The following is a 72,089-nucleotide window of genomic DNA, read 5'->3' as shown; positions in this document are numbered from 1 at the left end:
AAGTCACTGAGCAATCAAACGTTTCTGCAATTATTTCTCCAGTACCATTTGCTGCTCTTTGCCAGTTGATAGCCCTCTTTGATATTCTTGTTAAATCTCTCTACCATCCCATTAGATTCATGATGATAGAGAGCTGTCTTCTTATACTTTATGTCATAAATTTGTAAGAAACCTTTAAATTCCTAAGGAAAAAAATCCATGCAACTTTCTGTCAGTAAACGTTTCGCGACCACTTCACTTCTAAGCAAACCCTCAATTAAATGGATATTATCACCTGAAGAAAAGTCACTCAAACAAACAACTTCTGGCCACATAGACAAAAAATCCATTGCAACAAACAAGTATGTTATTTTCTCAACTCAAAGTGCCCACCATATTTATGGCTATCTCTTACCACGGGCCACTGAGAAACTCCCGAGAGACCATTGGCACAGTACAAAAGCACCTTGCCTTAATCTTTGGACTCATAACACTTTTAGTTTTTTCCTATCTACTTTCAAACAGAACACTCTGGGCCAGATGCATCAAAAGAAAAAGCGGTCGCAAACGGGCAGATTCTCATTATGCTGCATCCCAAATGCAAAAGTCGCAATTTAAGGAATCTCTAAATTGCGATAACTTAAATTGCGATTGCATTTAAGGAATCGCAAATTGAGATTCCTTAAATGCAATGCATTAAAGTAAAAAGTTTAGCGATTTCGCTAATAGGAGTCGCAAATTACCATCAATTTGTACTTGATGGTAATTTGCAAAAACTTTGAAAACTGCACTAAAGGGCATTTTTCAAAGTTCCATTTTACACACACACATGCCCTTGGGGCATGTGTGTGTGCAACATGTACTCATGTGCAGATTTCAGGGGTGCAACAGGGTATCCTTTTGGAACCCATGCACCCTTGAAATTGCATTTGCAATTTGCGAGTACCTATTGGGTACTCGCAAATATTGCGAATAGGCCCATAGGAATAAATGGGAGGACATTCCTTAATTGCGACTCACAATTTGCGAGTCGCAATTAAGAAATGCTTAGAAATCGCTATTTTTTTAGCGATTTCTACATGCATAGGGTTTTGCGATTCCTTAATTGCGATTCCTTAGTTATCACAATTAAGGAATCGCAAAAGCCTACCTTGATGCATGTGCCCCTCTGTCATTGTGCACACAAATGGCTCTGCACTCAACTAAAGAAGTAAATGCTTTATAAATGGAGATAAGCGTCCATAGTCCGTCAAACGTCAGAAAAAGGTGGTATCTCCCAAATGAAATATGTTGTTAGGCGTCTTTGTTGGAAAAATACATTCTTTTTATTCTTTATTCTTTTATTCAGTGGAAATTTCTTAAAATCACAGGACACATTTGATAGCCAACGCGTTTCGTCCATCTTGGAACTTCTTCAGGGCAAAAATATACGCAAAAACGAAACCAAAAAAAACTATTTATAATCCAAACACATGCTAAAAGCCATGTATTACATTACAAAATTAACCAGACATGATGTGCATTACTCTCCATAAATTTATGTACAAATTCATTTTATGTTAGAACTAACACAAGCTTAATCATTTAAAGTCTTTTAAATTCTAGGGAGATAACCTGTCCATGGTATTATGCAGTGAGGAATTATTCTTGTTAAAGTTTCATAGTGCATGTTATCTATATATTTACAACCTTAACGAGAGGAATTAAAAAAAAATAGTTTGTTCACAAAACTTTTCAGTGATTATAAAAGATATCAATGTTCCAACACAGTTGTGAAGAAGCACTTAAATAAGCAGAGAAGCCAACTCTAGTTAGGGAAGACACTAGATACCAAACAGGGGAATAGTCTGGGAAGCACTATAGTCTAGCGTACCTTTAGCATGTAACAGGTAAGTTCCACAAGTTCTTGGCATTTAGCTTTAAAAAACAGGAAAAGTTGCAAGATGAGCGAATCTGAAGCGAAGATGAAATAGAGGGATTCGCCTCAGTATCCTTTTTAGTAAAAGACATTCTGTTATAACTTCATTTTGTATAAAACATCCACTATGTAGCCTATACACACCCTTTTTGAGCAATCGTTATTTTAAAGTAAGCCCTTGGTTACTGATTAAGAGTTCATATTCCTTAAGCGCGTCATTTTTTGTGCATGTGACGCTCTCAATATCAACCAGAGGACTAGTCTAGGAAGCAGTTTAGTCTAGCGTACCTTAGCATATAACAGACACGTTCCACAAGTTCTTGGCATTTTGCTTCAAAATAGTGGAAAAAGTTGTCGAATGATTGAATCTGTAGTAAAAATGAAACAAAGGGATTCACTTCAGTGTCACTTTTAGTAAGAGACATTCTGTTATTACTTCATTTTGTAAAAACGAAAGCCCACTGTGTAGCCTACACAGCCCCTTTATGAGCTGTCGTTATTTTAGGGCAAACACTTAGTTACTGATTGAAAGTTCAAATTCCATAGGCGCGCGTCATTTTCAAACAGATGCACAGTCATACTATGGGTCTATGTAAGAGATGCCTTGTTTTTCTGCTCAGGCACACTAATTGTATATATAATGCACATTTATATGCAAGGTAACTGTATTCACATAAGCAATGTGAAAAAAATAATATAAAAATTTATTTTAAGTAAAGTTAAGACGACACTTAAACTGTCTGTTACACATTTTCCCGTACATGAAGATTTTATGGCATAAAAGTGCGCTCATATTAAACGCCTTAGTCTTCAGCCCCCATGATAGAGCATACTGGTAAAATGCAAAGTGCATGTTAATGCTCAGAGCACCCGTGGTAAAGCATATTAGTAACGCGCAAAGGCGCACATTAATGTGCAGAGTACCGAGAAATTAAAAAAATAATAACTAACGTTGTATCATATTAAATCAGGGGGTCAAGTCTAAGATTATCTCAGAATTATAGCCCAAACAATTGAGCTCAAAGTGCAGCTTAAATCAGTGTGCAGCATCAGTTATTTAACACCCTTTGTAAATTTGCTATAAACTGTTACTCACATGATATGTATCTTCCAAAAGTGTTGTCTGGCTGTCCGGTTCTAAAGGAAAACAACTGAGCACCACTACAAGACTGGTATACATACTGAACGAAATCACACACCTGAGCTAAACTCCATTAAACACATGGGTCTCAACATCTCCCATATTTGAACGGGACTTGACATCTAAAAGTCGTGCTATCTTAGAATATCAAGATAAGCGTTGGGAAAATAACAAGTCCATTATAAACTTGCATCCACAGATTGATTTCAAACTACAGTCCTTAGCTAGTTATGAATGGCACACTTCCCTGAACGTACCTTTTAAACAAAAGAAGGAACACATTAAAAACAATGTAACTAAGGGAATGTAACCCGCTGGCAGTGAGCGCCATCTTAGAGTGGTACACCGTGTGTGGTTAGCGAGGTCCAAATGTCAAAAAGTTGTGCCATATTTTAATGTCAAAAAATCAACTAAGGAGCATAATTGACTTTAAAATCTTATCATCAAACCAATTTAGGAAATCGTAATCGTACATCAAATAAAGAAAAGAATAAAACATTACCTACCAAATTGAAGACGCTCAGATCGCCACTATCAAGTAAATAAAGTCATGTTGGCAATTATGCGACTAGTTGTTACTTAAAAATTAGAGCCTCATAGGGAGAGCAAGATGTTCAAGATATTACAGATGTCACAAGAACGTGGTGGACACTTATGCCAACTGTTTCTAACAATGGACACCTTTGTCTATGAGACATCAGCAAAATCTACCCTTGACAGACACAACAAGGACTTAAATTTGCCCTCCACTCGTTGAAATTCCATAAACATAATTTAAAGTCCAAAATTCAAGGCCAACAAAATGTCCTTCTGATGTACAGACAAATCATTTCAGACACCAGACTCCTTGATACCAAGGCCCTTAGGGCCATATATACTAACATTTGGAATAGCAATTTTCTAATTGTGATTTTCTCATGAATATTAATGAGGTAGGTTGCAGTTTGCGGACCATTAGGAATGCTAGCCATCACAAGGACGGTGCCTGCTGGTGTCAGCAGACCACCATGTCTGTGATTGATTTAAAATAAAGCATTTCTTTTCTTTGAAACACAGCCTGTTTTCAAACAGAATGCATTTCACCAGATAAAAAGGAAACAATCAATTTTAATTAAAAAAAAAAAAAAAAAGATATTTTTGACATTTTCAAAGGAGAAGGGGTTCCATTGGGACCCCTTCCTATTTGCGAACCATTTGCGAATGGTTACTGCTACCTTTTCAGTAGTTGGCAAAAAAGTAATGTTTTGCGACCATAATTTAGTTGCAAAACATTATTACATAGTACAGCAAACCGGTATTTGGAAGGGATGCCCCAAACACGCCCCTTCCAAATACCAATTTTAAACTCAAACTGCAATGCATGTTGCATGTTGGTAAGATCTGTCCGACCTGTACTACGGCCCCCTTGAAAGATGCAATGGCCACTCGATTATTTGTGTGTCCAGGCTGTGGATATCTTCTCCCCCAATCCAGCATTCCTGCCCATTCTGGCCTACAGGATGGCAGGTCCTATGTTGTAGTGAACAGAGCTTCGCATGGATGTCGAGCTGCGCTCATCAATACGCGCTCACTTCCATGTCATAGCTTTTATATCAATGAATTTATCGTTACTCATGATCTGGATCTACTGTTTGCTACTGAGACCTGGGCAGATGCCGGGTCTGGTCCGGATTTCTGTAATGCTACTCCGGTGGGGTACAGTGTTGTCAGACATGATAGGCCTGTAGGAAGAGGTGGCGGCCTTGCTATTATCTTTAAGGATAAATATCGTACCACACTTGATCCTATAAACTCGGCTAACTGCGAATCAGCCGCTTTTGCCATTAGCATTACCCCCAAGCAGGCACTAAAGGGTGTCATACTTTATCGTCCCCCTGGCCCCCGTAATTCTTTTCTTTCCTCCCTTTCTGACCTAAGTGACATTATTATATGTTCTGATACATACACTATATTGGGAGATTTTAATTTTCACTTGGAAGAGCAGGACAACTCCGATACTGCCCAACTCACAGCTGATTTTTCCAACTTAGGGTTGCACCAACTAGTCAAGGGCATTACGCATCAAGCTGGACATTCCCTTGATGGTCTATTCACGAATGACCCTGGTATATCTGTATTAGATATCATCCCAATTACTTGGTCTGACCACAGGGCCATTATCTTTCAAATAGACATACGACCTGTTGCCCCTTTAGTCTCCAGGCCGGGAACCAGAATGGGCACTCGTGCCTGGAAAACTGCAGATATGCCTCAGATGCTACATTCCCTGGCTTCCTCCCGTCCTCAGGGTGGAAATACTCCGGCACTATCGGCCTCGGCTTTTCAGGACTGGATCCGAAGCGCCGCTGACTTAGTGGCCCCAGAGAAAATTACGAAGCCCAACAGAGTATCCCCCTCGGCCCCCTGGTACAATGAAGAGCTTCGACTACATCGCCAACACTGCAGAAATCTAGAAAGGCGCTGGAGGAAGGTCTACTGCCCCATAGCCAGACAAACTTATAAAGATGCCCTTCAGATTTACAAAAAGGCAATCTTGGCCCGAAAAACCGAATTTTTCTCGGCACAAATTAAGACCGCTGCTAACTCGGCCAGAGAACTCTTCTCTGTTGTCACCAGCTTGTCTACCCCCCCTGTCGGGCCTGAAGTGGAGCCCTCACAGGCTTTCTGTAACGAATTAGCAGCCTTCTTTATCACAAAGGTTGCAGATATATATGCTTCCTTTGAAGATAACTCTAGAACTGAATGTAGAGGTGGTAGCGGGAAAGAAGCATTGTCTTACTACAACCATGACCATTTTCCATGCTTTCTACCCGCCTCACATGAGGATGTGATTAAAATCGTCTCTACCATCAAATCGGGCTCCCCACTGGATCCTTGTCCCCCATCCGTGATGTCAAAACTCACAGAAGTGATTTCCCGCCCTCTCATGGAGATCTGCAATACTGCTTTTTCGACAGGCCAATTTCCAAGTATATGGAAGAACGCTGTCATAAAACCCCTCCTGAAAAAACCTTCCTTAGATCCCACAGCTGTTGTAAGCTACAGACCGATCGCGTGCCTGCCCTTTCCTGCCAAAGTATGCGAATACCTGATGAATAGACAGCTCTCAGAGTTCGTCGAGACTCACCAGCTTCTCGACGATACGCAGTTTGGGTTTAGGAAAGGGCATGGAACAGAGACTGCCTTGATAAAGGCCTCTGACGAGATCAGGGTGATCATGGACCAGGGAGGGGCGGCTGTTCTTATCCTTCTGGATCTGTCAGCAGCTTTCGACACGGTCGACCATGCCACCTTGGTCGACCGTGTCACTGCTTTGGGGATTAACGGTTGCGCCAGGGATCTTATCTCATCGTTCCTGGCAAACCGTACCCAGACAGTAAAGTTGGGAGATTTCTATTCCCCTATCTCTGCACTCCCTTGTGGAGTCCCACAAGGCTCCTCGCTAAGTCCCATGCTTTTTAATATCTATGTAGCGGACTTGGCGAGGATAATAAAGGCCTATGGGATACAGCTTACATCGTATGCAGACGATACCCAGCTGGTGCTGGGCATCCATAAGGATGGTCTCACGGTAGCAGCCAACTTTCAGAAAGCTATGCTTGAGGTTAGTAGCTGGATGGCTTTGAACTGCCTTCGCCTCAATTCGGATAAGACCGAGATCATGACCTTTGGAAGACTCTCCCCTGAATGGTCCTTTGGTTGGTGGCCAGAAAAGCTTGGCCCTCCACCTGTCCCAGTAGAAAAAACCAGAAACCTGGGAGTGATCTTTGATAATAAGTTGGTTTTCGACCTCCACACCAACAAGGTTGTGTCGTCGTCTTTTTTCATCTTGAAAAAAATCAAGAAGCTGCTGCCTTATCTCCCGCCGTCAGCTGGGAAGACCCTGGTCTCTACCCTAGTCTTCTCCAGGATAGATTATGGGAATGCACTTCTCCTTCACACCCAGAAGCGTGTCACAACGAAGCTGCAATCTATTCAGAATGCGGCTGCTAGGATTCTTCTCAACATCCCTCGTCGCAAATCTACCACTCCTGGTATTCGTCAGCTTCATTGGCTGAGAGTGGAGAGCCGCGTTAAGTTTAAGGCCCTCTGTATTGCTTATAAGGCTGTACATGGCATTGGACCTAGGTTCCTGGTTGAAGCTTTCCAGCTGTACACTCCTAGGAGGCAATTAAGATCGGCCAATAACAGTCTCCTCCCGGTGCCACGCACAAGATCGGTCACCTGGGGAGACAGGCGCTTTCTTGTGGCCACTCCAAAACTTTGGAACCTCTTGCCACTAGCCATCAAAACTGCCCCGAATCTGATGAGCTTCCGCAGGCTCTTGAAAACATGGCTGTTTAATCAGTAAGAGGATGACTTGATGATAGATTCCAGTTGCTCTACAGCGCCGAGACACCTTCGGGTATTTGTCGCGCTATAAAAGTTGCGTAAATAAATGCTGTAAAATTGCAGTTTGGTGTTTGTATTTACCAAAAAGCATTTTTGTGGTCACAAACAGCCTGATTGTGAGAATTGAATAATTTGCAACCTCAAAAATGCTTCACACATCTGTCTCTTAGTCTGTACCACACGTCCTGTTCCCTAGTTGAATGTCTTACCATTATGAGTCACTTTGCAGCATGCTGTGTTGAGTTAAATATCTTCCAACAGCAGTAATAAAAAGAGGTCCATAAATCAACGAGGCACCGATAGAGTAGATTTTATGTTTCTTAATTCTGCCTCATTCATCCCCCTTAACTTCCCTTCTCCCACATTCTAGAACGCTGGTTGCTCAGATAACATGCAGAGTTTGCCTATTATGTTTACTAAAGAAATATATCATTTGCATGCATAAAGGAAGTAAAGAAACCGCAATGGGTCTTACCAAACCATGTATACTGGTATTGCATCGCTGTCAGGAAATCTGCCACACTCAAAGCTGTAAATGAAGTTTTGACAAGCCATGGGAAATATACAGGTGAAAGTTTCCTCTGAATATCTTCATTAAATAGATGCTCTGGAAGCCACTAAAATGTTGAAAGAACTCTATACTACATTGCAACGCATGGCACACAAAAGGTTTACTAAGCAGACTGGACAGAGCTCGGTTTTGACTTTGAACTTATCGTTTTATGTTATGGTACTCCGAATGCTTGTCTAAGCAGTTGTGATATGGTGTTTACATAGCCAGTATGAAATATAATATTTAGAATGCCTGTTACAGAAACTGATGTTGTTACTCCAGTAGTCAGTCCTTATGACACTATCCTGATAGAACTAAATTTGACATCTTGTTTTTAGTCAGGACCAGCCCAAGAGTGAGGAATCTTAGCTGAAGACAATACCTCTTGTTGATCAGCAAGTTCCCCAGCGCACACATATTTACCAATATATCTTTCATTCAGCCTATAATCCAACTATATCTGCTACAATTTCTCACCAGACGTCTGAAACCCCACTGGAAGCCCAGTCTTAAGTCTCTTTTTAAATGGTCATTGATGGAACTTGCAATTCTTTCTTACGTGACTCTTGATTTTGTGCAATTGTGCTATCGCATTCATGATTGTTCCATGGGTGAAATACAAACCAAAATTATTTTTTAAAAGCAGTGTATACATCATAACTTGTTGCTTGGATGGCACAATTTATGTTTATTTTACAGATACACAGTATTGTGTGACGTCTACTCATTTGAAGTCAAACATCGTGGTACAGTAAGATGCTCAAGAGATTGTTTGCTTATTTAAACAAAGCCACCCACTGATTATTCGAATTTCCTAACTAACTTTCTCCGACATATGGAGCATGATAAAAATCATTTGCTAAATTCAGGCTTCCACTGGCTCCCTCTTCTAGAAAAAAGGACATTCCTCTCTTGGTGGGATGAAAGTTATTATTCTGAATGCAAAGCTATTTTGCTTACTCTCAAGGCTTGGACATATTGAGATGACATGCCTGATTCACTCATTTTTCTCGCAACGCAGCACAGAACCCAAATTTGTTTTGCTGTGCTGCTTTGTGCAAGGTGGAAAATTATGCAAAGTCATATCTACTGAGATTGACATGCTACTTGTGTAATACCCTACAACAGCACACAAACAGGACACTTTGCACAACACACAGCCTCTCAACATCATGACCGGGTGTGTGAATGTGCACTGTTGACCATAGGGTTTGTACTGCAAGCATGCATTTTCAGTAGCATTTTGAATGCCTACACAAACTCAGAAGAATCCTACACATTGGATGTATGCTGTACATAGCAGCAGACATGCAATGTGTGTTATTTTCTGAGATGTAAACACATTTCCCCTTATTAATGCAGGTTTTAAGGAGGTATTAGCTTTGACACAAAGCCCTCTCTGGTTACCTCTTAGTACATTGGGCTTTAGGTCAAAATCTACGGGTACTTTTTGCGGATGCGGTCCAACACATCAAAGAGACACAAAACTGCATAAAAGGTACTTTTGTATTGTGTAAAAAAAGGCACCTTTCCAGTGCAAAACAGCTTTGGTACTGCACAGCAGATATCCTTGTGAGACTGTGTTCGATTGAGTCTCTTTGCACCATAGCAAAGCTTTAGTAAAGCTTAGCCTACTTGTCTCCCATAAGATGCAACACATTAAAAGTCTGTTCATTTGAGGTCTCAAACCCATTGTCTATTCTTCGGCACAAACACACAATTCACAATAATACGATAATACATGCTTGGGCCAATTGAACATAGGAAGCCAGTGCACTTTGGAAAATGTACTCCCATATATTGGTAACAGATTTATATGACACATGCTTTTTAGTAAAGGTTAGTTATTCTTTAGCAGCAATGTTGTTTCAGTATTATAATCCCAGAGGAAAAGTCTAGGCTTTAACCTATAGGAGAGGTGTCCTTTGTTGTTATGTTATAATATGTTTTGAGTATTTGTATCCTGGTACTGAGCAGTTGAGTGTGCCTAACACCACCTAGGGTATGCTGATTAATTGAAAAGCCAGGTTTTCTGCTTCTTGTGAATTCAATAAGGGAGAGAGAGCTCTAATGTGGAGTGGAAGGTTATTCCACACTTTAGGAGCAATGTAAGAGAATGCTAAACTCCTAATCTGGTTCTGTGTATGTATGTTTGAATTGAAGTTGTGCAATGCAGAGCTGTCTAGATGGTCGGTGGAAGGAGAAATGACTTTCAGGTGGGTGGGGCTCAAGTTATTTAGTGCTTTGAATGTGTATGTGAGGATTTTGAAACAAGTGCATTTGAGTATAGGGAGCAAGTGGAGGTCCCTGAGGTGTGGTATGATGTGAGTTCTATATGGAAGGTTGAGTGAGTCTAGCTGCCATGTTCTGGATACTTTTTAGTCTTCTGGGGAGTTGCTTGGTGATCCCGATGTAATGCAGGTTCCCCTAGACCAACTTGCTTGTTATTAGAGTGTATGTGGTAGTTTTTCTGGTGTTACTTGGGAGGAATTCGAAGAACATCCTCATCATGTTCATGGTGTGAAAGCAAGATACAATGGCAGCATTGACTTGTGCCTTCATTTCCAGTTTGCTGTTGATGATTCCCAGGTTCCTGGTGTGGGTATTGGGATTGAGTCAGAGATCTACTGGCCACCAGTTGGAGTCCCATGGCAAAGTGTTTTTGCCAAAGTTCCCTTTTTTTGTCTTGTCATTGCTGAGCTTGAGACAGTTGGCTTTTATGCAGTTAGCAACTTCTGTAATGCAGGTAGTGAATTTGCTTCATGTGTTGAAGGTCTTGCTTGAGAAGGGAGTTATGAGTTAGGTGTCATCTGTGTAGGAGAGGATGTAGATGTACTGTGAATGGATGACACTGGCAAGAAGGATGATATATGTGCTGAAGAATGTGGGGCTGAGCAATAAACATTGAGGAACTCCACAGAATAATTTGCAAGATTCTGAGGATTAAGGTCCCAGGCTGACAGCTTGTGCTCTATCCATTAAGAAGTCCAGATCCAGCAAAGAGCAGGCCCTTCTAGGCCAATCCTGTGCAGGCCCATGATGGGGTGTAAGACCATGTCAAATGCTACAAAGAGGTCCATGAGAATGAGAAGTGCTGTGATGCCTCTGTAAAGGATCACTCAGACGTCATCTGTGGCGGAGATTAGTGCGGTTTCTATACTATGGTTGGATCTGAATCTGGACTGTGTGTTAAGGAGCTGATGATTGCTGAGGTGGTTGGTGAGGCATCTGTTGATTAGTTTTTGTAAGACCTTGGCTGGGCATGGTAGGAGGGAGATAAGTCAGTATTTGTGGAACATGGCTCTGGAGCAGGGGGAGGACAGTGGCATATGTCCTAGTGTCTGGCAGAGCCGATGTAGACATTCAGGATAGGTGTTATTTCTTCACTGATCGCTAGGAGTACTTTGATGCAAGTATGGTAGGGGCAAAGTCCAGATTGGCCCCCGAGAAGATGGTCTTCATGGTAGCAGTTATTTCGATAATGGTAATAGTGGGCCTCAAGGTCATGGTTCATCCCTTGGCCTTGATGGGAAGCTGCATTGTGACAGGGTCCGGTTGAGGGTCAAAGTTGCAATATATAAAGTTGATCTTGTTGCAGAATATTTCCACAAGTTAATTGCATAGGTCTAGTGAGTTGGTGATGTTGCTGGAGACAGCAGGAGGCACTGTGAAATCTTTGATGAAAAGTACGATTTCCTTGTTGCTGTTTGTGCTGGCATCGATATGGTCTGCAAGAGCTATTTACATGGTGTTCTGTATCTGCTGGTGGTAGCCTCTTAGGGCAGATTTGTAGACGTCTTTATCATTGGTGCCTTTAATTGTTCTTTATGTGCTCTCCAGTTCCCTGCAGTGGCATTTCATTAGCCTGAGAACCCCTGTGTACCAGCTTGCCCGAGGTTGGGCTCTTGTTGTGGTGTTGCACATTAGGGGAGTAAGGTTGATGGCACATGCAGTGACCCAGCTGTTGAGGTTCTTGATGGCTTTCAGCAAGTTGCTGGTGTTTGGAGAGGGCACAGCATTCCACGTCTGTGATGCTTTTCGAGCTGCAGCGGGTTGGTCTAGCGGTTATAGGTCTGTTTTGGTGCATGGTGAGTATGCTGAAACTGACATAGGTGTGGTCTATTCAGGTCATAGTTTGTGGTTCCTGTGTTTCTCCACTACTATTGTTGTGCCAAATTACCCACAATTACTTGAATGGGTGTAATCGACTAATGTTCAGTAATTTTGTATCAAAAAAGTAACGCAAAATTGTAGGAAGGTGGAATCTGACAGCATGGTTGCCCCCACTTTTCTCCTGGTGTTTTGCTGGTTTTTGACCTAGTTTGGCTGGGATCCTGCTATTTAGGACCCGAGCCTATCTGCTGTCCCCTTAAAATTGATTACCAGTACTTTAGGTACACTCCAGATTGGATTCTGGGGTACCCTTATAAGTCCCTAGTATATGGGACACTGTGTACCCAGGGCATAGGTACCCCAGAGGCCTACCAGGGGCAGCAGCATGCATTATGCCACCCCTGGGAAGCCTTCCAAAATGACACCCCAGGACTCCTACTGCAGCCTGGGTAAGGTGGTGCATGCACCCCTTACTGATATATAAGTTCACTATATCTCTCCATATCACTGCACATATAAACCTCTACGGCCGGCCTTACAAATCCTGAAGGCAGGGTGCTGGGTTTTGTGTGAGAGGGTGCCCATGCAGGAGCAGAGCCCCTCTGCGGCCTTCAGAACCTTTATTCTGGGGTTGTTTGAGAGTCAGCCAAACCATGTGCTCTTAAATGCATTATAACCAAACGTTAAATGCTAACTTTGGGATGGCTGCACGGAAACATGTCGTATTTGGTGTCAAACACCTTGGAATCATACACCCACACCAGTAACTGGTGTGGGAGTATGATCCCATCCTTCTAGAGGGAGAGACATGACAGCACCCTTATACCTGGTACCAGCTAACAGAGCCCTGGCATCACAAAATGGATGCTGCCAGCCACAGACACGAGTCTGCCCTCCTGCTGCTGGATAAAACTCCGGCAGGGGAGGCCTGGACAATAGGTTCCCTGTCACAGGGAGGTGTCACCACCTCCCAGACAGGCTTTAGTGTATTGGGCTGGGTAGGTGCACTCCAAGAGTGCTTTGAAGTCTGCACTGGGGGCACATTTGGTGTCCCTTTGCATAGTCCAGCTCAAACCGGTTGCAGGGGCTACCAGCTACTGCTCTGGTGCGAAATCCAAAAACCAAAGGAGCAGCAGGAGAGGAGAATCGTGTCTGTGGCTGGCAGCATCCATTTTCTGATTCCAGGGCTTTGTTAGCTGGTACCGGGTATAACGGTGCTGTCATGTCTCTCCCTCTAGAAGGGTGGGATAATACTCCCACACCAGTTACTGGTGTGGGGGTATGATTCCAAGGTGTTTGACACCAAACACAACATGTTTCCGTGTAGCCATCCCAAAGTTAGCATTTACCGTTTGGTTACAATGCACTTAAGAGTATTTGGTTTGGCTGAATCACAAACAACCCCAGAATAAAGGTTCTGAAGGCTGCAGAGGTGCTCTGCTCCTGCATGGGCACCCTCTCACACAAAACCCAGCACCCTGCCTTCAGGATTTGTAAGGCCCGCCATCGGGGTTTATATGTGCAGTGATATGGAGAGATATAGTGAACCTTTATCTCAGTATGCCCTCCATATTTCCATAACTGGCAGATTCAATGACTATACTGCCAAACTAGATGTTGGACTTACTATTCTATCCAATGCCTTTTACATTTTGAACCATTGCTGTTTAGCCAAGGCAAATGGATCAGAACCTACCCCACCACTTGTGCTCTTGTGAAGACATGGATCATCAATGTTATGTCAAGTAAGCATATTTCCAGAAATATTTAAGGAGCCCCTAATACTCTCTTGGCAGCTGCCAGTGGCACAGATCCTAGTACCACAGCATTCCTATGTTGACAAAAATATTCTTTAAAAGGCCTCTAGCTGTTTATGGCCTGATTTGGAGTTCAGCAGATGGAATACTCTGTCACAAACATGATGAATATCCCGTCTGCCATATTACAAGTGGCATAGGATGTAATGCACTTGTAATATTGTGGACAGGATATATGTCACACTTCTGATGGATTAACCTGTCCACAAAACTCTAAATCAGGGCCTAAGGCAGGTCCAGCACCCCTTGAAATCCACACCATGCTTTTTGATGCTTTTTCCTGTTTCTTGTCCCTTTACCTTCTTTCATTTATTTCCTTAAGGTTAATTAATTTGATTTTATCAAATTTCTTTGCACAATGACAAGACCCACAAATACCCGTTTTACTGAGGGAGAATTGTCAGTCATGGTGGGTAAAATTAAAAGATTAGAGGCACAATTGCTTGGAGCCCAAGTCCAAAATACTACTCTATTTCAGAAAAGAAAAATGAGGGTCAGAATAGTTGATGGCGTGAATACTGTAGCTAACAACCTGCACACATAGGAGGAAATTAGAAAGAGGTAGAACAATCTGTGGAGGATGGTGCATTCCCTAGCCTTCAAGCATCACCTGGAGGCCCAGAGGAATGAAAGTGGTTCTCCCAGAACCCCCTTTAAACTGATGCCCTGGGGGGAGAAGGTCTTGCAGATCATAAATCCTGAAGGCTTTACAGGAAAAAATGGTGGAGTGGAGTCTGGTAAGGTACACTTTACAAAGTCTCACAAAACCTCAATGTCCTGTTTGTTCTCAACTCAGCTGTTGCCAGTGTGTTCTGTACATACTTCCCAACCTAAAAAACCTCAAAGAATTAGTATCAGATCATTTGGATTGTTTGTGTGAATATATTGTGTTGCATCTAGGAGAACAGGTGTCAAGCTCCATTACATGCTACATGATGATGTGATGACTGTAAGTGTTAGAACACCAAGTAACCCATTATCCATGTGTGTGTGTGGTACTGTAAGTGTTTGTTCCATTTCAACTGCATATTGTTCACAGGGATGTTCCACTGAACATTTTGCAAGTTTTGGGAAGTTGTCTTTGAAATAACTACAACTACGATGATGCCCTGTTTCTGTTTTGTCAAAAGAATATTGCTGTCATATTTCTCATTCAATCTTGTCTAACATATTTCCACATATGGTAAAGTGTCATGTAATTATCAATCCCTATTCAGTGTTCTCCTCTGAAAATGGTCTGCGTTGTTTTCTGAATGTTGTCCTGTTCTTCTCAACCAATTGAAATGATGTCATGAGTTTCACGAATCAAGCCGCGTTGACCCAGAAATTGTAAGATATGAAAATGACCATGCTGAATATAAGTGGTAATTGCAAAAATTGACTGTACACAGTTCACATGATGACTAATGCCAGAAATCCATCCAAGGTGTGTAAATGTCTGTTTTAAAGTCAGCTAGACCTTGGACTTGTCAATTACACATTTCTCCACTCCACTGTTTTGGGTTGAATGACTGAATGGCTGGGGGATGTTAGGAATACTTCCTACTCACTTCATAAACATTTCAGGATATCGGCTCATTTGAAGTTGTAGTGTTTGAAAATACAAATAGTTGGGGTGATATGTCCAATACCATTGAAAGCTATAATCATAATCATCTCTACCTTTTTCTTCTTCTAGGTATCTACATTGCTTGTCTCAAAAGATTTGGATGTATAATCATCACTTTTACTAATAAAAATGTTCTCAAAATATCAATAGGTCCAACTAACTGCCAGAGCAGGTGGCCAGGAATCTGCCACTGAAGAGACCTCCACTGCAGCCAAGAATCAAGCCTTGAGTGCGAACAACACTCGTGGTAATCGGAATGATGGTGAGAATCATGGTCCATCTGGTCAGCCTGGGTAGACGGCTCCAGTGAGTCTCACTGGGCCCACACAAATACCTCCCACCCCAGCTGTAACTCATCAGCGAATGGAAGCCTCCACTTCCTGTGTTGCTACCACTGTAACACTGATCATGTGATCGTGTGATCTGGTTACTGTTAAGACCACAGCACCAGCAGCTCAGCCAGGCTCCAGTGTGTTGGGGCTCATTGGGCCAAGGGCACATTGTAGTGGGACTAGGGGTCATGGCAGAGATTATGTGGGCCAGCAAATTGAGGCCACTGGGGTAACGCTTACACTCTCACCCAGACCACCATTGACAAAATCTTGGGAGCCTATCATCAGTCCCATGACACGAAGGCCCAGGTAGTCACCGAACTCTAGAAAATGAAGCAGTTGGATAGGGAGATAAATTATCCGATGGAGGCTCACAACTCCAACATGGGCTCCCTGACAGGGGTGCTGCAGGACATATACACCCATATGTGCAGGGTTTTCCCAGCACCATCTACCCCTTCTTGTGGTCCTAAAACATCTGGCCCATCTACATCTGCCACAGCCACAGGATGGGAGCCCCTGCCCAGGACAAATCACCTGCAGCCATCCCAGGCCCTGCAACTGTCGATCCCCCACCCCCATAGGAGGGGACGCCCAAACATATTATCAGGAGGTGAGGAAGGCCAGACCTCTACCACCATCAGCATGAAGTATCAACATAGTTTCCTCCAGTGTGTGACTTCCATTCCCTCTGTGGAATATTTCTTGAGACATTTACCTTTCTGATGCCATTTGTATTTTGGACATTGCACTTCAAACAATTTTGTCTCTTCAACTTTGGTTTCATTCACCATGACTGACTTCTTCACATTTTGGTTTGCTTTTTTATTTTCACCTGTTAAATTTCTTCATGTTTATTTAAAAACTCATAGACCGGTGTTGTATATCTCAACTCTATCAATGGATTTGTTTCCTTCCATCATAACTTTACAATGACAAAACTCAAATGATTGCGTAAACATAGATAATTTGCAAGTAGGTCATGTTTTTCTGAAGGTCCCAACTATGACTGTCAACATTTTTACTGACATAACAATATATACATGACACTAATACTTTTCACATTTAGAGTTCCAGACCTTGCAAACATGGAAGGGGATATATGCAAAACAATCAAATTGAATAGGCAAATTATCATTAACTCATTACGTCAGGCAGATCCAGACCTTCTGGCTCACATAAGGAATCCCACATTAATAACACCAATAGACAAAAACATGGAAGAACAACATTTTGTAGACCGAGGATCATTCCAATACACTGCTCAAGTATAATTGATAATTAACACTAAAGTCATGTAGTTCTACACAATGTATATGGTTTTACTACATATTTTAATCAAACTTTTTCTTGTTCTCCTTTATAAATGTGTAAATAATACATTTCAATTGTATTATTTAAACATTCTTTTTTCCCCTCCACAAATACCATCAATGGTACTGTAAACACCACAGTGCAAATATTGTATTTCAGCACAATAACACAATATATATAAAATGTTTATTTTAAAAATAAAATTGTGTCCTTCGAAGTTTAAATATGTAAACAAACTAGCCCCATTTTGAGTGGTGGTGACGTACTTAATATCACTAACACACTGATTTGAACTTCTTAAATGGCGGGTGCCTGAACTCACCGATAGTTTATTTGGAATCAGATGGATGCAACGGAAGTTGACCACATAGTGGGAAGTAAAGTCCACGATGGGCACAACCATAGGCTAACAATGGTGAAAGTAATATACAAATGCCAAATGCTGTGTCCGTCTCCACTTACGATCGTGTTTGTTGAGTACATGTATGCAGCGGTTAGAAAAAGAGCTCACTTGCCTCTAAGCATTGCTGCTATCAAGACCTCCTCCACTTTTACTGCTGTTTTTCACCTCTGGGAGCAACCATGCCAGGTCGCGCAGGTGAGAGGGACCCTAACTTCATGCCAGAGGAGCTGGAGTTAGTGCAAAGGAGTTTCTTTGCCTGTATAGCCAGTTCTGAGGCTCACCAGAGGAACAGGTACATGTTTGAAATGCATAAGTGAATCTGTCTGTTTTTTTCCCATTCACACAGGCTACAATGTCCCTTCTAGTCTCTAGTGAAGTGTAGTGATTGATGTTAAGTGTAATATATTTTGGTCCTTCCATAGGACAATGTTGTTTAAAACATTGTTAAAAAACTACAACATTAATATGTGTTGTGTGTTTAAAGCCCTAGATTCTATTTGGTTTGTATGTGGATGTATATATATATGTATTTTGTTTTATTTACATATGATACGTTGAAACCTCACAACATGGAAATTAGAAAACACATTATATACCTTTTACAACTATACATAAATATGTATTCTGTACAAACCAAATGAAAATGATGTTAGCTATGTGCATCATCACACAAATCACTCAGCCTAGATCAGGGCTCTCCAAACAGTTGTTTGGGAGCTACCAGCAGCCCCCAGACACCTTCAGAGTAGTACACTGCTTTTAGGTCACTTTTTAGATGACACAAGGTCATTTTCTCATGTAAATGTTAAGGGAAGGCTGTGTTCATGTGACATCATGATCATCAGGCTGCAGATAGCAGGGCCTGACAATGAGCAGTGCTCAGTCAGAATCATGGGCCATGCTGGGGCTGAGTCACATGGTCAAACTGAGCACTGAGGTATATCTGTCATAAACATATATACTGAGCTTGTCAAAATTGGAGGTGTGCTTACAAATATGCCCTGAAAGCTTTTCAATGGACGATAATTGAAAGGGAGAGTTATCTAACTTCATGAGCTAACACTTCATTTAATTGTACTCTCATTTCAAAGTGTGTCATGTCGAACTGCAGGCCTAAGTGGCCAGTATTCTCTATGCCATAAGTATTTATGTTAAGCCCTCAGTTCACAATGTTTTGCACTGATCAGAGGTAGGTCACATCACAGATTATGTCACAGCCTGGATTCGTGAATTTAGGCCATGACATGGGATGAGTGTAGCCACCATGTCAATACATTTCTTGAAGCCAAACACGTCAACGCCCATCAGAAGTGGGATATTTGGAAGGCCATTGCCAGGAAGGTGCGGACCCTGGGGTCTATAAGCAGTGCAGCATCCATTACCACAAGAGGTGGGAGGACCTATGACACTAGACCAGAAAGTCCGCCTATGTCTAACTCGGGCAGTCCTCCCAACGTGGGAAGCGCCTGTGATGTACCCTGACCCGCCTAATTGCCTGCATTCTTTTGGTGGCCTATCCGGAGCTTGATAGGCACTGCCTATTAATTTGTTGGAAGGGATCCCACCTGATTTATGTTTACAACCAAATGACTGTTTTGAGCAGAAACATGGTTGCCTAAACTCCACATATACATCAGGGCGCATATTTACAAAGAACTGGTGCAGGGCAGTGCCACAAGTTATTCTGCTGCGCTGCCCTACACTAATTCAAAAGGGCTGGAATTGTCTGTGTTACAAGATACAGTGCATTCCTGTCCTTCCTGTCTGCGATGGCACACAATTTGCAGGCACTTCCGTATTATACGAGAAGAGGAGTGACGGTGTACCGGGTAGACGCCAAGAAAACTCTCCCCATAAATTAGTCTGTATTGCTAAAGAGAGGCATCTTGACCGTGTGATTGGACCCTCTACGATTTCCCAAAATATTAATATATTGGAATAAACTGTGACTAACAAAGTTTCCTGTGGTAACGGATCTTATGTGTGTATCTTATTTCAGCATAAGTACACGATATTCATTTTATGGACTTATCTGGACATCTACTCCTTCTGAGTAAGAGGTCTAAAAGAGTCTAAACTGCTATAGCGACTGGTTAGCAGTATTTGTGGTCAAAACAACTTTTCTACCCAGGATATATTTCTATTTATTCTACTCTTTGGACAAGAACGTCGTGGATATTACCTACATCTTTTATTTATAGTACCCCACGTTTATTACGTGTGGGCTGACAAATGCTATTGATGAAGCTTCGACTAACGTTCTAAATTTGAAAAACATTTTTTTTGATTATATTAAAACTCATGATTACGAAATATTGGTTCTCTATACCATCAGCGCCCTGAGGAAGGACTGCTTTGGATTCCGAAACGTGCGTCGGCACAACTGTCTGTTTTAATTTGTTTTGGATGTATTTCATTGTTATATGTATCTTTATATAATTATTGTTTTTGTCTTGTTTTGAGCTATTGTCCAGATATTTATTGTATGTCATGTTGTTGTTGGATCATGTATTCAGAACTATTCTGTGGCTTCGTCTTGTTTTGAGAAATTTTGTACTTAATTGAAAAAAAATATATATTTTTATATGAAAAAGAAAAATAATGCCTGAAATAAATTATGAATTTTTGATAATTCTGGTTAACTCTTTTGTGGGACAGTTTTCTTGTTATTTTTGAAAGGGGTCTGTTTTGTTCTTTTGGACACAATTTGCAGCTGACTTCCAATGCAGGCACCCTTGAACCCTGGTACAAGGGTGTCTGTGTTGTGCGCATGAGAAGTATTTTTCTCATTCCAAGGAAAGAGGTAAAAATGAGGATAAATGTAAACATTTCTCCTCTTTTATGCCTGCTCTAGGGAGGAGCAAGGTTTTGGCACTGCCCCAAGTTTACAAGATTTTGTAAATCTGGGGCACTGTCAAAGATCATGGGTGTTGCATGGGAACATCCACAGCAACACACATGGAACGCCTCTTTGCTACAGAGTAAGGCAAGGCAGTGACTTGTGCTGTTGTGCCTTACTCCATATCTACAAGGCCATGCAAAGCCATGCAAGGTCATGTTACGTGATATGGCTGAGCCTGTGCGCCACCAGACATCACAAAAAGTGATGTTAAGGCAGGGCTTGTTAATAAGCCCCCGGGTTCTTTGATGTGATGAGGGATAGTTGTGCCAAACAGGCCAATAGTAATTGTTGTGTCAGGTGTGATGCTCCTTCAGGATTATGGATGATGTAATGGTTGATCAGTTACATGTGACATTGCATACTGTGTAGTTATGCTATAGTGATGTTCTCAACATCACATTGTACTAATTTGATATATTTTGGAGTCATATGTGAATAAGTAGCTGCTTTGCACTAAGGTGGATTAGAAATGTATCAAGCCCTATGTATTTGCTTATGCTACTGAAAGTCTTTGTCAATCCACAATAACAATATGTCTACATGTCTTCAACAGCATAAGTAAATACATATAGCATGTTATATTGATAAGCTACTTCAGTACTGAAAGCAAATGATATGCTGTACATGTTTACTGTACTTGTGTTCCTTGAGGTAAGTGTTACCATTGTGAAATGGCCAATCAAAGGAGACAGGCGTTCAGTTCAGTTTTTACAAATATTGTTACAACATTGCAGTATTTTTTTACATACATTGATTCATATTTTACTTTTAGAGTACAATGCAGCTTTTTGGATCTTATACATACAGCATCTAAAAGTATATTTGGTATATATCCTAATTGGTGACTTAAGTTCACTATTCTGGAGAACAAAGGCCAACTATTCCGAGGTGTTCAACAGTTTCTTTAGAAAAAATCATTATGGTTAAGAAACAAGATCATATTTGATATAGAAGCCTTCATAGGGAATTACAAAACTGTGAGGAAATGATATCTGAAGATGTTCCCTATGTGCATGAGTTGAATATTTAAAGAATTAAAGTTTGTGAGCCATATAGCAGGTGAAATATTGAAACTAGGAAAATGTTTTTTTCTCAAGGTTGTTGATCAGTTCTATTCACACAGCTAAATACAATATGTCTATCAGCATCATCTGGAGCAGGCAAAGGATACATGGGCCACAAAGTTGGGATCACAGCTGGCCACTATGTCTCACCTGGTAAGACCACCAACACAGAGGGACATAGTGCCACGGAGGGTGAGGGGAGGGCTCCACTTTAACATCTTCTTTGGAGGCCTCTCTAAGCAACGAGTCTCTAGTGGTGGTGGACCCTACTGCTCCTGTTGCACCTGCATCTTTGTCCACAACCCAGAGTACCATCTCCTACCTCCCTCTTGCTCCCCTAGTTGACCAACCCTGCCCCCCTAAAGGGGTGACAGCTCCTTCGCTCCAGGCACCTCACCCTCTGTCCCTGTTTCCCACTGGCTGCACTGAAGGTTAGACTGCACTCCTGAATGCCAAGTGCTGGATTACCTGGAAGGCATTCCTAGAGGTATGTCTGGCCTACAGTGGTGGTGTTTTCAAGGCCTGTCCTCCTCACTGACCACAGCCTTCCAACATCCCAACATTGTGTCCCACTTACCTCCTCTTCCCCATCCCAATTCCATATTCCCAGCTCTGTCCCAAGCACACTCACACCTTTGCATGCACCCATTCCTACACACACAAGCAGCACACACAGACAAGCACAGAGAATATAAAAAAACACAGGCACAGAACCAGACATGCAGATACTGCAGCCACCTCCACACCCACATTCACCGAACCCCTACACCAGACCATCCACAGACACTGCAGCCACACATACACGCACCACCCCCACCACCAGCGCAACCTCATCCATCCCACCACACACACATGCATCACTCCACCACCAGCACACCCATACACCACAGTTACCACCACACCCACATGCATCACAAATACACCCATCACTACCACAGATACCACAGCCACCACACACATACTTGCACCACCCCATCACCATCACACCCACAGAAACTACAGCCCCACCACATCCACATGCACCACAGAGGAACAGGAAGTGTGACATGAGAAAAGGTAAATTTTTGACTTATATCTCTTCCATTCCAGCACCTCACGTGTGAAGGTTTTGCCCCCACAGTCACTTCAGTGGGAAGGCACATCATGATTGGCAGTCCTCCGTTTGACAGCCGCTTTTGCCTATCCCATCATTGATGCAGTCAAGAGTTCCTGGTGGTGACTGCAGGACTGTGGCGGTCTTTCCTCTATGGACCCACTCGCATCTAAATAAAGTGGTCTGACTGCCAAGCCAGTGGGGGGTAAGACCGCTGAAAAAGCCACAGCAGGACTCAATCCACCAAACTCTAAATCAGGCCCTTAGTGTAACAAACTTGCTGTCTAGCATGACCTGGCTAACCCAGTTATCAATCAGAGCTGTTGTTCTGGTCCCTTTCACACACACCTCCTACAGATACTATTTCCTACTGATAGCATTCTAGATATACCAACCAACGCCTCCTGGGAAGCCATTATGTACTCCATATCTTTGTCTTGGTTAGTCCCTTTTGTATGAAGTATTTTATTATCACCTGCCTTGTGAACAAACCTATAGCACACTTTAAATATCTACACAACTACTAAAAAAGTTTCACTCACAAAAAAAGCCAAGAAAGAGAAATACCTACACAGCTGCAGGAGTTTTAAGAGCTCTCCATGTATTTAATGGCCTCTAACTAGATCAGATTTTAGACATGATAGGACAGAAGAGACTGCACAACCATTCATCAGGAACAATTCCCTCATCCACCTCATGAAATCTGTTGTTCACTGATATTCCTTAAACACACAGCAGCCTACATCACGGTCAGCTATGAATATATATGCATCTGATCATAGCCAACAAAAAATCTGCTCAGTTGAGATTTCCAAGAATAGTATAACACGATTTGTACTTGAGTGATCTTCACTCATGACATTTACATGTGAGCTTTGATAGACATAGTTGAATGCCACTATCTGAAATTCTAAATGTAGGCTCTGGAAATTGTAATCTATGGCCACTTGTGAGTGAAAATGAGCGCTAGAAATACTTGTCAAATTGTCAGGCTTGCATGTACAACTGAATAAAAGGAAGTTGCATCTACCTAAGTGGCTCCAAACAGTGGTTCTAGAACTGGGTTGCATTAAGGACAAACTGGCAGTATTCACTTAATACCCAATGAGGATGGGGACATTAACAGTTTGATGATGAGATACTGAAAAGGTGCAATCTGTCCTTGTGATAGGATGAGATCTTGGGAATTCTACTTTCCTCTTCCTGCTCTCCCTTTCTACTAGCTCGATCACTATTATTGGACTTGCATAACAACTGCAGTTAAGTGAACAACAGAGGCATAGTTTTTATTAAGGCAGCCTATGCAGTTGTACTGGGGCAGGGGGTTGCAAGAGATACACCAAACCTCAATTGTATCAGTCTTTTACTCATCAAATATGGAGAAGTGTCCCATTTTTCTTGTTTGCATTTGAGTCAAAAGCACCATTACTCCACTGATCCAAGCAGACTTGCCTAAGATCTCAACAGGTTACGCATGCAAGGTAAAGTCTCCACGCTATACCTAAACATGAAAAGTTCAGAGGTTGTAAGAGTCACCTTAATTCCATCCATACATCTCAGGAGGTGTGCAGGATAAAATTGAACAACCTCAGAACAAACTATACAGTGTGCAAGCTGGGGCCAGCTCCTTCCTTGGTTTGCTCACTGCTCCTCTGAAACCTCCTTCATTTATCAGTAAGAGCACGCTGAAACCATATGTCTTTTAGCAAATTCCTTGAACTGTTGACAGAAGTCTTTCAGTGATCACCAGAACCCGGAAAATGGAGTTCAAAAACATGCCCAGGATCTGGTGCATCTCCATTTAAGAAATAATATTCAAGTTTCAAGATCACAGTAAAAATGTAGTATTTCTCCTCTTCCATAGGTGCCTCCCTTTATATTTGAAATTCTAGCACACTTCATCTATGTTACTATCTTTTATTGGTAAATACAAAGTTGAGCTAAGCAAAGTATTCTCCTGTGGACACAAAATATCATGTTTGGTGGCATTAAATACAAAGAAGCACATAGCAAAATATTAAAATGAAAAATATCTAAGTAACTAAGTGAGTTGTGAGACCCAAAATGTGGCTTCCACAAACATAGATCCTGCACAAACCAGATTTCAACACTGTGACTCATTATTGAGCAGTTTATGGAATGGAACTCGCCCCTCTATGTAAGATTCATTGACTATGATAAGGCGATCAACAGCGTAGACAGAGAGACCCGTTAAAAACTCCTCTGCCACCACAGTGTACCAGATAAACTCATAAGAATCATCAGGAACTCTTACAAGGGAATGACATGCCAGATAGTTCATGGAGGACAACTCATGGAAGCCTTCCAAGTGTGGATTGGAGTCTGCCAGGGCTGTTTGCTCTCTCCTTTTCTCTTCCTGCTGACCATAGACTGGGTCGTGAAGACAACCATGGCATGGAGAAGTAATGGGATCCAGTGGACATCTTGGATGCAGCTCGACAACATGGACTTTGCAGACAACCTGGCCCTACTCTCCCATACCCTTGAGCCAATGCAAGTGAAGACTGACAATGTGGCAGCCACATCAGCAAATCCTGACCTCAACATCCACAGGGGAAAAACCATGATGCTAAAGGTTAACACAGCCAGCACAGCTGCAGCCACTCTTGCAGGTGATGCATTGGAAGAGGTTGAGGCCTTCACCTACCTGGGTAGTGACAGGCAGGGAGCACAGATGCCAATGTCAAGGCAAGAATCCAAAAATTAAGTGCTGCCTTCATGCAGCTAAAGAGGTTCTGGAGCTCCAAGGACCTAACTTAGAAAACCAAGATAAGGATTTTTAACATCAATGTAAAATCAGTCTGGAGCAAAAACATGGAGGACAACATTGACCACCACCAACAAAGTCCAGATCTTCATCAAATCTGTCCCAGGAAAATCCTCCAAATCTGGTATCCAAACACCATCAGCAACAATGACATATGGCAGCAGACATTTCAACTCCCTGCCCATGAAGAAATCATGAAAAGACACTGAAGCTGAATAGATTTTTGAAAACATTCTACCGAACCCCAGGGGTGGGGATTTGACAGCTACACTAAACCTCCATGAGTGCAAGTGGATACATCTCCTTGGTTAAGTTAACAAGGGATTGTATGAATCTGATGGGATCTCAAGACACATTTCCCTATTATGCACAGGCTAGATGCAGGTTGACATATACTGTTTTCCAACCAAGACAATGTCTCTCGATTTATGTCAATAACTGGCTTTAGTGGGACACTGTGCTCTTCGGTCATTACACTTGCGTTATTTTCCTTCCTGCCGCCAAAACCTAAGGGAACGGAAGGTGGTCTCACGGGAAGACAGGCAAAGGTGGAGAAGAAGTAACAAGAGTAGCAAAGCCCTGAGGAGCGACCAGTGACCGTGCAGAGCTATCACGTGGTCACGAGAGTGAGAGCCAGAGCGGCGGACAGAGTTGTGGAACAGCGAGCCGCGAGCTGCGGGGAAATTTCACAGAGAAACTAGTCCAGAGACGAGCTAAAGACGTGAGGAAGCGAGGGGGTTGGGGTGCGGCGCCCCGCTGCCTTGGTGAGTGAGAGCGGACAGTGAGTGGACAGCGGAGAAAACCTGTGGAGCCGTTATGCCTAAATGATGACCACCCCTCCCCCTTACCTCACACTCTGGCCCCGGCTCGCTCTGCTTAACCCCCGTCAACCTCTTGCCGCCACCTCTGCTACAATGGAGAGGCAAAGAATTTGGCCTCTGGAGGCAACGACTTCAGGGGCAAAGACAGAGCCCATCAGCATCAGAGTGGCTTGTGGTCAGTGTGTAAACAGGCAGTTTCAGTCATGTGGATCTGGCAGTGCGAGTGCTGATGGTGCAAACGGCATAGCGGCAAGTGGCAAAGCGCAGCCGCGGGTCCCAAAGAGCGAGCGGAGTGGGGCAGACGGACAGACTGAGCAGCAGCAAGCGAGAGGAGCAGAGACTGTGCGGTGAGAGGCAGAGGGGAGGGTAGGGAGGCTAGCCTGCCCGGGCAGGCGCTAGTGAAGGAGAAAGAACACGAGGGAGACCTGCTGAGCTTGCAGCCCCTCCCCCCCTCTTCCGGTGGCTCGGCAGTGCCTTGCTCCAATCCTTCATGACTGTATGATCTCCCAAAACCCTGCAAACCCCCACAAACCCCCGCAAAAAAGAGCACCAGTTAAAACCACAGCCTCATTCCGCCAAGCCAGAAGAGAGAAAGTCCAGTTGGAAAGACATGCTAGTCCTGTCGGAGGTCTGCTGAAGTCAAAGGGTAATGTAGTGACTTGCTCAGTTTTGTATGACTATTGGAGACAAGCACGGCTATGTCCTTGGAGTCTAGTGGAGGTGACTTGTTATACAGTCTTGTGAGCTTTGTGAATCTGCGCATAGGATTGTGGAGGCTCGGTGTTCGGTGTTGCATGAGCAGCTCATCAGTGCATCGGCGCATTGGAGCTATACCTCTCTGGTTGTGCCGGCCAACAGGCTAAGGTCTCTCTGTATAAGGACAAAGTCATAACCGCAAAGAAATTGCACTCTGGAAGATTGCTATATACTAGAGCGTGCACAAAAACGAATGCTAATCCTTTTAGGAACAACTTAAATCAAATAAACAACTTGAAAAGTTTTAATAACATCCCTTCTTTTTTTTCCAAAAAAGAAACAAGCTTAAATTCAGCAGGGATGTTGGAGTCTACTTGAGAAGCTCATGGTGAGACTAAAGAAGTCCCCGGGCAATCATCACCAACAGCTTCTATTAAACTTTCTCCCAAAACTGGAGGAACTTGGTCTAGGGATCCCCAACACTTGGTACCTAGGGAGGCTGACTCTCTGCTAGCAAACTTAATCATCCACTCCTTTATTAATGGAATCTCCCAATTTGAAGGGGTATCTATTCTAGCACCAAAAGCTGGAGAACCTATAATGGAAGATTTCATGCTCCCTGACCTACCTGACCTCAACATTAATTTCAATCAGTTTTCTAAGACGCCTCATGCCTCTATCCTAGAGCCGTCCAGGAAGTGTATCCCTGCTACTGCACTTTCCTTCACCTCTCAGGATCGTCCCGTTAAAATGCAGCTGTTCAGTAGTACACCCAACAGAACAAGCATATTAGATTCACAGGACTTGATTACACCTGATCTATCCCCGAATTTTCACCCTTCAATTCATAATCCAGAGTAAAAAATGCTGATGTCGGAATCATTACTTTGCTTGGAAAGAGTGCTGTCATCTATTCTAACCTCAATGGAGTAATCAGTAAGTAACTCTGACAATATCCTGGATTCTCTTTTAGCTCTGACTAAATTTATAGCCTCTGAGAAAAGATATTCGTCTGGTAAAGCTGGCCTACCTCCTTCCTATAAGACTAACACAGTGAAGGGATCCATTACCCCTTTATCTTTTGAGGACAACATGAACCATCTCCTCCCTACTCAAATAGGCTCCCTTCTCCATGCTAAAGGGCCGGATTTTTGGTGTTCAGGCTGGTAAACCTTTTACTAGTAGGAAAAACAAACTGAAAGAAAATGAAGATATGCTTGATAGATTACACTCTTCCACTCTCCAACAACTTTTTGATTCTGGAACTCTAGCTCCAGGGGCTGGATCTACGTTTCGCCCTCAAGCAAAGAAGGAAAGTTCATGTACAATTCGAAAAGTTTTCCCCATTTTCCTAAAAACTGGTATAAAAACTCCTGAGCATTCCATTGTGGAGGGATCAAAAGCTGGTTGCTCATCTACCAAAGGAAAAGATACCAAGAATAAAAGTCACAGCTACTGTAAGAAGAAGAAGAAGGAAAAAAGGGGAAAACGTCGAAGGATCAATTAAAAAAGGGCAAAATGGCTACGCTTTGATCATAATGTAATTCACAATATACCATCAGTCCACAAATTATTTGTTTTGATGAAGGGAGATGGTCAAGCAGAATCCAATCCATCGGGCTCTTGTTCTCGTCTTTTGAACCCAAGTGCTGCAACTCGATCCTCCCAAGAGCCATTTGTATTGGATATAAGTGTTCCTCCTACTGGTCAGAGTAACTTGAACCCTAATGACTCACTATTTGCTTCCTCCTTAGGCAATAATTTCATTTATAATCCTATTGAAAAGGTAACCTCTCAAATCACTCACTCATTTTTTACCCCTTACACTTTGAATTTTTCGTTTATTTTTGACCATGACCATGAACCATTTATGAATAGGCCCTTTCTGTTAGGTTGCTTTGCTGAAATCCCTGGCCTTCAAATAATTCAAAGCAATGACCTTTCTTTGGTTCAGGTCCAAAAATATAATAATCCTAAGGGAGCAAGTGTCACGTTTGTATCTAAAGCTATCTCCCATCTGATAATGTTACACCGTGATAAACTACATTGGCATTGACGTTCTTATACCTGTGAAGGATTTAGCCTTAAAAAAAGCAGTCCAAAATCAGTAGTCTAACACTTTTCAGAAATTGCCGCAAGGGGTATACCCTACTTGGAGAGAGAGAGTATACTGCAGGTCTCCCTTGGTAAAGAAGGCAGGAGGGTCTCGCTACTCACAGAGAAAAAGCACCCAGTATGAATTTTCCGTAGATGATGAAGATAAGAAGTGGAGTTGGGTAGCAGGCGTTCTTAATAAACATAGATCCTCAGGCCTAAAATATGCAAGTTCCTAGCAAGTATATCACTGTGATATCTTGGAACGCAGAAGGCCTAAGCACTAATAAAATAAAACTCTTATTTCTGAAAAAACATGGACGTATGGACGTTTTGGGAAATGATTTTAGTGATCATATGTTGATCTGCTCCAAATTTAATCTTACGAGTGCTAAGGTAGGTCCCTGGAATTTTAAAGGCAGCACAATAGGGTTCAATGCAACAAATGGTAGAATTCATTGGAATACTCAAGCAACCACTAATTTAAAAGTGAACTTAACAGCTTTGATAAAAGAACAGCAGCATTTAGTAATGGCCGAGAGTGACCCTCCTCAGTTTGATATACTAGAAGCCTTTTCCCACAATATGGGTTCTTTGGCCACATTTGGTAAATCTACAAAAGGTCTGGCTAAACAGAGATCGTATTTTGCTCCAATGCTCACCTTAAATAGGGGAAATAAATAAATTAGTAAGAGCCCAGTTCTTGAATTTTTCTATCGCACAAAGTCATCTAATAAACCTATTATAGAGGAAAAGGCAGAGAAAAAAATGCTCTTTAAAACAAATTAAGGAAGATGGCGTTTGGGTGCAGTTAAAAGAGATGGCCTCAAAAAAATAACCCCCAAAAATATTGAAACATAATCGCTGACTGTTACGGCACAATAATTAAGTCTCTTCCCATTACTATTAAAGAAGAGGATTTGAAACTCCACCTGGCAGAACTCCACTCAGCGAATTCTAAATCTACCCGCTTTGTCCCCGCTGCACCTGACTCCTTTGAAACTCCTATTTTCAACTATGTACATTCAGTGAATGATGTGGTTGGATCTATTAAAAAAATGACATTGTCAGGAGCTATGGGTCCGGATGAAATCCCAATGACTGTAATCAAAAAGGAGCGACTTTTGTGGGCCACGTACCTAGCCCCATTGTTTCATTTTTGTTACTATCAGGGGAAGACACCACCATCTTGGCCCAGTAGTATTTTGAACCCTTTGCACAAAGAGGGCTCTAGATCCCATCCGGGTAACTATCGGCAAATAGCCTCATTAGATGCAGTAGGGAAAACATTTGCACGTAGTATTCTCAATCTCCTTTCGGAATGGGTGTTGGAGAAGAAGGTACTCCCTAGAGAACAAGCAGGTTTTAGGAAAAATCACTCCACCATGGACAACATCTCCATGTTGAAATTAATTAAGGAGAAATATACAATCTCTCATAAATCAAACGTTTGTACGACCTTTATAGATGTTTCAACGGCCTTTCATAAGGTAGACCGACCATTACTATGCAGAAAATTAAATAATATGGGACTGCAAGCTCCCCTGCTATCCTTAATTATTGCATTACATTCTCAAACTTGGTGCCAGGTATTAATGGCGGGAAACCAAGGCTTATCTTCTGTAATACCCATAGAAAATGGTCTGAAACAAGGCTGCCTACTAGCACCGCTACTATTTTCTTTATATATGGCATATTTACCTGATTGTTTCTCCCAGCTAGAGAGAGATGCACCAAAGATAGGCAGCCATCCTTTTGCATGTCCCCTTTCTGCAGACGACATAATAGTGATGGACCTAACCCCTATTGGGCTGAGTAGCAAGTTGATTCATTACAGTATTATACAATGGCTCATTTCTTGAAGATAAATGTATCAAAAAGCATAATTTTAATCATAAAATGCAACAGAAGTAGAAAATTAAGTAAGTTTAACTGGCAAATTTGTCCCAAAAAGCTGGAGGTGGGAGATTCAAACCTTTACCTTGGAAAACTAATAGCGGGTAATACGAAGAATAAACCGCACATAGAACACAATTCTTGTAAAACTGTATCCCACGCTAATGGTTTGGGCATTTTTTAGCGTGCAATGGGCAGAAGGCATTTTTTACAGATGCTGACGGTTTTCAAAGCACAAATCCCTCCAACTCTGCTTTATGCCATTGAATCAATCCCTGTAAAGGACTGGAGGTTTTTGGATAGGATTGAAGGCTAGATTTTGCGGAAATTGTGTAATTTTAACACGTTATTTCCATCAGCTGTTATTAGACTAGAATTTGGCCTGATAAGCTCCTATATCCAAGGCATATCCAGGGTTTTACATTGGGGATACCAGCTAGAAAATAGTGAGCCTCACTCATTAAGAGGTTTTATGTGTCAAGAGATCTTTGGCAGTATTGGGAGGAAATATTCCTTATATCATGACTTCTCTCTGGCATTAAATCTCTTTTGTGTACAAGAAGAATCAGTGATTACCCTCCCGCCATTAGAATTTAAATCTCTTTTAAAAACTCTAAGTGGTAAATTCAGCTACAATAGAGATATCAAATTCTGTAATACAAAAGAGAGATTAAAGATAATAACTAAGACGAGCTCCCCGAGAATCTCCCAGACATATTTATCTTGGAACTTAGAACACGGAATTTGACGTTGGCTCACCCTATGTCGCATGAATCTTTTACCTTTAAACGATTTAACAGTAAGCTGGTCTCAGAATATGACAAATTAAAAAATATGTAATTTTTGTGAGTTAAGCATTCAGAACCTGGATCATGTCTTGTTGGTCTGTCCAGCATTGGTTTCCAGTCGTCGCCGCTGGCTTCGGCCGATGTTTTTACAAAATGGTGTTAAAGATGTAGCTTCAGCCCGCGAAAAACGAAGCTGTCTGTGTAAAATTATTCAACTTTTTTAAAGGAGTTTATGTATATATTTTAACCTTTTATACATTTCTCTAAATGGACTGTTACTCCTGTGACTATCGCCCTATTAAGGAGTATTAATATTCTCTCCCTCTTATGTCTTTATTTTGCACATGCTTTGGCTATTACTTAATTGATCTTTATATCACTGGTTAGTTTTGCTTTTTGTCCACTTTCTTGTTGCCAATTTTACAACCTAATTCTCTATTGATGCTGGATTTTGGATTATATTATGCATATCAATCCACTGTAACTCAACTGCCTCTGTTATATATGTTAAGATATGCTTTGGTATTCCTATTCTATTGCTGCTAATCTCAAACTCAACTTTCTGTTGAAATTGGACTTTTAATTGTATTTTACACATAAACTGACCGCTAATTTTAAACTCAACTTTTTGTTGAAGTTGGTGTTTTTAATCGTATTTTACACATGAACAGACTGCTACTTAAATGCTCTTTATACAATTAGGGATATGCTGTGGTAATTCATTCTTATTGCTGCTAATCCTAATCTTTCTTTGTCAAAGCTGCTATAAATCGTAAAATTTGTACATGTAGTTGTTGCCATCAATGCGCCCGATGATGTTTTTTAATTTTTTATGTACTAAGTTGAAGGTGTATTTTTTGCGGACTTCATTTTAGTTCCAAATCTTTAATATTAATAACTGTTAGCAAGATGAGAATTCTGTTTTAGATGTCTATTGTAAAGCTACGTACAAAATGTGAAATTAATACATTATAAGGAATACTGTTAACACGCATGTTTCCATATTTAATGCAGAAGCACCATGTAGCCCTTACAATGTATCATATTAGTCTGTTTACTACTGCATTTACAGAAATCTCACATTTTGTAAATTGAATGTAATTGCAATGTTTTGTTACAACAACTCAATAATTGTTGTGATAAAAAATGAGTTATCCAGATTGTGGGCTTGTTGGAATGTACCATCAAGGGTATGATCATTTGCTTTTCTATATTCCCCTTCTAGAATTGAGCTTCTAACCCCCTTGAATGAGGCTCTTTAATATTGCTTGATGTGCCACATTTATTACTGATGCACATCGACATGGTGATCCACCTCCATATGGTTTCGGAAGTCGTTCCGCAATGTGTTTATGCCTTCAGGCTCAGGTACATATCGATCTTCTGTAGAGTTGAAATTGTACCTTTTTATCTGCCTTTTTTATCAGTTCAATGATTTTTGTTACGTAACATTCTAGCATTTTTATTGTTACTCGCGTTTCACAGCCGGCGCGTTTAAATGAATTGCTTTTTTTTCCATGAAAACATCCCCTTGAGGATTGATGGTTGCCAAGACAACCATTTGACATGTAGGACGCTGCATTCTGCACATGCTTAACATGCACTCAGACGCAGCTTCCTCATCTTTACTGAAACATGCACTTCTCGTCATGTCGAGAGGATGCGCTGCCATTTATCTCCAAGCGAGACATGCCGGAGGTCAGTTTCATTTCCTTTTCTCGGTCCTTAGCAGATTGTGCATTATGCCCTCTTAGGTTGAGGCATTAATCTTGATACAATGTCTGGGCCCAATTCACAGAATTAACTTAAGACAAAATCCTAAACTTACTACTTCTGGTATTCACAGAATGCACTTACTACTTTTGGTATTCACAGAATGGATTTACGACTACTAACTTTACGTCCGCACTCTGGCCGGAAATTCCGGCCCGGAGGTGGAGCTTCCGGTCTGGAGGTGGAGCTTCCGGCCCGGGGGCGGAGCTTCTGGGCCAGAGGCGGAGCTTCCGGCCCGGAGGTGGAGATTTCGGCCATGGCTAAATCTCCGCCACCGGCCAGAATCCCCACCTCCAGGCCGGAAGCTCCGCCATCAGGCCAGAAGCTCCGCCTTCAGGTCAGAAGCTCCGCCTCCGGGCCAGAAGCTCTGCCTCCGGGCCGGAATTTCCAGCCCGAGTGCGGACGTAAAGTTAGTAGTCGTAAATCCATTCTGTGAATACCAAAAGTAGTAAGTTTAGGATGTTGTCTTAAGTTAATTCTGTGAATCGGGCCCTTTTTGTTTTTCTTTTCCATGTTAGGACTCAAGGAAGCACAGGTTGCTCCTTGCTCACTTATTAATAAGCAGAATTCGCCTTCATTTGAAGAAAGCCTTGAGTGGCTTCTTTTCTTTTTTACTTGGACTTATCCCGATCTTGAGGTAAGAGCTTTGGATCTTTTAATAAATTGGTTAAATAAATAATTGACTCGCTATTGAATGTTTAGGCAACAAGCTTGACACTTTGGGTTGTGTGTTTTTTCTATGATAGGATGTAAGGAAGCAAGGGCTGCTCCTTGCAGTATCACTATCAATCAGAATATGCCTGCATTGAAGGAATGCCCTTGAGTGGCCTCCTACCATTTTTTACCAGAGTTTAATGAATCCTGATACTGAGGTAAGAACTTCAGTTCTTCATGCATGTTCAAATAATCATTAAACATGTATCAATATCCTATTTACAAATCAGTTTTCTATGCAGGCAACCTACATTGATTGATTCAGAGGCTGAGTGCGTGTTCCATTATCTCTATGCCATCAAGAATTTTTTTTCTCTTTTACGGTGAGCAATGTTACAGTTCATTCACCTTTTTATTGAATTCCCTCATTCCACTCACTGTTTAAAAAAACAAAAACCTTCCTTTTTTCACACAGGCTGTACACAATTGGTTTATAGTCCTGATAAAGACCCCATGGTGATGTCACTCAAATGCACACGTAATCAAAGGGTCGAAACGCCGAAGTTTAACATACAAGCACTGTTGCCCAAACAGACATACATAAATATTGAAGATGATAAATCATTGGTCTACTTTGGGCTTTTTCATTGTAAAATTAACGCTACCCAATCAGTTTATATTCTATGTGTTATATATGGAATATAATTTGGAATTTTGTATTGTTGATATATGTACTATATTTTTTCAGTCACGGTTTATGTCACAAGCACTGTAATTTTTGTTGTATGTGTACATTGTGTATTAGTCCTGTTGTTTATCACTAATTACATATGATACATGATTTCTTTAAATATATCTGATATTATTCTCTAAATCAGTTGAGTTTTTGTCTATGTATATGGTTGATGAATCATTAATTGATGGTCGTACCTTTGTGAGGACACAGAGATACAAAAAACAGTCTCTTTCGTGGCAAAACCACTGTCCATATACTATATCTTTCCCCAGGTTCTGCACATGACTGAGTTACCCCATCGCTATTGTTGATGAAGCTGGATAGGTGGCACCCTCAGCAAGCCAGCGTCCAACAGCACCAGGTGAACCTTGAGCTGGAACCCTCACGAGAAAAGGAAAAGCGGAACACCAAGAAACACCTGCTGCTGATGTCTTGAAGATGATTGCAAGGCGATGGACTACATCCGGAGTCAGATTGAAAGAAAAGCCCTAGAGAGAGATGGCTGGCGAGTCCAGGTTGACAGCACATACCAAAGGAGGGATATTAGGCATGAGTAAGTGAATACATAAATACATTTGAAGGGAAAGAAAAACATTGTGGTGCATTCTCCATATGTTGTTTCAGACACATTTATAGGGGGAAAAATTGGTTTGTTTTCGTTTGAATATCCATGTTGAAGAAGCATTTCTACTGTTTACTGGGTCCGAACTGACCCTCCATTGTATACTATGTATGAGAGAGGACTAATAGATAGTTACTTAGTTACTGCCACATTTTGCATTCATCAGAGGTGCAACAGCCTGTTTTTTAAAACACCACAAATTAGCTTATACTGCTTGAATATATGAGGGACTTCACAAGGTGCTATTCTAATATAACTCATTGGTTAGTCACAGGGAACCTGGCTCATGGGCAATGGGTACTATACCTTCACTCTGTGTCACAATAGGGTACTACACCACTATAGAGAAAATATTATGGCTGTGAAAATACTCAGGTTAATCTGGGACAATGGGTACTATACCTTCACTCTGTGTCACAATAGGGTACTATACCTTTATGATGAAAATATTATGTCTGTAAAAATACTCAGGTTAATCTAGCCCAAGACCTGTATCATGATGTCAAAATCTTTGGCTTTGAAAAGTAACAATGATATATTGTAATATCAAACCACAGTTATGTGCAGATAGTTGTTTTTCATGAGTCTAACTATTTTTACAATTAATTTAATTGTAAATGATGGTTTAAACAAGATTAATTCGAAATGTCACTTAGTTTCAAATATTTCATTGTGTAAAAACTTCTAGAATGTAGTCTGTTTACTTTATCTGTTGAGCACACTGCGTCGTGCACACTCTGACCTCTACATTACGTCCTGGACTCAGGAACTGGTCATCTGACCAAGACCCCGAGAGAGGTCGAAACGCGTCTTTCTTTGTGCCATTAAACGCTAAAAATGATTTACTGCAGCAAACCGAGTGGCTCATCTTTCCCCACCGAAGTGGTGGTTTGTAGATCGCAGTGTGATATATATATATATATATATATATATATATATATATATATATATATATATATATAAGTATATATATATATGTGTGTGTGTGTGTGTATATATATGTATATATGTATATGCACAAACACGCATTGATTTCTACAAGTGCACGTGGAAACTCAAACTGCGCAAATTTCATGCACATCAACATAATGAACCAACAACCCCACAGGCAGTTGTTCCAGCAGGAATACTGAGTCCGCCTATCGTAACGGTCAATGACTTTGAGTTAATGCGCAGTCTACATGAAGTATTTGAGGAAAGCACTGGTACAGAGCCATCAGGCATTGAGAGCTTCCCTAGGTTAGACATGGCAGGACTGACACAGTTCAAGGCGAATCAACTTTCAATCCAATCATGTTGCTCGACATCATCGATGTGTATAATGACTTAATGAGCTTGTGACAAGTCGATTAAAAAAGCTACATATGTCCACTTAACATGCACGCCGTAAGTCCACCTATCAGAAATATTGCTATGGGCAACTCATGAGAAAACTGCAATGCAATGATAATGTAATTATCCGTCAATCTGACAAAGGTGGAAATGTTGTCCTTTGGTCCCGGTAATTGAATCTAGAGGAAGCTCTCCTCCACTTAAATGATCGCCAATGCTACAGACGGAGTGATTGGAAAACCGTCAAAGTGGCTTGGAATGACTACTACGCTAAATTGACAGCATGGAAGAGTGCTGGCCTACTCAGTGCGGACAAACTTACATTTCTCAGGATCAAGCATCCAGTAATTCCAGTAATTTATCTTATTCCCAAGATACACAGGAACTCAATCAAACCACCCGGAAGGCCGATAACATCAGCTAGGAACAGCATCATGGAGAACACCTCGCGATATGTGGATTATTTTTTGCAGGAACATGTTAAATGTTTACCCTCCTACCTGCAAGACACTGGTGACTTCTTGAGAAAGATTAATGAGGTGATATGGCAAGATCATTATTGGCTGATCACTTTAGATGTCACTGCGCTGTATACCACTTGGACGGCATCAAAGCTGTTGAACATTTTTTGAGGACTAAACCTTTGTGCATGTTGAACCACAACAAAATGCTTTTGGACATGATTTCAATATGTTTGAATAACAATTTCTTCCTATTCCAGGATCAGGTCTTTCAAGAGATAGGAGGTGTAGCTATGGGGGCTTGCTTCTCCCCCAGATATGCCTGTTTGCATACGGGACTGTGAAAGGAGCAAGTCCTCAGTACCATGTTTGCAGATATACTAGCTAAAAATGTGATAGCATGGTATCGCTATATAGATGATTTATTTCTTATCTGGAAAGGTAACGAGGAAGCAGCTGTCATGTTCACCCAGCAGATCAATGACAATGATTTGAATCTGCGAACCGTTGATTGACTGATTCCTTACTAATGTGAGCTGTGAACCACAGCACACATTAGAAAGGAATCAGTCAATTTTCTGGATGTAGAAGTATACATTCATGAAGGAAAACTGGCGACTAGACTACATCGCCAGCCGACCACTGGTAATACGGTGCTCCACGCTGCTAGCCACCATCCAGAGCATCTGATACGCAGCATTCCATATGGCAAAATGCTGCACATCAGACGTATATGCAGCGTGGATGATGACTGTATCAAAATGAGAGCAAGAGTAGGTTCCTGGCTTGGGGATACTCTGTCGAGATGATTGACAAAGCAATGATCAAACCTAAGTCAATATCCAGATCGTCAGCCTTGTACAAAACACTTAAATCAGGCAGTACGCATAACACACCTTCCCCAACTGTTGATCCACCAAGACTAATTGTAACTTACAATCGCCAGCACTGTGTCCTGCGCAAAATATTCAACAAGAACTGGGTCGTAGTTCATTACGACCCAGTGATAGGCAGAACGGTGGCAGAGGCTCCTAAATTCACGTTCAGGTAAGCACGGTCCATGAGTGATATGCTGGTTAAAAGCAGTCCAGAGGTTATCACTCCAAAATCATGGCTACAAACAGCTAAAGGATTCATTAGATGTTCAACATGCAAAGCATGCAAACATGGAAAGGGTAGAACATCTTATAAGATCCCCTTTCATGATGTGCCCATCAGTATATCAAAGAGGCTTACATGCAAAATTGAATTTGCCATTTATTTGCTGGAGTGTTTGTGTGGCCTGCAATATGTTGGAAGTACCAAGTTGCAAGCACACAAACGGATACTCCAGCACATGAGGGCCATCAGTAACAGTGACGCATCCTATCCGGTTGCCAGGCACTTTAAGGGGGTCCATGGCAATTGCCTGGATCACCTCAGTTACTTTGTGGTGGACATGGTTCCGCCACTTAGGCATGGTGGCAACCATGAAGCTCTGCTCAGGAAACTGGAAACAAAGTATATCCTGGAGTTAGACACAAAGACGCCCAATGGGCTGAACTCCAGTGAGGATTTTTACACCTGCTTATAATTCATTCAGCCCCATGTCATAAGTCTGATACACACTTTATAACATCTTTCACACTCGACCTCCAAATATAAAATTCTAGTTATTCTAACACTTTTTAAGGCACACTTTCTTTGCACGTGCACTTATTTCAATGCCGAGTAGACTTAGGGCCCACATGGGCATCATCCCTTATATTTTGATTGTTGCTAATGTTGCTTTGTATGAAATCATCTTTGCACTGTTATCATATAATATCGATAAATCAAATAATCAATGAGCCACTTTTCCAAATAAAAATTAGTTTTATCTTGAATCAGTAGTTGATATAGATTTGATTAGCTAATTTGCACATATATATACATTTTTGATTTTTATGAGGTAATACATATTTGTGTATCAACTTTTAATATTTCAGGGAAGCATAGCAGCTTTTCAGTTACTAAGCTGCACCCATTTAGGTCAAGCATACATATGGACATTGGGTTGGTACGTCTCTCGATATATGAGGTTGTTATAACCTTTTAACTGGTCAGTTTATACATTTGTGCTTTCAAGTTTTTTTGGTTGATACTTTTTGATCCATGTATCATTGCACAGCGCAGGTTCAGTAGGGGGTAGCCGCCTAATGGGGCATTTGGAATGCAGTATTTGCAATTAACCATTGGGGTGTCATTTTTAGCTTTTGTAAGCATCCTTGACTGACCACTGATATCAAATGTGATTTTATTTTTGCCCGGCTACAGGATTTCCCTGTGTTTTTTTAACTAATGATTCTTTATTGGCTTATTTCAATTATTTGCACATTATTTGCTTATTTGCACAATTCATTAATTAGCTGCTATGTTCAAGGCAATGTTTACACGATACATAGAGTTATACAATACCTTTACTATGTCTATTGGCATCATATCACATGGTGTTGAACTGTCACTTTAAAATGTGGGTCACTCCTCATGGCGTCATGTGATCAAGGCCTCCCGAGGGCAGAAACGCATCATGGCGGTAGTGCTGGGTGTACGAATCAAATAAATACCTTACATGAAGATTTCTGGGTCTGTGTGTGTCTTTCCAGTTTATGTGGAGTAACTGGGCAAAGTTCCTGTGTATATATATATGTTCACAAAAAAAACATAGGTTTCAGGGGTGTTATAGATAGCTGCCCATTTCACTCGTACGAAACCATAGAAATTCCTCCATTATAGCTAGTTCTGCTAACTATAACTCACGCGCCCGCAATGCACTGCTGATGATGTCACATATTGCATCATTCATGACATGGTCAGTGACATCACTGATGACATCACTGATGACATCTCAAATGATATCACTGATGACATCACTGATGACATCACTGATGACATCATCCACTGAATGTGGTTTAGTTTGAAATTTAAATTTGTATTATCTATATACCAATCTGTATTGAAGACTGAGTGGATATATAACTGTCTGGATGGAGGATTTAGTAGCTGTCTGACTGTCTTTTTAAGTGAGTAATTAAAAGTGTCTCACTTAATACATGGATTAGTAACTAAACTATGTGAATGTGTGCAGCACTGTCTCTGTTGTTGTATCACATGCTGCATCAGTTGGTCACTAACTACATGAGTGTGTATATTAGTTATTGATTAGTTGGGTAAGTATTTGTATGGGACACTGAGATTGTGTGTGGTTGGATGGGGTGTGTGTACCTCTATGCATAGATGTGTGAATGGTTGATTGACTAGGTGTATGGGTTTAAGAGTGCATGTGGAAACAGCTGTTTGGGTGATTGAGTGTATTTATTTGTGTGTTGGTGAGCGAATATATGTTTTAGTTGTACATCTTCAACAAAGTAAAAAAATAAAAGGCATTGTATGTGAGAGTTGATGTATATAAATAAGTATGTGTAAGAGTCAGTGATTGTGAGAGTAAATATATGAATGAGTGTATAATTGTAATAGTGCTTTTTTAACATATTAACGATGAGTTACTATGTGTTTGAATAAATGAGGTGTTGTTGGATAATTGTGTAAGTGAGTAAATTTAAGTGCAATACATTTTTTTCATGAGTGAGTAGGATGACTGCATAACCGACTAAGATGACTACTGATGTGTCAATGCCTATATATGTAGAAAACAACAGCACAAGTTGCACCACTCAAAAATGTCCAAGTATAGTGTAAATCAATCCATATCCATAAGGTTTCTTTTCAGAGCAATCTTCTTTATTTCAATTGTTATGTACACATTAAAACAGCCAAAGCAGCCGACGCGTTTCGTCCAACTTGGGACTTCTTCAGGGCTGCAACAAATTTTTACAAAAAATATATACAATAAATAACATGCATAAGCAAACGGCACAGACATTAAAAACATTACAATCAGCTATAAGGGAACTAAGGACTAGAATACAAGAACACCTTAGAGCAGTAAGAAATGGGGACCTGAGATATCCCCTCATCACCCATATGCAAACAAAACAACACAAACCCGATGAATTATGGTACATTGGGATAGACCACATACCGGTTTCACTGTGGGGAGGCAACAGAGAGCAGGAACTACGAAGGAACGAGGCTAGTTGGATATGCAGACTTAGAAGTGTTGAAATGGGACATAATAGTGAAACTGAAATGCACTATTTCCTATAAATGACGCCTGATTTATACCTAGGCACTATGGGTGAGAACTAACTAACCTAGGTACCCCTTTTTTTACATCATCACCTTCTCTCAATCCTGACTGCAATTATTTCCTTTCCAACTTCTTTTGATATGTTTGACTCCCTGCCTTTCAAATAGTCCAATTGTGTTCTTTTACGTGCTTGCTCCTATGGATAGTCATTTGCCCCCCCCCCCCTTTTTTCTTGACGTCGAATACCAGCGTTGGTTTGTATTTGGACATTGACATATTCATGTCTGACCCTTAATTTCTGATGTGGTTTTTGGTTGTGGACGTGTATATATCCCACACCAGATAGTTACTTACATTAACTTATTCTATTCTGACCCTGAATATTTACTGTGGTCATTTGTTACGAATATGTATATGTCCCACACCAGCCACATAAATAACGGGGGCACCTGTGTGTCTGTTGACTTTTTCCAGTTGGGCTGAATGATTAGCTACGATCTTTTTCTGTTTAAATTAGCGATTGTACATATTTTTTTCTTAATATTCCCCTCAACTTTCCTACCATGGTCAGTATTATTGTATACTGGCAGTTACGTCGGGCACTTTCCCTCATCAGTACCAGTCAATGTGACTACTTCTCCTATGGTGTAATAGGGCGAGTTACTGTTCCAAGATGGCGGCCGCTTCACTTAAATCTGTTTTTTATAATATTCCACAAAACTATCTGCGTCCATATAGGTTATACTCATTGTTTTTTGATTAGTTCCATCTGGTAACGGATGATGCATTTATGCGCCTTATCCTCTTAATATCGATATGGGGTGATTTTACCCTTTCAAGATGGCGACGCGTTTTCTATTTCGAACATACGATATTAAATTCGGGTTAATATTTACCCGACTTTCATCTAATTATCTGCGTCCACATAGGTTATACTCACTGTTTTTTTTGACTAGTTCCATCTGGTAACGGATGATTCATTTATGCGCCTTTTCTTCTCAATATCGATATGGGGTGAGTTTACCCTTTCAAGATGGCAACACTTTTTCAATTTTTAACATACGATATTAAATTTGGGTAATTTAGTCTTCATATTACTTACTAGGGGATCTTTTTGATTATTAGGGAATGACATAGATACCGGTTTCTTGCGGATTATGCGGGGCGTCTTTACCCTTCTAAGATGGCGGGTGTTTTTTCCGAAACACCGGCTGGATTTGACCTAACGCTTTAGGACTTGAACTCAGGTGCATCAAATGAAAATGCACCTATAGCCCTATAAAAACAGCATGCCATTTTCGACTGGTACTGCTGTTCCTGACGTGAATGATTACTCTTCCGTAGGCAGATGTGGAATCGGGTAGGTCGACGGACTGGTTCTTCTCTACTTGCTTTTCTGGGGGAATTTTTAGCAAACCTTGCTGGTTCATTCTGATTTTTATAGATGGGACTTTCCCTAACTTTGATCTCCTGTTCTCCCCCAAGATTGATGCAGTTTAATGCCCTTTCTTGTTTTTTGTCTAACTACCAAGAGGCTGGTACTTGAATCTACTTCCTGTACACACTCTTTTCTGTGTCACTTTGGAATGAGACATGGAGGTTTTAAGGCATTTTTTTGGGCCCCCCATTGATGCACTATTCCATATAAGATATTATATTTTCATGTCTTTCAAAAATCTAAAAAAGAACTAATTGGGGGTTTTTGCTTAAACATTTCTTTAGTGAACTCTTTGTGCATATTGTGCTTAAATTTTAATAATTACAACGGATTATTTATCTTTAGGCATCTGAACAATTGACAGTATTCGAGGGAGTGAGATTATATTTCGCACTCTTGGACAGAATTCAAACAGGATTAATGATGGAAGGATAGGATCCGGTTCAGTTACCTAACTACTACTCTTTTTCTTTGACTTTGGAATCGAGGTACACACCTTTCTGAAGTGAGTACATACACCATCCTTTTATGTTTTGGTGTTAGATCACTTAAATAACAGATGGATGGACTTAGCGTATTTCGTATACTTATCCGTTTTTTACTTTTTCCTAGTGACATAGATAGATGTTTTCGCGATCATGACCATTGAGATATAGAAAAAGGAATATTAGCAACCATTCCAAATACCAATACAGCAATTCTCTTGGTGGGTATCTACCCCATTTCCTATAACCTTCTACATCCCTTTACTTGACTTTTTCTCTCTTTTGTATATTTCCATATTTTTCTTTTGAATACACATTCTCTGGTGAGGACAGGATGCATGTTAGTTATAGGTTAGATTATATCCTTAAAAAATAACGAAATGCTAGCCTATACTTAACACAATGAGAAGTTGTTTTTGTGATAATTATTGTATGTTGATATTTATGGGGAGATTAATTAAGGTTTGTTGATAACCTTAAATGTGTGGATGTTGGTCAATATTTATAAAATGATGTACAGTTCTATCTTTACAAACAATTTGGTCCTTAGGACTTTCGATACTTCAAAAAAATTGCTGATTGTAATGTTTTTAATGTCTGTGCCGTTTGCTTATGCATGTTATTTATTGTATATATTTTTTGTAAAAATTTGTTGCAGCCCTGAAGAAGTCCCGAGTTGGACGAAACGCGTCGGCTGCTTTGGCTATTTTAATGTGTACATAACAATTGAAATAAAGAAGATTGCTCTGAAAAGAAACCTTATGGATATGGATTGATTTTCACTATACTTGGACATTTTTGAGTGGTGCAACTTGTGCTGTTGTTTTCTACTTTCATTCCATTTCTTGGAATAACACTGTGTTGGCGGTAATCAAGTTTGCACACTCCTGGTGAATGAAAATATTATCACCATTAGATATGATGGGTTAATTTGGAATCCGGTGCTGTCCTAGAGGGATACCGCTAACTCTGTTTTGCCCTTTGTGTACAATGTCTATATATGTGTATAAGTGCATTTGATAGTGTTCTAATAATTAATGACTGCATGTCTAGATGGTTCTGTTGTTGAATGGGTAGTTGTGTGTGTAGACTTAGGAATCAGTGAGTGGGTATGTAGTAACTGGTATTGGTGTGTCAATGGTTTCAAATATGGTACTCTGTATTTTACAGTGAGTGATGAAAGGTTATACTAGTGTATGATGAGGTGTATCAGATTGTCAAGTGGATGATGTCATCAGTGATGTCATTTGAGATGTCATCAGTGATGTCACTGACCATGTCATGAATGATGCAATATGTGACATCATCAGCAGTGCATTGCGGGCGCGTGAGTTATAGTTAGCAGAACTAACTATAACGGAGGAATTTCTATGGTTTTGTATGAGTGAAATGGGCAGCTAACTATAACACCCCTGAAACCTATGTTTTTTTCTGTGAATTTCTAAGGTTTTTTAAATGCTAATTTCTAACTATAACGTCTCTGAAACCTAAGTTTTTTTTCAGTGTATTTCAAAGGTTTTTTAAATGCTAACTTTTAAGAGTGATAGTAGTTATATCTATTTTTTTGTACTCATTTTCTACAGTTTTTTAACTGTTTATTTATAAATATTTTATTCATTCAATAACATTATATATTTTTCTGAAAATTGCAAAAAAAATTTTTTTAATTAAAACTGAAATATTGATTAATTTTCTTGTTTTCATTTTTTATTTTAATATATTTGTATTACTTTCTTTTAAAAAAAAATCAAATTTTTTTCGGAGTCGAGCACTCAAAGTGTACGCATTACGGTGAGTGCACGCATTCTAGCCGCCATTTTAGAAAAGTCATGAAGGATCCGCGTATGGTGTGAGACGGCTGCGTGTTTTTCAGTTACATCATATACATTTAATATCACGTGATATGCGCGATTGGTATGCGACCAGTCTGCGACTCCTGCTCCCGTGCATTCGTGACACATGCGCATTACGGTACGAGATGTTTGCGCGCTTGCGGGTCCCGCGTGACATCATATACCTGCTGGGGCGCGCTGGGTACGCGACTCCCTCAAAAAAAATTTAAGTTCCAAAATGATATGTATATGTCTTTAACATACATATTAAGGCAAGAGATTATGTAAGATATTCATCAAAATAATATATTTGTACTTATAATAAACTTATATTATTTTTAAATATATTTTCGCGAAGTCGGGTGCGTGCGTCGTGAGTGCAGAAAACCAGGTCAGCAGAGCTGCTGGAGAGCCAGAGAACCAGGTCAGCAGAGCTGCTCTAGAGCCTAAGAACTAGGTCAGCAGAGCTGCTCTAGAGCCAGAAAACCAGGTCAGCAGAGCTGCTGTAGAGGCAGAGAAACCAGGTAAGCAGAGCTGCTTTAGAGGGAGAGAACCAGGTCAGCAGAGATGCTTTAGAGCCAGAGAACCAGGCCTGCAGAACTGCTTTAGAGCCAGAGAACCAGGTTAGCAGAGCTGCTTTAGAGCCAGAGAACCAGGTCAGCAGAGCTACTCTAGAGCCAGAGAACCAAATCAGCAGAGCTGCTTTAGAGCCATAGAACCAGGCCAGCAGAGCTGCTTTAGAGCCAGAGAACCAGGTCAATAGAGAGGCTCTAGAGCCTAAGAACCAGGTCAACAGAACTGCTCTAGAGCCAGAGAACCAGGTCAGCAGAGCTGATGTAGAGCCAGAGAAACCAAGTCAGTAGAGCTGCTTTAGAGGGAGAGAACCAGGTCAGCAGAGCTGCTCTAGAGCCAGAGAACCATGTCAGCAGAACTGCTTCAGAGCCATAGAACTGGGTCAGCGTAGCTGCTTTAGAGCCAGAGAACCAGGTCAGCAGAGCTGTTGTAGACCAGAGAACAAGATCAGCAGAGCTGCTCTGTAGCATAAGAACTAGGTCAGCAGAGCTGCTCTAGAGCCAGAGAACCAGGTCAGCAGACCTGCAGTAGAGCAAGAGAAACCAGGTCAGTAGAGCTGCTTTAGAGAGAGAGAACGAGGTCACCAGAGCTGCTTTAGAGCCAGAGAACCAGGTCAGCAGAGCTGCTCTAGCTGACACTGACTGACTGACACTGACTGACTGACACTGACTGATTGACACTGACTGACAGAGATTGACTGACAATGACACTGACTGACACTGATTGACTGACACTGACTGACACTGATTGACTGACACTGACAGACTGACTGACACTGACTGACTGACACTGACTGACACTGACTGACTACTCTCTACTACTCTACTACTGACTCTCTACTACTCTCTACTACTGTCTCTCTACTACTCACTCTCTACTACTCACTCTCTACTACTCTCTACTACTCACTCTCTACTACTCTACTACTCTCTACTACTCACTCTCAACTACTCACTCTCTACTACTCTACTACTCACTCTCTACTACTCACTCGCTACAACTCTCTACTACTCACTCTCTACTACTCACTCTCTGCTACTCACGCTCTACTACTCTCTACTACTCACTCTCTACTACTACTCTCTCTACTACTCACTCTCTACTACTCTCTACTATTCACTCTCTACTACTCACTCTCTACTACTCACTCTACTACTTTCTACTACTCTCCACCACTCACTCTCATCTACTCTACTACTCACTCTCTACTACTCTCTACTACTCACTCACTACTACTCTCTACTACTAACTCTCTACTACACTCTCTACTACTCTCTCTCTCTACTACTCTCTACTACTACTCTCTACTATTCACTCTCTACTACACTCTCTACTACTCTCTCTCTCTACTACTCTCTACTACTACTCTCTACTATTCACTCTCTACTACTCACTCTCTTCTACTCTCTACTACTCACTCTACTACTCTCTGCTGCTCTCTACCACTCACTCTCTACTACTCTACTACTCTCTCTCTACTACTCACTCTCTACTACTCTCTCTCCTACTCTCTACTACTCACTATACTACTCTCTACTACTCACTCTCTACTACTCGCTCTCTACTACTCACTCTCTACTACTCACTCTCCACTACCCACTCTCTACTACTCTCTACTCACTCTCTACTACTCACACTCTACTACTCTCTCTGCTACTCACTCTCTACTACTCACTCTGTACTACTCACTCTGTACTACTCACCCTCTACTACTCGCTCTACTACTCACTCTCTACTATTCTCTACTACTCACTCTACTACTCTCTCCTACTCTCTACCACTCACTCTCTACTACTCTACTACTCACTCTCTACTACTCTCTCTCCACTACTCACTCTACTACTCTCTACAACTCACTCTCTACTACTCACTCTGTACTACTCACTCTCAACTACTCACTCTCTACTACTCTCTACTGCTCACTCTCCGCTACTCAATCTCTACTACTCGCTTTCAACTACTCTCTACTACTCACTCTGCTACTCACTCTCTACTACTCTACTACTCTCTCTACTTCTCACTCTCTACTACTCTCTCTCTACTACTCACTCTCTACTACTCTCTACTACTCACTCTCTACTACACACTCTCTACTACTTGCTCTCTGCTACTTGCTCTCTACTACTCTATTGTACTCACTCTACTACTCACTCTCTACTACTCTCTACTACTCACTCTCCACTACTCTCTACTACTCACTCTCTACTGCTCACTCTCTACTACTCTACTACTCTCTACTACTCTCTCTCTACTACTCACTCTCTATTACTCACTCTCTACTGCTCTCTACTACTCAGTCTCTACTACTCTCTACTACTCACTCTCTACTAATCTCTCTCTACTACTCTCTACTACTCACTCTGCTACTCACGCTCTACTACTCTCTAATACTTTCTCTCTGCTACTCACTCTCTACTACTCTCTACTACTCACTCTCTACTACTATCTACTACTCTCTACTACTCACTCTACTACTCACTCTCTACTACTCTCTACTACTCACTCTCTAATACTCACTCTCTACTACTCACTCTCTACTACTCTACTACTCACTCTCTACTACTCTCTACTACTCACTCTCTACTAATCTCTCTCTACTACTCTCTACTACTCCCTCTGCTAATCACTCTCTACTACTCTCTAATACTTTCTCTCTGCTACTCACTCTCTACTACTCTCTACTACTCACTCTCTACTACTGTCTACTACTCTCTACTACTCACTCTACTACTCACTCTCTACTACTCTCTACTATTCACTCTCTAATACTCACTCTCTACCACTCACTCTCTACTACTCTACTACTCACTCTCTACTACTCTCTCTCCACTACTCACTCTACTACTCTCTACAACTCACTCTCTACTACTCACTCTGTACTACTCACTCTCAACTACTCACTCTCTACTACTCTCTACTGCTCACTCTCCGCTACTCATTCTCTACTACTCGCTTTCAACTACTCTCTACTACTCACTCTGCTACTCACTCTCTACTACTCTACTACTCTCTCTACTTCTCACTCTCTACTACTCTCTCTCTACTACTCACTCTCTACTACTCTCTACTACTCACTCTCTACTACACACTCTCTACTACTTGCTCTCTGCTACTTGCTCTCTACTACTCTATTGTACTCACTCTACTACTCACTCTCTACTACTCTCTACTACTCACTCTCCACTACTCTCTACTACTCACTCTCTACTGCTCACTCTCTACTACTCTACTACTCTCTACTACTCTCTCTCTACTACTCACTCTCTATTACTCGCTCTCTACTTCTCTCTACTTCTCACTCTCTACTACTCTCTACTACTCACTCTCTACTAATCTCTCTCTACTACTCTCTACTACTCACTCTGCTACTCACTCTCTACTACTCTCTAATACTTTCTCTCTGCTACTCACTCTCTACTACTCTCTACTACTCACTCTCTACTACTGTCTACTACTCTCCACTACTCACTCTACTACTCACTCTCTACTACTCTCTACTACTCACTCTCTAATACTCACTCTCTACCACTCACTCTACTACTCACTCTCTGATACTTTCTCTACTACTCTCTACTACTCACTTTCTACTCTCTATTACTGCTCTCTACTCTCTACCTCTCTCTACCTCTCTCTCTACTACTCTCTACCTCTCCACAGCTACCTCTCTACCTCTACACCTCTAACTATACACCTCTACCTCTCTATCTCTCTGTACATGCACACATATGCACATATATATATGCATATATATGCATATGCATTTATATATATGTATGTGTATATATATATATATACATATATAAACATATAAATATAATCTGCATATCTATATAAATATAAATGCATGCAAACATATACATATACATATATGCATACATATGCATGGTATGTACATGAAAGTTTGAAAAACTCTAATACAAGCAAAGCTAAAAAGCCACCTAATTACAAACAGAATTGCTTTAACCTAAACAAGAGCGAGACCTATTGCATTGTCAGTGCTTGTTTACTTTGATTCCATCAAGAAGGCATTCAGATGTGTCACACATTTTCCATAAATTCTGAATGGTAGCACTCTAGTTGCTCATTAGATCACAGTAGTAAAGCTACTGCTCACCAGCGAAGTCTATTGCTGGTATTCAAAGTGCATGTTTCAGTCTGCATGTCAGAATTTTTTAATGAAATGGAAGAGGATTTGAGAAGTCAAAATGTGCCCTAATCTTTATTTCTGCAGCACTAATCATAATTCCTATGGCAAAATGAACCCCCTCATTTTGTTCCTTTGCAAATTAAATGTTTTAAGTGTTACCACTTTATTCCAATCATGATGGCATCAGGTGTGCCATACTTTTGTCATAAGTAAGACTTTTAGCGCTCTAGTTGTTCTTTAAAACCCTCTGGGACATTCTGTCATTGGGCTATACTTGTGCTACATCTCAGTGATATTTGTGCTACATTTGGGCTCTTTTGTCTCTGGCGGCCATCTTGGGAGACTTATTTGATTTGAAGTTTCCTAATTTCCTCATTTACAACAGTCTCCTCAGTAGGAAATACTTTCAGGTTTTTTACTTTCATTCCATCAAGAAGGCATTCAGATGTGTCACACATTTGCCATAAATTCGGAATGTTAGCACTCTAGTTGCTTATTAGATCGCTGTAGTAAAGCTACTGATCACCAGGGAAGTCTGCTGTTGATATTGAAAGAGCATGTTTCAGTCTGCATGTCAGAATTTTTTAATGAAATAGAAGAAGATTTGAGAAGTCACTCAAAATGTGCCTTAATTTTTCTTTTTTCCGCACTAATCATAATTTCTATGGCAAAATGAACCTCCTCATTGGGTTCCTTTTAAATTAAACTACTCACTCTCTACTACTCACTCGCTACTACTTTCTACTACTCACTCTCTACTACTCACTCTCTACTACTCTCTACTACACTCTACTACTACTCTCTACTACTCACTCTCTACCACTCACTCTCTACTAGTCTACTACTCACTCTCTACTACTCTCTCTACTACTCCCTCTCTACTACTCACTCTACTACTTTCTACTACTCACTCTCTACTACTCACTCTCTACTACTCTACTACATGTTATTACTCTCTACTACTCACTCTCTACTACTCACTCTCAACAACTCACTCTCTACTCCTCTACTACTCACTCTCTACTAATCTCTACTACTCACTCTACTACTCTCCACTACTCTCTACCACTCACTCTCTACTACTCTTCTACTCACTCTCTAATACTCTCTACTACTCTCGCTCTATTACTCACTCTACTACTCTCTACTACTCTCGCTCTACTATTCACTCTCTACTACTCTATTACTCACTCTCCACTACTCACTCTCTACTACTCACTCTCTACTACTCTCTACTACTCACTCTACTACTGACTCTCTACTACTCTCTACTACACTCTCTGCTACTCACTCTCTACTACTCTCCACTACTCACTCGCTACTACTCACTCGCTACTACTCTACTACTCTCTACTACTCTCTCTACTACTCACTCTCTACTACTCACTCTCTACTACTTGCTCTCTACTACTCACTCTAATACTCACTCTACTACTCACTCTCTACTACTCTCTACTACACTCTACTACTACTCTCTACTACTCACTCTCTACCACTCACTCTCTACTAGTCTACTACTCACTCTCTACTACTCTCTCTACTACTCCCTCTCTACTACTCACTCTGCTACTTTCTACTACTCACTCTCTACTACTCACTCTCTACTACTCTACTACATGCTATTACTCTCTACTACTCACTCTCTACTACTCACTCTCAACAACTCACTCTCTACTCCTCACTCTCTACTAATCTCTACTACTCACTCTACTACTCTCTACTACTCTCTACCACTCACTCTCTACTACTCTACTACTCACTCGCTAATACTCTCTATAACTCTCGCTCTATTACTCACTCTACTACTCTCTACTACTCTCGCTCTACTACTCACTCTCTACTACTCTATTACTCACTCTCCACTACTCACTCTCTACTACTCACTCTCTACTACTCTCTACTACTCACTCTACTACTGACTCTCTACTACTCTCTACTACACTCTCTGCTACTCACTCTCTACTACTCTCTACTACTCACTCGCTACTACTCTACTACTCTCTACTACTCTCTCTACTACTCACTCTCTACTACTCACTCTCTACTACTCTCTACTACTCTCTCTCTACTACACACTCTCTACTACTTGCTCTCTACTACTCACTCTAATACTCACTCTACTACTCACTCTCTACTACTCCCTACTTCTCACACTACTACTTACTCTCTACTACTCACTCTCTACTACTCCACTACTCTCTACTAATCACTCTCTACTACTCACTCTGTACTACTCTCTACTACTCACTCTCTACTACTCTTCTACTCACTCTCTACTACTCTCTACTACTCTCTACTACTCACTCTCTACTACTCTCTCTCTACTACTCTCTCTCTACTATTAACTCTCTACTACTCTCTACTACTCACTCTCTACTACTCTCTCTCTACTACTCTCTACTACTCTCTACTATTAACTCTCTACTACTCTCTACTACTCACTCTCTACTACTCTCTCTCTACTACTCTCTACTTCTCTACTACTCATTCTCTACTACACATTCTCTACTACTCAGTCTCCATTACTCACTCTCTACTACTCTCTACTACCCACTCTCTAATACTCACTCTCTACTACTCTCTACTACTCACTCTACTACTCACTCTTTACTACTGTGTACTACTCTCTACTTCTCACTCTCTACTACTCTCTACTACTCACTCTCCATTACTCACTCTACTACTCTCTCATACTCACTCTCTGCTACTCTCTCTACTACTCTCTCTACTACTCTCTACTACTCTCTCTACTACTCTCTCTCTACTCTCTACTACTCATCCTCTACTCTCTACCTCTCTACCTTTCTCTACCTCTCTCTCTACTACTCTCTACCTCTCTACCTCTACCTCTCTACCTCTACCTCTCTACCTCTACCTCTCTACCTCTACACTTTCTGCTGGGATATCATGAATCATATTTCAGAGAAAACTATTTTCTTTTGGTTTTCCTACAGAGGTTTGGAAGGTGATCTATAAGCTAAACTGAGAGCATAATTTCTGTAAATTCACATTATCTTTCTCAGTCATGTGAGAATGAAGTCTGACATTCTCAGTAAAACATGTACATCCATCAAGGGCAGAGACTGTCAGTTGATTCCTTTGTGTTCTACTGCAGCTTCCCAGAGTGTTCTAAATAACAACTAGAGTGCTAACAGTCCTACTTATGACAAACGTATGGCACACCTGAAGCCATCTTGATTGGAATAAAGTGGTAACACTTAAAACATTTAATTTGTAAAGGAACAAAATGAGGGGGTTCATTTTGCCATAGAAATTATGATTAGTGCTGCAGAAAGAAAAATTAGGGCACATTTTGAGTGACTTCTCAAATCCTCTTCTATTTCATTAAAAAATTCTGACATGCAGACTGAAACATGCACTTTCAATACCAACAGCAGACTTCCCTGGTGAGCAGTAACTTTACTACAGTGATCTAATAAGCAACTAGAGCAGTGTTGCCCAAACTGTGGTCCGCGGACCCCTAGGGGTCCGTGACACATTCCCAGGGGGTCCTCAGGCATCAGTTTTAAAAGCACTGCAAAGTTCCTTGTATTATTAGAAGTTTTGGAGCAGCAATGAAAGTGTCAAGATAACGGCAGTGATTAATGTTCCTGCTGGAGAGAGATGAGAGTTTTGTCCAGTGGCAGCTTTGACTTATCTAATGTAGTACAGAGGGTTAATATGCCTACTGCAAAGAACGTGTGCCTGCATTTTTTTTAAAAACTGTGTTTTATCTGCATAGGTCAGTGGGTTACTGCTTTTGTCACAGAGATTTTGTAGTTACTGTGCAGTTTATAAGTGGCAATCGTGATCTAGCACAGTGACTCATAAACTGGCAACAAAAAGATGTTTGCAAACTGCATGATACAAGTTAGTAACTTATGTTTTTTCCCAGTCTTTCATTATCCTGATGCTGCTAAAAAGGTTTATTTGAATGGAAATAAAGTTTTATTGTTAAAGTCAATGCTAACCACTGTGTTATGTCCTGAATCCTGAGTTTCTTTAAAAATGCCTACCGGTATGAAAGAGATGTGAATCCTACAACTTGTAGCCGCCTTTGCGTTATGTAACATTTTCTATACGCTGTTTTACATGTATGATTCATTGTCTCTATGGGGCAGATTTACAAGGAAAGTGACTCAGTGAGTGCTGCAAGCCATTCGGCTGCGCCGCACTTAGTCACTTTCAAAGCATAGGGATGCAACATATTTACAACAATATGTTGCATCTCAGTGCTCTCCTTGCGCTGGTGCACACACTGCTGCCATGCGCCGGCACTGGCACCCTTGCACCATGGTGCAAGGATGCCTGCGTTGTGGGGAGATTGTTCATGTGCAGGTAGGGTTCCCGTTCTGCACATAAACAATCACTGGAGTGGATTTCATCTTTCTATGTGTGCTGCAGAATGCATAGAAGGAGGGAAAAAATGAGGAGAAATGAATTCATTCCGCCTTGTTGTGCCTCCCCTGGGGAGGCGTAGCATTCAGACGCATTTCCAGATTTACAATTTCTCGTAAATCTGGAAATGTGTCTGGTTTCATGGGTGTTGCGTGGGAACACTCACAGCAAAACCCATGGAACGCACCTTTCACGCAAAGTGCGGGCGTGCAAAGGGGCCATATTTACAAGAACAGGAAATGTCACGCAGGGTGGCTTTTCTTGTCCTTGTAAATATGGGGCACTAAAATGTGCCACCGGAGCGTCATTTTTTGTGACGCACCGGTTGCGCAGGGGGCTTATAAATCTGCCCCTATATGTGTGTGTTGTAAAGTGCTCTGACATCCTACAATGGTATGAGAGATGCTATAAAACAAATGAAATACATGTGACAGAGGGACTATGGAGAGAAGAGAGGCACTGTTGGAGGGTGATAATAAAGGAATCATTGAAGAACCCCAACAAAGATTGTCGTATCCTGGTGCATAGTAAGGTCATCATTTACTATTCTTTAAAAGCTAATACAATTCATTATATAATGAGAAATGTGTTGTAGGATGAACTATGGTTTCCTAAATTTTCTTGGGGGAGAGCCTCCCAAAGCCCCCTTTGTAGTGGTTAGGCTCACTCACTGCACTTGGTGTGCGCCGTATGGGGACTGGTCTGAAAACATTTGCCAAGGCTGCTTTGGGTTTCCAGTCTGGCCCTGGCAGGAGCAGGAGCCTCATACTGCGAAATAAAACCAACCGTTTAAAATAAAAGTTAGTCACGGAGATGCAGCACCAACCTTCCCAATAACGTTTCAATATAAAATACTAAAATCCTTAGTAAGTCGACTATTTGTTTTGTGTGCACACCTGTGTTGATTTGTTTCGAATTACTGTTTTAATGTTTGAAATTTAAATCATTCAGATTGCTTGGGGGTCCCCGGCTTCCAGTGGTGACTCAATGGTGGTCCACAGGAGTCAAAAGTTTGGGAACCACTGAACTAGAGTGCTAACATTCAGAAGTTATGGCAAGTGTGTGACACATCTGAATGCCTTCTTGATGGAATCAAAGTAAAAAACTGAAAGTATTTCCTACTGAGGAGACTGTAGTAAATGAGGAAATTAGGAAACTTCATAACAAATAAGTCTCCCAAGATGGCCACCAGAGACAAAAGAGCCCAAATGTAGCACAAATATCACCCAGATGTAGCCCAAGTACAGCCCAATGACAAAATGTCCCAGAGTGTTCTAAAGAACAACTAGAGCACTAACAGTCTTACTTATGACAGAAGTATGGCACACCTGAAGCCATCTTGATTGGAATAAAGTGGTAACACTTAAAACATTTAATTTGTAAAGGAACAAAATGAGGGGGTTCTTTTTGCCATAGGAATTATGATTAGTGTTGCACAAAGAAAAATTAGGGCACATTTTGACTTCTCAAATCCTCTTCTATTTCATTAAAAAAGTCTGACATGCAGACTGAAACATGCTCTTTGAATACCAGCAGCAGACTTCCCTGGTGAGCAGTAGCTTTACTACAGTGATGTAATGAGCAACTAGAGTGCTAACATTCAGAATTTATAGCAAATGTGTGACACATCTGAATGCCTTATTGATGGAACCAAAGTAAACAAGCATTGAAAATGCAATAGGTCTCCCCCTCGTTTCAGTTAAAGCAATTCTGTTCGTAATTAGGTGGCTTTTTAGCTTTGCTTTTATTAGTGTTTTTCAAACTTTCCTGTACATAACATGCATATGTATGCATATATGTATATGTATGCATGCATTTATATTTGTATTTATATAGATATGCAGATTATATATATGTTTATAAATGTATTTATATACACATTCATATATATAAATGCATATATATGCATATATATGTGCATATGTGTGCTTGTAGAGAGAGGTATAAAGAGGTAGAGGTGTAGAGGTGTAGAGGTAGAGAGGTAGAGGTAGAGAGGTAGAGATAGAGAGGTAGAGGTAGAGAGGTAGAGAGTAGAGGATGAGTACTAGAGAGTAGAGAGTGAGTAGTAGAGAGTAGTAGAGAGAGTAGCAGAGAGTGAGTAGTAGAGAGTAGTAGAGTGTGGGTAGTAGAGAGTGAGTAGTAGAGAGTAGTAGAGAGTGAGTAGTAGAGTGAGTAGTAGAGAGTAGTAGAGAGTGAGTAGTAGGGAGTAGTAGAGAGTGAGTAGTAAAGACTGAGTAGTAGAGAGTGAGTAGTTGAGAGTGAGTAGCAGAGAGAGAGTAGTAGAGAGTAGTAGAGTGTGAGTAGGAGAGTGAGTAGTAGAGAGTAGTAGAGAGTGAATAGTAGAGAGTAGTACAAAGTGAGTAATAGCGAGTGAGTAGTAGAGTGAGTAGTAGAGTGAGTAGTAGAGAGTAGTAGAGAGAAAGTAGTAGAGAGTGAGTAGAGAGTAGTAGAGAGTGAGCAGTAGAGAGTGAGTAGTAGAGAGAGAGTAGTAGAGAGTGAGTAGTAGAGAGCAGTAGAGAGTGAGTAGTAGAGTGAGCAGTAGAAAGTAGTAGAGAGCGGTAGTAGAGAGTGAGTAGTGGAGAGTGAGTAGCAGAGAGTAGTAGAGAGCGAGTAGTAGAGAGTGAGTAGTCGAGAGTGAGTAGTAGAGAGTGAGTAGTAGAGAGAGAGTAGCAGAGAGTGAGTAGTAGAGAGAGAGTAGTAGAGTAGTAGAGAGTGAGTAGTAGAGAGTGAGTAGTAAAGAGTAGTGGAGTAGTAGAGAGTAAGTAGTAGAGAGTAGTAGAGAGTGAGTAGTAGAGTGAGTAGTAGAGAGTAGTAGAGAGCGAGTAGTAGAGTGAGTAGTAGAGAGTAGTAGAGAGCGAGTAGTAGAGAGCAAGTAGTAGAGAGTGTGTAGTAAAGAGTGAGTAGTAGAGAGTGAGTAGTAGAGTGAGTATTAGAAAGTAGTAGAGAGTGGTAGTAGAGAGTGAGTAGTGGAGAGTGAGTAGCAGAGAGTAGTAGAGAGCGAGTAGTAGAGAGTGAGTAGTCGAGAGTGAGTAGTAGAGAGTAGTAGAGAGTGAGTAGTAGAGAGAGTAGCAGAGAGTGAGTAGTAGAGAGTAGTAGAGTGAGTAGTAGAGAGTGAGTAGTAGAGAGAGAGTAGTAGAGAGCAGTAGAGAGTGAGTAGTAGAGAGTGAGTGGTAGAGAGTAGTAGAGAGTAGTAGAGTGAGTAGTAGAGAGTAGTAGAGAGTGAGTAGCAGAGAGAGTAGTAGAGAGTAGTAGAGTAGTAGAGAATGAGTAGTAGAGAGTGAGTAGTAAGAGTGAGTAGTTCAGAGAGTAGTAGAGTAGTAGAGAGTGAGTAGTAGAGAGTGAGTACTAGAGAGAGAGTAGTAGAGAGAGAGTTGTAGAGAGTAGTAGAGTGAGAGTAATAGAGAGAGAGTAGTAGAGGGAGAGTAGTAGTGAGTGAGTAGTAGAGTAGTAGAGAGTGAGTGGTAGAGAGTGTTAGAGAGTAGTAGAGTGAGTAGTAGAGAGTAGTAGAGAGTAGTAGAGAGTGAGTAGCATAGAGCGAGTAGTAGAGAGTAGTAGAGAGTGAGTAGTAGAAAGTGAGTAGTAGAGAGTAGTAATGAGTGAGTAGTAGAGAGTGAGTAATTTAATGTAAAAGGAACACATTGAGGAGGTTCATTTTTCCATAGAAATTATGATTAGTGCTGAAAAAAGAAAAATTAGGGCACATGTTGAGTGACTTATATTTCAATAAACAATTCTGACATGCAGACTGAAACATGCACTTTCAATACCAGCAGCAGACTTCCCTGATGAGCTGTAGCTTTACTAAAGTGATCTAATGAGCAACTAGAGTGCTAACATTCAGAAGTTATGGCAAGTGTGTGACACATCTGAATGCCTTCTTGATGGAATCAAAGTAAAAAACTGAAAGTATTTCCTTCTGAGGAGACTGTAGTAAACGAGGAAATTAGGAAACTTCATAACAAATAAGTCTCCCAAGATGGCCCCCAGAGACAAAAGAGCCCAAATGTAGCACAAATATCACCCAGATGTAGCCCAAGTATAGCCCAATGACAGAATGTTCCAGAGTGTTCTAAAGAACAACTAGAGCGCTGACCGTCTTACTTATGACAAAAGTATGGCACACCTGAAGCCATCTTGATTGGAATAAAGTGGTAACACTTAAATCATTTAATTTGCAAAGGAACAAAATGACGGGGTTCATTTTGCCATAGAAATTATGATTAGTGCTGCAGAAAGAAAAATTAGGGCACATTTTGACTTCTCAAATCCTCTTCTATTTCATAAAAAAATTCTGACATGCAGACTGAAACATGCACTTTGAATACCAGCAGCAGACTTGCCTGGTGAGCAGTAGCTTTACTACAGTGATCTAATGAGCAACTAGAGTGCTAACATTCAGAAGTTATGGCAAGTGTGTGACACATCTGAATGCCTTCTTGATGGAACCAAAGTAAATAAGCATTGATAATGCAGAATGTAGAAAGGGTGGGAACGGGGGGGGATCCAGAGGGAGAAAAGAGAAAATGACATCATCATCAAGAAATTATACAGGAGAGGAAAGGAGGAAAGTAAGTGGGAAAAGGGGGGAAAAAAAACAAACTTTATGCGGATAGTCACAATTAATATAAGTGGTTTGAACGATGCTAAAAAACGGAGAGAGCTGAAAGAGTATTTAAGGACAACACACGCTGATATCGTATGCGTACAGGAGACCCATATTGAGATATCTCGCAAATTCTTGCTAGAACAGTTAGGCTATCAGCTTTTAATATGTACAACGCAAGGGTCTAGGATGCGGGGGTGGCTGTATTAGCACGGGGCGGGATGGTGACAGTAAAAAAACAGAAGGCAGATTCCTATGGCCGATGGGTCATAATAGAATGCAATGTGCAAGATTTTGGCTTCACACTCTGCTCTATCTACGCTCCAATAGTTGATGATTCAGAGGTTCTAGATCATATCAACGCACAAATGACAAACTGGCCTATGCCTATTATAGTTTGCGGAGACTTGAACATTAACGGTTTGCATGGTCTGTGGAAAAATGATCCAGCTAGGTTCACAGGTCGAAAAAAGAAAAGCCATAGGGCATTAATACAGATGATGCAGGATAATGGGCTGATCGACATATGGGAACAGCAAAATATTGGGGGAGGGGGGAGCACCTATTACTCTGCACCACACAAATCCTTAGCTAGACTGGACTATTTTCTGATATCACCAGCGCTGATATCGATTTCTAAGGTTAGAAAATTACCGCGAGTGGTGTCAGACCATAGTCCTCTCGTACTAGATATCGCTATCTCAAATCAACAAAAAGAGAGATTTAGCTGGACTTTTGAGAGAGCCCTGCTACTTGATCCTAAGTATGTAACTCAGATGGATAGCTGGCTAAAGGAATATTTAAAGGTAAATAGAGGATCTGCTTCCCCTAGAATAGTTTGGGATGCTATGAAGGCTAGTATAAGGGGGGAGACTATCAGCTTTTCGTTAAAGCGAAATAAGCTAGAGAAAGAGGAAATGGAGGGCAAGCAGAGATCAGTCGCCGCTATCGAAGAGGAATTAATTAAAGCAATTGAGGCCAAACAAGAGGTTGCAGGAATATTACAAAGGGTGGCTATAGCAAAGGCAGCTGTGGGCGAGCTTCTTGCAGTCAAAGCGGCAGGAAAATATATGGCGTGGAAACAGGACCAATATGAGTTTAGTGAGCAGATAGGGCGTATTTTAGCTATCAGGACTCGACAGGCGGCCACTAAAGGGGAAATTTTACAGGTCAATTCTGTGGCAGGGATCATAGCGACAATGCCAAGGGGGATATGCTCTATTTTCCAAGAGTTTTATCAGAACTTATATAATCCTGAAAGTGGCGCTGTAGGTGGTGAAATAGAGAGTTATTTAGAGAGTGCGCAAGTAGAGAAATTGACAATGGAGGATAGAGCGGAGTTGGAATCTAATTTCTTGCTAGAAGAGCTACAGGCAGCAATTAAAGATTTACCTGGTGGGAAAGCGGTGGGTCCCGATCTTATACTGCTTGAATTTTATAAAAAATTCCTCCCTAGCATTGAAGAGGATTTCTATCAGCTAATGGTTGCTACGCAAAGAGGGGCAACACCTCCCGAGTCTTGGGGGGAGGCAACTATGGTGGTATTTTTAAAAAAGAATACAATTTCAACTGATCCTGGGTCATATAGACCTATAAGCCTGATGAACAGTGATACTAAGGTTTATTCTAAGATACTAGCTAATCGCCTCAGTGCTGTCATAGGTAAGATCATCTCTCCCCGACAGCATGGGTTTATCCCAGGTAGGGGCACAGCGGACTATATCAGAAGAGTGTGTGCATTGTTTGACGGGACGGCAACCTCACGAGACCCTATGGCTTTAATCTTGTTAGATGCTGAAAAAGCGTTTGATAGGGTCTTGTGGGGCTTCCTCTGGGCGGCTTTAGGGAAGGCAAACATAGGAGATGTCTGTATCGGGGCTTTGAGAGCTTTATATAAGAACCCCACAATAAGATTAAGGATTATGGGAGAGCAGAGTGGGATAATAAAGATTGGACGGGGCACTAGGCAAGGGTACCCCTGCTCCCCGCTACGCTTCGCCTTTTACATGGATGCTTTTATAAGAAAGATAGAGCTAAATGAAAACGTTCTGCCCGTCGTTTTGAATGAAACAAAAATTTTAGGGTACGCCGATGACCTAGCCATAACATCTACAGATCCGGCAGCAGCACTGTTAGAAATAGAAAGGGAAGCAATGGTCTATGGGGCGCTTTCGGGGTATAAATTAAACCAGAGCAAAACTCAAATAGTAATTAATAAAAAGGTAACGATGGTGGATCAAAGAATAACAGACTCAGCTATTTACTTAGGGATAACAATAACTTCAGATCTTTCAAAGGTAGTGGAAATGAATTTGGGGCCGGTAATCAAAAAGGCTAAAGGGGATTTAGACAGATTAAACAATATGCACTTAACAACAATAGGTAGATGTAATTTAATACAAATTATATTTTTGCATAAAGTGCTATATCTGTTTCGCACTATTCCGCTAAAATTTAATAACAACTGGTTTAGCGAAATAGAAGGACTCACGAATCGCTTCATATGGGCTAAAGGCAAAACGCGGCGAGCACTGAAATTTCTGTCGCTATCGAGAGAGCGAGGGGGCCTTGCAGCACCTGATTATAGGGTTTATTACTGGGCGACTGTCTTGCAATATATCAGAGGGCTAGTGGGTGGAAGTATGGAGGATCGGTGGAGAGCGGGAGAGAGTGTCCCTGAAATATATGAGTTATTGATTAAGGACTCTAATAAGTGGCTTCTCTCGTTTAATGAAGGTAGCTATTATAAAAAAGTCAAGTTTAAGACTCTGGGTGCAGCAATGGCAGTATGGTCAACTGTTAAGAAGAAAATGAAAATGGGGAGGATGAATTATTACACCCCGTTATTTAATAATCAGCTGTTGCCAGAGGTATTCCATGATCAAGTTATGAAGAGGTAGGATATGATGGGGGTAAAAATGATAGGTGACCTTATGGGTAACGGGTCTCATAACATTTGATCAAGCACAGCAGTTATATAGCTTAGATCGCTGGGATTTTTTGAAATATCTGCAAATAAGATCAGTTTTGTTAAAAAAAACAGGGAGGGGATACCAATTATAAGAGAGTGGAAATTATAGAATCCTTAAGGGATAAGAAGGGCTGTTCAATGTCCCAGGTATACGTGGAATTGATCAGGTATAAGGAGGACGATTGTGGAAAGGTTATTGAAAAATGGAACACTAAACTGAATTTATCTGGTAACGAGGTTGAAAAAGCGTTTAAGCTATTAAACTCAGTGCTAAGAGTAGCCACCTTACAAGTCCAGCAATATAAGACTATGTACGAGCTCTATTACACGCCACATAGAATTGCTCAATGGGGTGGAACAACGGGAGAGGTTTGCCCCAGATGTCAGGCAACACAGGCGGATACTATACATATGTTTGCTGCATGCCTCGCCTTGGATTTATTTAAGAACTCAATAGAGCAATTTTGGGATAAAGCACTTGGGATCAAAATTAGTATAACTAATGAAGTTATGGTTTTGGGGGTAGCCAGGGACGGTGTAGAAATATCCCAATATGAGTTTATATATGTAGCGATGACTTTAAGTCGACTATGCGTCGCAACAATGTGGAAATACCCTTATCCGCCAACATTTCAACAATGGTTATCACGGTTATTAGCTGTATATGTATTAGAAAAAGCGCTGTATGATAAAAAATATGGAATACAAAGCAAATGGGGAAACAGATATGGGCCTCTATTGCCTATTGGAAAGATAGACTTGAAAATGATTAAAATAATGAAATGTTCTTTTCTGCTTGGGGGCAATTGGTTAGCCTGGCTGGTGGTTATTAGTTTAGGGTCTAACTATGTCTTGTTTTGGTACATTTTCTTCTACCACCTCTGATCGATTCTGTTGTATAATTGGCTTGATGAAACTGTATACCGAAATGCATTACTAAACGTTATTCTTGATGATGATGAATAAAAAAAAATAAAAAAAGATAATGCAATAGGTCTCGCCCTCGTTTAAGTTAAAGCAATTCTGTTTGTAATTAGGTGGCTTTTAGCTGTGCTTGTATTAGTGTTTTTCAAATGTTCATGTACATAACATGCATATGTATGCATATATTATGTATATGTATGCATGCATTTATATTTGTATTTATATAGATATGCAGATTATATATATATTTATATATGTATGTATATATACATATATATACATACATATATATAAATGCGTCATGTGAACAAGGCTCTGGGAGAGCCGAAACGTTATGGCCGTCGCTCTGGGTTAATAAAAGAAAATAAGCACCTTAAACTGGTTCGTGTACCGACTTCTTTGGCGTCAGCATGAGTTTTTGAAGCTGTGGAGCTGGTTGATTTGATATATAAATGCATGTGCATATATATATGTGCATATGTGTGCGTGTAGAGAGAGGTAGAGAGAGGTAGAGAGGTAGAGGTGTAGAGGTAGAGGTTTAGAGGTAGAGACGTAGAGGTATAGAGAGGTAGAGGTGTAGAGAGGTAGAGAGTAGTAGAGAGAGAGGTAGAGAGAGGTAGAGAGTAGAGAGTGAGTAGAAGAGAGTAGTAGAGAGTAGTAGAGAGTAGAAGAGAGAGTAGCAGAGAGTGAGTAGTAGAGAGTAGTAGAGTGAGTAGTAGAGAGTGAGTAGTAGAGAGTGAGTAGTACAGAGTAGTAGAGGGAAGTAGAGAGTGAGTAGTAGAGTGAGTGGTAGAGAGTGAGTAGTAGAGAGTAGAAGAGAGTGAGTAGAGAGTGAGTAGTAGAGAGTGAGTAGTAGAGAGTGAGTAGCAGAGAGAGAGTAGTAGAGAGTAGTAGAGAGTGAGTAGTAGAGTGAGTAGTAGAGAGTAGGGAGAGAGTATTGGAGAGTAGTAGAGAGTGAGTAGTAGAGAGTGAGTAGTAGAGTGAGTAGTAGAGAGTGAGTAGTAGAGAGTAGTAGAGAGAGAGTAGTAGAGAGTGAGTAGTAGAGAGTGAGTAGTAGAGAGTTGTAGAGAGTTGTAAAGAGTGAGTTGTAGAGAGCAGTAGAGAGTGAGTAGTAGAGAGTAGTAGAGAGTCAGTAGTGGAGAAAAAGTAGTAGAGAGTGAGTAGTGGAGAGTAGTAGAGTAGTAGAGAGTGAGTAGAAGAGAGTGAGTACTAGAGAGTAGTAGAGTAGTAGAGAGTGAGTAGTAGAGTAGTAGAGAGTGAGTAGTAGAGTGAGTAGTAGAGAGTGAGTAGTAGAGTGAGTAGCAGAGAGTAGAAGAGAGCAAGTAGTAGAGGGCAAGTAGTAGAGTGTGTGTAGTAGAGAGTGAGTAGTAGAGAGTGAGTAGTAGAGAGAGTAGTAGAGAGTGAGAAGTAGAGAGAGTAGTAGAGAGTAGTAGAGTAGTAGAGAGTGAGTAGTAGAGTGAGTAGTAGAGAGTAGTTGAGAGCGAGTAATAGAGATTGGGTAGTGGAGAGTGAGTCGTAGAGAGTAGTAGAGAGCGAGTAGTAGAGAGTGAGTAGTAGAGAGTGAGTAGTAGAGAATAATAGAGAGAGAGTAGTAGAGAGTGAGTAGTAGAGAGTAGTAGAGTTAGTAGTAGAGAGTGAGTAGTAGAGAGAGAGTAGTAGAGAGTGAGTAGTAGAGTAGTAGAGAGTGAGTGATAGAGAGAAGTAGAGAGTAGTAGAGTGAGTAGTAGAGAGTAGTAGGGAGTAAGTAGTAGTGAGAGTAGTAGAGAGTAGTAGAGAGTGAGTAGTACAGAGTGAGTAGTAGAGTGAGTAGTAGAGAGTAGTAGAGAGCGAGTAGTAGAGAGTGAGTAGTGAGAAAGTGAGTACTAGAGAGTACTAGAATGAGTAGTAGAGAGTGAGTAATAGAGAGTGAATAGTAGAGAGTAGTAGAGAGTGAATAGTAGAGATTAGTAGTGAGGGAGTGGTAGAGAGTAGTAGAGTGAGTAGTAGAGAGTAGTAGAGAGTGAGTAGTAGAGAATAGTAGAGAGTAGAAGAGATTGAGTAGTAGAGAGTGAGTAGTAGAGACTAGTAGCTAGTGAGTAGTAGAGAGTGAGTAGTAGAGTAGTAGTGAGTGAGTAGTAGAGAGTGAATAGTAGAGAGTAGTACAGAGTGAGTAGTAGAGAGTATTAGAGAGTGAGTAGGAGAGAGTGAGTAGTAGAGAGTGAGTAGTGGAGAGTAGTAGAGTAGTAGAGAGTGAGTACTAGAGAGTAGTAGAGAGTGAGTAGTAGAGAGTGAGTAGTAGAGAATAGTAGAGAGTAGAAAAGATTGAGTAGTAGAGAGTGAGTAGTAGAGACTAGTAGCTAGTGAGTAGTAGAGAGTGAGTAGTAGAGTAGTAGTGAGTGAGTAGTAGAGAGTGAATAGTAGAGAGTAGTACAGAGTGAGTAGTAGAGAGTATTAGAGAGTGAGTAGGAGAGAGTGAGTAGTAGAGAGTGAGTAGTAGAGAGTAGTAGAGTAGTAGAGAGAGAGTAGTAGAGAGTAGAAGAGAGTGAGTAGTAGAGTAGTAGAGAGCAGTCAGTCAGTGTCAGTCTGTGTCAGTCAGTGTCAGTCAGTGTCAGTCAGTCAGTCAGTCAGCGTCAGTCAGTCAGTGTCAGTCAGTCAGTGTCAGTCAGTCAATCAGTGTCAGTCAGTCAGTCAGTGTCAGTCAATCAGTGTCAGTCAGTGTCAGTCAGTCAGTCAGTGTCAGTCAGTCAGTGTCAGTCAATCAGTGTGAGTCAATCAGTGTCAGTCAGTCAGTGTCAGCTAGAGCAGCTCTGCTGACCTGGTTCTCTGGCTCTAGAGCAGCTCTGCTGACCTGGTTCTCTGGCTCTAAAGCAGCTCTGCTGACCAAGTTCTCTCCCTCTAAAACAGCTCTGCTGACCTGGTTTCTCTGGCTCTACAGCAGGTCTGCTGACCTGGTTCTCTGGCTCTAGAGCTGCTCTGCTAACCTAGTTCTTAGGCTACAGAACAGCTCTGCTGATCTGGTTCTCTGGCTCTACAACAGCTCCGATGACCTGGTTCTCTGGCTCTAAAGCTGCTCTGTTGACCTGGTTCTATGGCTCTAAAGCAGTTCTGCTGACATGGTTCTCTGGCTCTAGAGCAGCTCTGCTGACCTGGATCTCTGCCTCTAGAGCAGCTCTGCTGACCTGGTTCTCTCCCTCTAAAGCAGCTCTACTGACCTGGTTTCTCTGGCTCTACAGCAGCTCTACTGACCTGGTTCTCTGGCTCTAGAGCAGCTCTGCTGACCTGGTTCTTAGGCTCTAGAGCAGCTCTGCTGACCTGGTTCTCTGGCTCTAAAGCGGCTCTGCTGACCTGGTTATCTTGCTCTAAAGCAGATCTGCTGGCCTGGTTTCTCTGGCTCTAGAGCAGCTCTGCTGACCTGGTTCTCCGGCTCTAGAGCAGCTCTGCTGACCTGGTTCTCTGGCTCCACAACAGCTCTGCTGACCTGGTTCTCTGGCTCTAAAGCATCTCTGCTGACCCGGTTCTATGGCTCTAAAGCAGTTCTGCTGACCTTGTTCAATGGCTCTAAAGCAGCTCTGCTGACCTGGTTCTCTGGCTCTAGAGCAGCTCTGCTGACCTGGTTTTCTGGCTCTAAAGCAGCACTGCTGACCTGGTTCTCTCCCTCTAAATAAGCTCTGGTGACCTGGTTTATCTGGCTCTAGAGCAGTTCTGCTGACCTGGTTCTCTGGCTCTAAAGTAGCTCTGCTGACCTGGTTCTCTACCTCTAAAGCAGCTCTGCTGACCTGTTCTCTGCCTCTAAAGCAGCTCTGCTGACCTGGTTCTCTGGCTCTAAAGCAGCTCTGCTGACCTGGTTCTATGGCTCTAAAGCAGCTCCGCTGACCTGGTTCTCTGGCTCTACAGCAGCTCTGCTGACCTGGTTCTCTGGCTCTAAAGCAGCTCTGCTGACCTGGTTCTCTCCCTCTAAAGAGCTCTGCTGACCTGGTTCTCTGGCTCTAAAGCAGTTCTCCTGACCTGGTTCAATGCCTCTAGAGCAGCTCTGCTGACCTGATTCTATGGCTCTAAAGCAGCTCTGCTGACCTGGTTCTCTGGCTCTAGAGCAGCTCTGCTGACCTGGTTCTCTGGTTCTAAAGCAGTTCTGCTGACCTGGTTCATTCCCTCTAAAGCAGCTCTGCTGACCTGATTTCTCTGGCTCTACAGCAGCTCTGCTGACCTGGTTCCCGGCCTCTAGAGCAGCTCTTTTGACCTGGGTCTCTGGCTCTAGAGCAGCTCTGCTGACCTGGGTCTCTGGTTCTAGAGAAGCTCTGCCGACCTGCTTCTTAGGCTTTAGAGCAGCGCTGCTGACCTGCTTCTCTGGCTCTACAGCAGCTCTGCTGACCTGGTTCTCTGCGCTCATGATGCATGCACCCGACTTCGCTAAAATATATTTAAAAATAATATACGTTTATTATAAGTACAAATATATTATTTTTATGAATATCTTAGATAATCTCTTGCCCTAATATGTATATTAAAGACAAATACATATCATTTTGGAACATACATTTTTTGTGCGGGAGTCGCGCACCCCAGCATGTAGATGACGTCACGCGGGACCCGCCACCGCGCAAGCATCTCGTACCATAATGCGCAAGTGTCGCGAATGCGCTGGAGCAGGAGTCGCGGACTGGTCGCATACCAATTGCGCACATCACATAATATTAAATGTATATGATGTAACTGAAAAACAGGCAGCCATCGCACACCGTACACGGATCCTTCACAACTTTTATAAAATGGTGGCTAGAATCCGCACACCCACCTTGATGTGTACGCTTTGAGTGTGCGACACGAAAATCATTTTGGATTTTTGTTTTTTTAAAGAAAACAATATAAATGTATTAAAATAAAATATGAAAACCAAAAAATGAATCAATATTTCAGTTTGAATGTTGTAAAAAAATCTTTTTTGCAATTTTCAGAAAAATATATAAAGTTATTTAATGAATAAAATATTTATAAATAAACAGTTAAAAAAACTGTAGAAAATCAGTACAAAAAATAGGTATAACTACTATCACACTTAAAAATGAGCATTTAAAAAACCTTTGAAATTCACTGAAAAAAAACATAGGTTTCAGAGACGTTATAGTTAGAAATTAGCATTTACAAAAGCTTTGAAATTCACTGGAAAAACCATAGGTTTCAGAGGCATTATAGTTAGAAATTAGCATTTAAAACACCTTAGAAATTCACAGAAAAACCATAGGTGTCATTGGTGTTATAGTTAGATGGTTATTTCATTCGTACAATACCATAGAAATTCCTTCGTTATAGTTAGTTCTGCTAACTCTAACTCGCGCGCCCTCAATGCACTGCTGATGATGTCACATATTGCATCATTCATGACATGGTCAGTGTCATGAAAAGGAAAAACATTTGTTCACCTATCGTGCACCTGCACATTCCGCGTTACGTTAGCAAGGGGTGTGTGGTTTCGGCCCTGCACTACACCACGTACCTGAGTTGCGATGTCTCGCTGGGTGCACAAATTGATCGTACATTTTTAACCTTTAAAAGTATGTTTATACAAGTTTATTATATATATTACATCAAGTGATGTTTTAAGAGAATTCCATGATTTATATATTTGTAACCGCTTTAAAGATATATTATTTTTCAATGTATTTTTGCAGAACCGTGTTGGGTGCAGTAACGTTCCGCGCTACGGCGCACACCCTTCGCAAAGTCCATGTGACTTGAAAAGAAAGTTTATTATTGGTTTACAGGCTTTTTATTCTAGACGTTGTAGGATCCCACCCATTTTTCTTTCATTCTTCCAGGACCATCTTTAGATATAGACCTCTTCTCCAGTAGGTGTGATTACATCTTTTTGGTGTTTATTTTTCTTCATCTTAAAATGGCTGCTGCATCTCCACCTGAGCAACTTCCACCAGAGGAAGAACAAGAAATGGAAGAAGATCAGAAAAAGAAATATGAGAGTGTGGTATGGGCATTTTGTACTTTTCCACCAGAACAAAAGAAGGTTAATTGAATGAAAGTCACTTGCCCAATTTGTGAACGAGTGATTTCACGTGGATCACAAAAAAAATATTCATGTGGCACATCGTCGATGTTAAAACATCTTCAAACAATTCATCCGAAACAACTTGCATGAGAACAACTAAGACTGCAACAGGAGAAAGAAAGACATGATGGGCCCAGTACTTCTTCAAGTGGAACAACACCTGCCACCATTCATGCAGATTTAGCTCGTGTAGAGCAGGTCTGCATTAAATGCAGAAAGGCACTTTGCGTTGGAGAGCAGTCGATGGATGCAATCATAATTGCACTCCAGAATCACCATTATTATTTTTTTTTTATTTTCTTTCATGCAATGATGTTAAATTGCATGTTTTTGCCATGTTTTTGTTGTTGGCTGTTTTTTCAGTTTTTGAATAAAATAAACACCAAAAAAATGTACGAAATCATTAAAAAATATAAAAAAAGAAGAAAACAACAAAAAGAAGATTTTTTTTCTTTTTAGAACTGCCTATTTGATTTACTGAAGACAAATATTCTGAGTGTGTTATGAATTGATCCATGCATGATTGAATGAGTAGATGGATAGAATTTGATTGATTATCTAAGTGCTTTATTAATGTGTGGGTGCTTGTATTAATTCAAGAATAGTACCTGGGTGATCAAAGGACTGTATGGGTAGTGCCAAGATGATGGAAGGAGTAAAAGCATAGTGTATACATAGTGTCTGGATAATTCCAGGAGTATCAGTAGTGCATGGGTGAATAGAGTAGTGTATAAGTAGTGTCTGCATAATTTCATATGTACATGGGTGGTACCAGGGGATTTGAAGGAGCAAATAAGAAGTGTGTAAGTGGTTAGAGTACTGCATGAGTAGTACATAGACGATTGCAGCAATAAATTTGTTTCTGACTGGGTCTTTGCATGAGTATATAGGTACTGAGTAGATGATTAGTGTTTGGGTATTGGCATGGGAAGTGACAGGGTGATTGCTGGACTGTAAGAGTAATACTAGGGGATTCGAAGGAGCGAATGAGAAGTGTGTAAGTGGTTAGAGGACTGTATGAGTAGTGCATATACGATTGCAGCAGTGCATGTGTTTGTGACTGGGTCTTTCCATGAGTACATGGGTACTGGGTAGATGATTAGAGTACTGCAAGGAGATTGTGTATTGGCAAAGTGATTATATAAGTACATACTGCTAGATGGGTGATTGGACTGACAGGGGGATTGCTAGACTGCATGGGTACTAACTGAGCAATTACAGGAGTGTCTCAATAGTATGTACCTGGTTAGAGGTCTGCATGGATAGTGCATAGAGGATTGTAGCAGTTGCTTGTGTTAGTGCCTGGGCCATTGTATGAGTATGTAACCAGTGACTGGATGACTACAGTGCTGTAAAGAGAGTGCATGGTGTATTAATAAGTGCTTGAGTATTGGCGGAGTGATTCGATAAGTAGATAGTGCTCAATGGGTGATTGGAGAAGTGCATGAGGACTGACAGGAGGGTTGCTAGAGTGCATGGGTACTACCAGAGTATTTAGAGGAGCGTATCAGTAGTATTTAGCTGGTTAGAGGTCTGCATGGATAGTGCACAGAGGTTTGTAGCAGTGCTTGTGTTAGGCCTGGGCCATTGAATGAGTATGTGAGAAGTGACTGGATAACTACAGTGCTCTAAAGAGAGTGCATGGTGTATTAATAAGTGCTTGAGTATTGGAGGAGTGATTGGATAAGTACATACTGCTACATGGGTGATTGGAGAACTGCATGGCGAGCGACAGGAGAATTACTAGACTGCATGGATACTACCAGGGCATTTAGAGGAGCGAATCAGTAGTATGTAGCTGGTTAGAGGTCTGCATGGATACTGCACAGAGTATTGTAGCACTGCTTGTTAGTGTCTGCACCATAGCATAAGTATGTGACTAGTATCTGGATGATTACAGTGCTGTAAAGAGAGTGCATGGTGTATTTATAAGGGCTTCAGTATTAGCGAAGTGATTGGATAAGTGCATCGTGCTAGATAGGTGATAGGAGAAGTGCCTGGGCACTGACAGGGTGATTGATAGAGTACATGGGTACTACCAGGGTATTTAGAGGAGTGAATCAGTAGTATGTAGCTGGTTAGAGGTCTGTATGGATAGTGCAGATTTGTAGTAGTGCTTGTGTTAGTTCTTGAGCCTTTGTATGAGTACGTGAGCAGTGACTGGATGATTACAGTACTGCAAGGAGAGTGTATGGTGAATTTATAAGTGCTTGGGTATTAGCGGAGAGACTGGATTAGTATGTGGTACTAGCTGGGTGACTGGAGTTGTGCACGGGTAGTGAAAGAGTCTTTGATAGACTGCATGAGTAGCACCGTGGTGAATTAATCTTATCTGTTTTCAAGTAGATATGAAATTAATAGTAACATATTTTCACTTCTTTTTTTGTAATTTTAAATATTTAAAACTTTAGTAGTAGGGTCTGTAAAAGAGAAGCAAAAATTCTGTTATTACATACAATTTTATAGCTTTTGCAACACAACATAAGTATACAATTACATCACATATATTCAATTTGCCTTTTTTGCTGTCTTCAGATTCTATTGAATTTCACCATACACAGTGATTTCAATGTTGATCATCAAATGACCGCCTGCAAAAAAATACAATCAATAAGATTGTAAAAAAAAATATATTTAAAATATCTACAACAAACTCAACTTTGTATTTATATTTTCACAAATGAACATCCTTAGTACCATAGTATATAATACAAAGACCAAATATATGACCACCTTCTTTTGAACACAATTTTCCAATTGTAATATGAAAGAATAGAATCAATAATTGAAACCGTGATTATCAACATCTTCCGAATTGGCCGAATGATGTTTCTGAAAATATTTCCATTGAGTATATCCGAAAAAAACTTTTGAATTCATATTCATACCTTCCCAATAGGCCGAATGATGTTTCTAAAAAGATTTGCAATGAGGATATCCAAGATAGACTTCTAAAATCATATTCACATGTTTCCAATCGGGCGAATGATGTATCTAAAATCATTTGCAGTGAAAATATCCAAAATATACTCAGTAATTCATGTTGATATCCTCTCAGAATTTTGGCATCAAAAATATAAAATATGAATTTGGTAATTCATTAGGCAACCAACATTTGAACTGTAAATTGCATCATTACATAGTGTCCATCCTTTATTGCATTTTAAATACACAGTATAGTGTCCAGATGTTGAAGTAGGTCCATCCTGGAAAACAATAGCC

The sequence above is a fragment of the Triturus cristatus genome, chromosome 6, assembly GCF_964204655.1.
Source record: "Triturus cristatus chromosome 6, aTriCri1.1, whole genome shotgun sequence".
In the NCBI taxonomy this organism is placed as follows: Eukaryota; Metazoa; Chordata; class Amphibia; order Caudata; family Salamandridae; genus Triturus; species Triturus cristatus.
The sequence above is the reverse complement of the archived record's forward strand: the minus strand, read 5'-3'. Positions refer to the sequence as shown.